Source organism: Primulina huaijiensis, chromosome 14 (assembly GCF_012295235.1).
Source record: "Primulina huaijiensis isolate GDHJ02 chromosome 14, ASM1229523v2, whole genome shotgun sequence".
Lineage (NCBI taxonomy): Eukaryota > Viridiplantae > Streptophyta > Magnoliopsida > Lamiales > Gesneriaceae > Primulina > Primulina huaijiensis.
Window position 1 is genome coordinate 6,420,445 of NC_133319.1, and position 72,089 is coordinate 6,492,533.

At 36.4% G+C, this 72,089-nt stretch overlaps 4 protein-coding genes across 7 annotated transcripts in view; 2 read left to right on the forward strand and 2 right to left on the reverse strand.

Moving 5' to 3' along the window:
* Nucleotides 1–28,890: 28,890 nt before the first annotated feature.
* LOC140957672 (uncharacterized) lies at nt 28,891–33,341 on the forward strand. Of its 2 annotated transcripts, XM_073415009.1 has the most exons (11): nt 28,891–29,671; nt 29,951–30,078; nt 30,159–30,221; nt 30,301–30,390; nt 30,505–30,670; nt 30,762–30,831; nt 30,916–30,951; nt 31,056–31,900; nt 31,984–32,598; nt 32,887–32,952; nt 33,049–33,341. In XM_073415009.1, the coding sequence occupies exons 1-11, from the start codon at nt 29,141–29,143 to the stop codon at nt 33,151–33,153; spliced, it is 2,715 nt and encodes a 904-aa protein (XP_073271110.1). In that variant the 5' UTR covers nt 28,891–29,140; the 3' UTR covers nt 33,154–33,341. The 2 variants fall into 2 exon arrangements, with proteins under 2 accessions (XP_073271110.1, XP_073271109.1); XM_073415008.1 differs by having other exon boundaries at nt 28,897–29,671; nt 30,762–30,951; nt 33,049–33,339.
* A 2,594-nt stretch (nt 33,342–35,935) lies between these two features.
* LOC140957938 (uncharacterized mitochondrial protein AtMg00820-like) lies at nt 35,936–36,265 on the reverse strand. The gene has a single exon (XM_073415360.1). It carries the CDS (start codon nt 36,263–36,265, stop codon nt 35,936–35,938), a length of 330 nt encoding a protein of 109 aa, XP_073271461.1.
* Nucleotides 36,266–42,763: 6,498 nt separating this feature from the next.
* LOC140956625 (uncharacterized) lies at nt 42,764–52,133 on the reverse strand. Of its 3 annotated transcripts, none has more exons than XM_073413450.1 (14): nt 51,835–52,133; nt 51,542–51,639; nt 51,388–51,470; nt 51,151–51,277; nt 50,952–51,015; nt 50,749–50,846; nt 44,437–44,521; nt 44,143–44,266; nt 43,845–43,946; nt 43,690–43,754; nt 43,539–43,620; nt 43,295–43,374; nt 43,093–43,218; nt 42,764–43,030 (listed from the first exon to the last, which is right to left on the reverse strand). In XM_073413450.1, exons 1-13 carry the CDS (start codon nt 52,077–52,079, stop codon nt 43,161–43,163), a joined length of 1,311 nt encoding a protein of 436 aa, XP_073269551.1. In that variant the 5' UTR covers nt 52,080–52,133; the 3' UTR covers nt 42,764–43,030; nt 43,093–43,160. The 3 variants fall into 3 exon arrangements, with proteins under 3 accessions (XP_073269551.1, XP_073269550.1, XP_073269549.1); XM_073413449.1 differs by having other exon boundaries at nt 42,765–43,038; nt 43,109–43,218; XM_073413448.1 differs by having other exon boundaries at nt 42,767–43,045; nt 43,109–43,218; nt 51,835–52,132.
* An 18,643-nt stretch (nt 52,134–70,776) lies between these two features.
* Nucleotides 70,777–72,089, forward strand: part of LOC140957556 (hexokinase-3-like) — a 4,910-nt gene continuing 3,597 nt past the window's right edge. Inside the window, exon 1 of the mRNA XM_073414869.1 lies at nt 70,777–71,405. Coding sequence (XP_073270970.1) covers nt 71,119–71,405 — 287 coding nt within the window. The 5' untranslated portion in view covers nt 70,777–71,118. The remainder of the gene's footprint in view (nt 71,406–72,089) is intronic.

Consider the following 72,089-nt stretch of genomic DNA (forward strand, 5'->3'; position numbering starts at 1 on the left):
AATCTGGGTTTAGATTTACAAAGGTTGTACTGTAGAATCCGAAAATCAGATTACGTATAAGCCATGCATAATTTATATTATTTAAATTAAAAATGAATTTTTAAGAAAATATGAAGTAGTTTGATCTTTTCAGGGTAAATACGCGAGGCCGGACCGGAGTTTGGAGATTAAAAATAAGATTAATAATAAGAAAAATATTCCTAAATTTAATTTAAGCTAAGGAATAATTTATTTTAATGAAAAAGAATGTGTTTAGGATTTATTAAATTAATTGGAGCTAAATTAATAAATAAGTTCTTTAGGTTAATATATAATTAAAGCTTAAATTAAAATATGTAAACATATGGGGATGAATTAATCTAGGTATAAAATATTCAAGAAATTAATCATAGCATTTGAATATTTAAATTGGAGGTCATGAATGCCATGCAATAATCTATCCTAAATTTAATGTGTAAATTCACTAAAATAGATAATGAGGGTGCTAAACTTTAAACAATTAAAATGCAAGGATTAAATAAGAATATACCATGCAAATGAGTAGCAAATTCGGTCAAAACCTTAAACCATTTCTAAAGTGACTAGTAACTCCCCATTCAAGTCAATTTTAATTGTATTCTATGGTGTGTTCATCTCCCCATTTTAATGCACTAACTATATGTAAATTCAAATACAAAATGCACCTTAATTCTTCTTTAATCCATCATGCTAGCAAATAAACGAATATATGCAGAAAAAATAAGAACAAGACAACGGCAACAAGAGGAATGAGAAACAATTCAAAACCAATCAAATTCTCACTTGTAACTCTCAACTAAATGCATGTTATGACTCATTTAACACCTCCTATAATACTCCTTTTCATTGCCTAGCAAACCTATGCTCTTATCTTCGAAAAACACCAGAAAAAACAGCAGCATAGAATCGAGAGAATAGCAGCAGGAATAAGAAAAGAGATCCAACTCCGTGACACCGCTCGTCTTCGTCGCATTGATTTGTTTTTGTGTCAAAACAAATTTCAGGCATGAATATGTTGTTTCTTTTCTCCTCAATCAAGTCCTATAGATATTTTTAAAGCATTATATGTTCATGATTCAAGTAACAACTCGAAATTTTGGCAGCAAGTTTTGAAAAATTCTGCACAGCCTTCTCGGCTCTTGTGTTCATCTTTATGGTTGAGTTGTTTTGCTGAATCCAGGTGGTTGCTTCGGTCCCAGGCTATCAAAACTTCATATAGGCATGCTTCAGAGGGTGTTAGGGTGTTGATAGTCCATTTGTTTCAGTCCATACACTCAGTATAAAGAATTGGCAGCAACAATTCCATTAAGTTACAGATTATGTCAAAATTCTGTCATTTGGTTGTTTGGGATGTGAGTTCGAATCATGGATGTCTTAGAGACTGTAGCCATGGTTAGAACCTCACTTATCATGTCTAGGACGTGACCAAGGTGTCCTTTCCAAGCTTGGTTCACGGATCCATCAGAATTTCACAACAACAACACAAGTGCATTTCGGTTATTCATTTTCTGTGTGAGTGGGTTTCGGTTTTGGGTGTGTGGATTGGATTATGGTTGGCTCCTAGCCCATAGCCATGGTTCATACAACACTCCATCATGTCTAGATCGAGCCATGGTCAATCAAATGACCACTGGAACGACACAAGACAATAGAACAATTCGATACATCTCATTGCGCAGGATTGAGTTCTCGGTTGGTATGTTTCGGTGTCCTAGGTATTTGCTTGGGTCGTGGTTGGCTTTTAGCCCTTAGCCATGGTCCAAGCCATACCTTAGGATGTTGGTAAGAGTCTTTGGGCGGTGGTTCAAGCCATTGATCATTAAATTTCAGAGTTCACCTCACAAACACCCAAGTTGCTACTGCTGTAATTTGACAGCAACTTGCTGTTTGGTTTTAGTGCTTGTTTGAGTTCTTGGTTGGCTTTTAGCCCATGGCCTTCGACTGGAAAGTACCTCAATGAATTAGGAAAGTCATGCTTTTGGCCGTTTGTGATTTGGTCGAGTTTAGAGGTCGTACGAGAATTTACGGTGAAAGGTGCCAAAATGACTCTCGAAAGAGTGTTTTATGTTTTTGGATTCCTTTCACTCATTTTCGTGTTTTACAGTCATTACGCATTTTTTTCAGTATGTTTGGGGTATTTTTAATCATGGTTAAACATCGGTTTAATGTTGGTTCGGGTTGGTACGAAGCCATGATTAAAAATAAAGTTAATGGTTCTATTCGTCTCGTTTTTAGTTCGATTGTTAAGTTTTTTGTCAAGTTAAGATTTATTGCATGTGTCACATATTAGAGTTAAGTCACAGCAAGCCTGGGAATGATTCAACTCATCCGGTAAAAATAAGGTTATAATTATGTTACGTGTATAAAAATATAAAATGTTTATTTTTGAGATATATGCTATATGTCTTGTGGCCACCTTATGTATATGGGTTTGGAAGTCGGTAGGCGCAACCGAGGACCTCTCCACTCGGTGACTTACGACCGGTTTATGATTATGTATGGGTACGGACATCCAGTCCAAGGGCTGTGATTGATCCCTACCGCCCAGTATACTGTGGTTTAGTCTGATCAGGCGCTCACGTTTTGTTATGGGCTACTTGCTTAGAAACATTATCTCTACCATAAAATTATGATATGTTATGACAGAGCTCTATTGAGCAAAGCTTTTACGTATGATTTTCAGATATGCACGTAGTTATAATTATTTATGATACGATTTTCACTGTATGCTTTACGATACTTTATTTTTACGTTGCATGCGATTTTATGATATATTTACTTGTTATTCACGATATATACATGTTGAGTCTTTAGGCTCACTAGACTTGATTGTTGTAGGTATTGATGAGGTCGAGACCGCGGGCGGAGACCAGTGAGCGATCTTGGGACAACAGTAGTAAACCCGAGGACCTCATGATTTAATTTATGCACCTTTTATCATTCAAACTTGATTTTAACATGTTGGATTATTTTTAAATTGTTGTTTAAAATACAATGTTGACTTCCGCTGTTATTTTAAAATTAAAATTATTTACATGTTTATTTTATAAATTGGGCAAGTTATTTATTTATTTAGAAAAATTTTAATAATTCCGCAAATTTATGAATACGAAATACAGGCCTTTACATGTACATTTGTCTTCTAATGACCTGAATGTAAAGAAAAAATAGAAGTAATGAGCACAAGTCATTTACATATTAATATATGAACTTTAAAATAGCGTATGGACAAATAATACAAAATATTACAAGCTGTTTACTTGTTAAAATTCGTGCAGAAGTATGAATCAATGTTTTTAAATCTTTTCGAAGGCGAAATTAAAACTATATATTTTCATAAAGATATAATTCTAAATTAAATTGTATAGTTGAGAGCTTACAATTTGTTTTAATAAAACTAATAATTTTATCTTAACAAACCTTATAATGGGTATATATAATCTCTAATATCCCTTTATATGTAATGATTTTCATATTAATAAGATAAACAAAATAAGAATTTACCTGTCAATAAGGATGTGCAGCGTCCAAAACCTCACGGTATACTACCAGTCACTGACAAAGAAGACACCCGTGGACTTTGAAGATTTTTTGGTCCGAGCAGAAAAGTATATTAATATGGAAGAGGCCCAGAAGCAGAAGAGGGAGTCAGTGAGGAGGGAGAGAGAAGACCGGGAATCTAAGCTCGAGGAGAGAGGACCAAGGAAGGTTAACCCGGGGCACTTTTCTCATCACGTGCCTCTTAAGGTTATTCGGGATCGGGAGGTTCAAGAGTGTAGCAGGGACTTACCTCCATCTCGGCAATTTGTCAAGCCCGAGAAGAATGGGTTTTGCACCCTTCATAAAATATGTTATCACAACACGGAGGACTGCAAAACGCTCAAAAAAGATTATGTCCTACCTTTTGTCCACGGACATAATACACCAAGTAAGAGGCCGAGGGTGCCATCTTGGGCAGCCCGGCAGCCAAGGCCCAATACCAGGGAAGATTCCAGGAGTGCCCCGAGGGGTAGAAGAGAGCCAGAGCCTGAAAGGAAGAAATCCTCACCCCCTGTTCTGAGGGTGATTAAGATGATATCTGGAGGATCTACTGACAGTGATTCTAATCGGGCTAGGAATTCGAGGGGCAGGAGAGATTGTATGGAGGTTGAAGGGGTGAGGAAGAACGAGGCAGTGATTAGTTTTGGACCTGAAGATTTGAAGGGTGTCAATTTCCCCACAACGATGCCCTGGTAATTCAAGTCAGGGTAGTAAATTATCACATTATGAGGGTTTTTGTGGACTCGGGCAGTTCTGTCAATGTTATTTTCAAGGAAGCCCTCTTACAAATGGATTTGCAGTGATACCATTTGGAAGAAGTGGACACAACATTTTTTGGCTTTTCTGGCCATGTTGTTTATCCCGAGGGGGAAATTGTCCTGCCCTTGACTTTGGGCACCAGGGAACTGAGAAGACGGTGATGACTACTTTCACTGTGGTGGATGCCCCGTCATCATATAATATCATTTTGGGGCGGCCAGCCATGAATGAGCTAAGGGCTGTAGCATCCACTTACCACCTTAAGATCAAGTTTTTAGTGGGAGGCCAGGTAGGTGAAGTCCGGGGAGATCAGCCTTCTTCTCGGAAATGTTATGTCGAAACGGTGTCGACCAGAAGAGGGCGAGGAAGGAGGGGAAGAGAGTCCAGAGTTGTGGGAAGACGAAGAGGGCAGTGGAGAAAGGAGAAGTGCAAGCCGAGGAAGAGCAGGAAATGGTGGAGATTGGGCCAGGCAAAGAAATACGGGTGGCCCGAGACTTTAACTTGTCCACCTGAGTTAGTTTGATAAATTTTTTAAAAAATAATCTTAATATTTTGTCCTGGTCCCAGCAGGAATTAATAAGGATCTCACCCCTGGTAGCGGAGCATCAATTGAACATCCTCCCGGGATCTCAACCTGTGAAGCAGAAGAAGAGACACTTTGGTCCCGAAAAGGACAAAGTGATTGATGAACAGGTTAGAGATTTGCTGAAAGCCGACCACAATCGAGAAATACAATTTCCTACCTGGCTCTCGAATGTGGTGCTAGTACCAAAGTCTACCAAGAAGTGGAGGATGTGTGTTGACTTCAGGGATCTCAACAAAGCTTGCCCCAAGGATCATTATCCTTTGCCCAGAATTGATTAGTTGGTGGATTCCACCTCTGGGAATGAACTGCTGAGTTTCATGGATGCTTATTAGGGGTATCATCAAATTCTCCTGGCCAAGAATGATCAAGACAAGGCCAGTTTCATCACCTCGGGAGGCACCTTCTGTTATATTGTCATGCTTTTCGGGTTGAAGAGCGTTGGGGCCACCTATCAGCGTCTTATGAACAAAGTGTCCGAGAAGCAGTTGAGCAGGAATGTAGAAGTGTATGTGGATGATATCTTGGGGAAGTCCAAGGAGGTTGTTGATTTCATCTCTGACTTGGAAGAAACTTTTGTCACTCTCATACACTTTGGGATCAAGCTCAACCCGGCCAAATGTATCTTTGGCGTGAAGAGTGGTAAATTTTTAGGTTTTGTGGTTACTGACCAGGGAATCGAGGTGAATCAGGAGAAAGTCAAGTCGGTGCTAAACATGCCATCCCCTCGATCTGTCCGAGAAGTACAGAAGTTAACCGGGAGAATTGCTTCTCTTTCCCGGTTTATATCCCGGTCAGCACATCAAAGTTATCCATTTTTTCATGTCCTGCGGAAGGCACATCAGTTTGGATGGGATCATACGTGTGAGCAAGCCTTCCAGGATCTTAAGAACCACTTAGTGGAGCTTCCTGTCCTAGTGAAGCCAGAGCCTAGAGAGAAACTATTTGTTTAACTATCTATTACAGAGCATGTTGTCAGCTCAGTACTGATAAAAGAAAGCTCTGATCAAAAGCCTGTCTATTATGTCAGCAATGCTCTAAGAGGCCCCGAGCTGGGTTACAGTGAGGCGGAAAAAATAGCTTTGGTTTTGGTCATGACTGCCGGGAAACTGCGACCTTATTTTCTGTCGCATCAAATCATTGTGCTTACTAATAGTCCTCTCGAGAGGATTATGACTCATTCAGAAGAATCCGGGCGGATGATCAAGTGGACAGTGGAGTTGGGCGAGTATGATATTGAGTATAGGCCCCGGGTTGCCATCAAAGCACAGGCCTTATCAGATTTCTTATCAGAGATAGTTCAACCCGATGAAGAGGAGGTATGGAGGTATTTGTGGATGTCCACGTCTAGCCTTTCTGGATGTGGGGTAGGGGTAGTGATAATAACTCCCCCGGGAGAGAAGATTAAACTGCCATTAAGAATTGACTCCCGGGTAACTAACAATGAGGCAGAGTACGGGGCTGTTCTTGCCGATATCCGAGCTGCCCGGGAAGTTGGAGCTTCTCGGATCATTTTGTACTCTGATTACTCAACAGATAAAGGGTGTTTATGAGACTAAGGATGATAGGATGCTTAAATATCTCAAGCTCATAAAAGCCCAGGCAAAAGTTTTTGTGGATTGGAGTATTGAACAGATACCCCAGGAAGAGAATGAGGAAGCAGATGATATGGCAAAGATGACCGCCTCTTTAGCAGAAGTTCATACTCACGAAGTATTGCACGTTTCCAAGCTAATCCTCTCCATTGAAGAAGAGACATTGCCGGCACCAGAAGATTCGTGGATGACACCCCTGATGAAATTCATTGCAAACATTGAATTACCTGAAGATAGAATTCAAGCTCAGAAGATCAAGTGACAAACTCCCAGGTTTTTCCTCTTAAATAATATCTTGTACAGGAGATCATTTCAGGGACCTTTGTTAAAATGCTTATCTACGGAAGAGGTGGATTATGTCCTCCGAGAGATTCATGAGGGGTGTTGCAGAGAGCATCTCGGAGGAATAGCATTATCCCGGAAAGAAATGCTTATCGGATTTTGGTGGCCTACTATGAGCCAAGATTCTGCCCGAGTGGTCCGGACTTGTGAAGGTTGTCAACATCCTTCAAATTTTCAACACAGCCCGGCCACTCTCATGAAATCTATCTGGGCGTCTTGCTCCTTTGATCAGTGGGGCATGGATATTGTGGGTCCCTTTCCAATTGTCCGAGCTCAAAAGAAATTTCTGCTAGTAGCAGTTGATTATTTTTCTAAGTGGGTAGAAGCCGAACCCTTGGCAAAGATTACTGAGCAGGAAGTTTTGAAGTTTCTGTGGAAGAATATCGTATGCTGATTTGGAGTACCCAGGAGACTAATCTCAGACAATGGGAGGCAGTTTCAGGGAAAGGAGATCACGGCTTGGTGCCAAGAGATGAAAATCACTCAGTCTTTCACTTATGTTGCTTATCCTCAAGCTAATGGTCAAACAGAGGTTGTGAATAGGATTATTGTGCAAGCCTTAAAAACAAGGCTACAGGACAAAGGAAAAGACTGGGTGGAGGAATTGGCTAGTGTTCTCTTGGCATACAGAACCGGGCACCTACTCAAGAGATTCTTTTTAATCTGGTGTATAGTTCTGAAACAGTTCTTCCGTTTGAAATAGGACAATTTTCTGCCCGGGTAGAATCTTACCCGTATGATAATGATCAAAGCTGGGCAATGGAATTAGATTTGATGGAAGAAAAGAGAGAGCAGGCTCTGAATAGAATGGAAGCTTACCGGGGCCGGTTATGAAATCATAAAACAAATAACGAATCCGAGACTTCCAAGTAGGAGATCTGGTCCTGAAGAAAGTTAATCTAGCTGGAGATGTGGGAAAGTTGGAAGCTCGGTGGGAATGACCTTTCAAAATAACCTGGAAAGTTAGCTCGGGTGCTTTTTATTTAGAAGATGCTCAAGGACGCCTTCTCAAAATACCTTGGAATGTATTTCATTTAAAGAAGTATTATGCTTGAAAGATGTAATTATTGGAAGATATAATGAAAGTTCTGATTTCTTCAGAGAATGTTTGAATATGAATGTTATATCTAAAACTGGGAGGAACAAAGCCCCGGTTAATCTATAAGCCCAGGGCTCTACACCCTGGCTCGGGGCACCACACTTCGACCATTCTCAAGTCCCGGGACATGATCCCCGGCCCAAGGCTCCGTACCTTGGTTAATCTATAAGCCCAGGGCTCTACACCCTGGCTCGGGGCACCACACCTCGACCATTCCCAAGTCCCGGGACATGATCCCCAACCCAAGGCTCCGTATCTTGGTTAATCTATAAGCCCAAGGCTCTATACCCTGGCTCGAGGCACCACACCTAAACCATTCCCAAGTCCCGGGACATGATCTCCTGCCCAAGGCTCCGTACATTGGTTAATCTATAAGCTCAGGGCTCTACACCCTGGCTCAGAGCACCACACCTCGACCATTCTCAAGTCCCGGGACATGATCTCCGGCCCAAGGCTCCGTACCTTGGTTAATCTATAAGCCCAGGGCTCTACACCCTCGCTCGGGACACCACACCTCGATCATTCACAAGTCCCGGGACATGATCCCCGACCCAGGGTTCCACACTTTGGTTATTGAAAAAATCAAGGATTCATTTACTGAATACAGGGGTTTTATTCAAATTCAAGGTTTTACATCCCGGTTACTCATTAATGTTCCCAGTTAATTTACAACACTTAGAAAAATTTTGTGATTCAAGCAAGCAGTTCTTTATTATTTTCAAAGCAGGGAATTTGTGAATTATTAAGGAGTTATGGAAAGCATAAAATATCAAATGAATAACATTTCATTAATAAGAAAGCCCGAAGGCAGTGATTGCAAAAAAGAGAGAGTACAATTCTATTCTATATTTATTGTACTGGACCCCGACTGCTCTTCCTCTTGTTGGTCCTCCTTCCCTTCTTCTGCATCCTTGGGAAGGGATAGTATAGCACGTCTGAAATCAAGGATCTCCCCCCTATCTTCTGGAATTATCCCGGCTTCTTCGAATTGTTTACGGCATTTTTCGAAGCCGGTCTGGAAGAGGATGTAGACCTGATCTTCAACGGCCTTTTTAAACTCTGGAGAAAGGAAGAAGGAAGCTCGTATTTTCTCTTTATTTTGCTCAGCAGCAGCCAGGGCCTTCTCCACAGCTTCTGCCCGGAACATCTGTGTAACGCCCCGAAAATTTAAAGGTCCACGCAAACCACATGCATGCAATTATTAAATTCTCTTGTATTTTAATTAAATGTTTTAATTGCATGAATTAATTATGTTGTGCATATTTACATGTTTAAATTATATTGTTCTAAATGATTGCATAAAAAAATATATTTTTTTAAAGGATATTTGAGTTGCGATCCAGGAACGGAGACCGAGGGCTGGAAAATGGAAAATATTTTTATTAAATAATTTTTTTAAATTATTTAAAATGTGGTTGATGCTTTTTCATATTTTTGAAAATATGGGGTTTTGAGGTGAATTTATACGTCGGGACGTAAATTTTATCGGTGTTGGTTTTTCAACAAAAATACGAACTTTTTGGCAGCCCGACTATTAAATTCACAAACTTATTTAAGCAAAATTATTTTTAATATTTTAAATAATCACTAAATGAGCTTAATTAGGCCTAATTAACTTCCTAATGGGCCTAAGCTTAATTAAAAATTAATTAACCATAAAATATGTTTAAACCCTTCCCATTAAACCTACAACTACACGCCCCCTTCCCCCAACAAATTCAGAATTCTTTTCCTCACAATTTTTACACGGCACAACACCTCACAATTTGATAGTAAAGGTTAGAAAATTTCAAGGGTCTTCAAGCCATCGTCTTCGCGCCATCGTTTGTCAATTCGTCAACGTTATTTTGTGCGTTTAATACGCAAAGGCACGTCATATTCTCCTTTTTTCTCATCATTCACACCATAGTAATTATTTAAAATCGTTTTTCATGAAAAACAAGCCACACATCATAATATTTTCGCAACTATGCATACCGATGTTTTGAACTCATGATTTTTCGTCCAAAAAAACTTGGTTAATATGTGTTAAAGGGCTGCCATGGCTAGGGTATTGATCAAGGACGTTTTTCACAAGTTTTAGGGTCCTAATAACACACACAAAACGCTGAATTCATGATAGGAAACAAGCTGGAACCGTAGGCCAAAGGAAATAGAAGAAACGTGAGTTCATGGTGTGTGCAATATTCAAGTGGCTCGATCACTATGCATGGAGCTTAGGGGTTTGACCAGGTCTCGAGGAGGGCTCGCGCTGGTCCTGGGTCAGGGTCAGGAAGGGTCCTAGCATGGCTAGGACCCCTCGCGCGCAGCATAGGAGGAGCCCCATGGAGCAGGGACTCCTCGCGCGGGCTGGTGGTAGTGACAGCAGCCAAGGGGGCTTGCTGCTGGGGCTGGGTGGCTCAGGGTAGGTCCATAAGGGTCCAAGGGTCATGGTCAGGGGTCGGACTAGGGGCTGGGGCGGCTGGGTCGCTGCTGGCTCGAACCAAGAGTGGAAACAGTGAGGGAGCAAGAAATCGCGCAGGTGGTGCTTCTGGATTCAGGGGCTTCGCTGCTGGGTTCTAGGGAGTGGGTTGGTCTGGGCTTGGTCGGGGTATGGTCCAGGGATGGCTAGGGTTGGTTGGGGCTCGGTGGTTAAGGACTGGTAGAAGTCCTAGACTAGTTAGGAGTTATATGGTTCATGGGAGCCTCACGCAGAAAACATACAGAAATTGGGTCACTTTCCAGGTAAGTTTGAGCGAGCCAGGGCTAGGTTCAGGGGCTTGGGCTTGGTCAATAGGGGCCCTAGGTGGGTTGGATAGGTTTTGGCTCAAGGTGGATCGAGCGTGGCTCGAGTAAATTAGGAGATGGCTCGGTGTGTTCGATAACGTGTCAATTTCAAAAATTTAAGAACAACAACTGAAACCATGGGTCCACGGGTGTGGCTCATGACTTGTAAGGTTAGAATAAATCATAAAAAGGTTATGTTAAAAATTTGGGATCAAAATAACGGGTTTTGGATTTATTCGGGATTTAATCGCCGCACAAAACGTTAATTAACGAGTTAATTGAAACGCCTAGCTTTAAGATTTATAAAATTATGAAATTTATATTTAAGCTTAAATAATTATTAAAAGTCTAAGTTTTATATTTGGGAATTTTATATTAAGTTTTAATTTAATTCGGGATTAAAACGCGTTAATACGTTATGTTTAAATATTAATTTAAAAGTCATCGAATTAAGCTAAATAAAAATATGAGAAAATTCATGTAACCTTAAATAATTATTTGGGACATGTTAGAGTCAATGAAATTAAGAAAAAGTCAAAAACGGGAAATTTTACGTCTAGGGGTAAAACGGTGTTTTTACACCTAAAAATTAGTAGACGTCATGACAGTGCCCTGAATGCTGTTTTATGTGCTAATATGATTATTGCAAATGTTTATGAAATTTTTATGACATTTATTTTAAATGTTTACGATTTATTATGTTAAAATGTTATTTTATAAGGTTATGATTTAATATGTTAAAATGTTTATTTTAAATGTTTGAGATTTAAATGCATATTTTAAATGTTTATGATGTTGAAATGTTTATTTAAAATATTTATGGATTTTTATATGTTGAAAGGTTTCTTTTAAAATATTTATGGATTTTTATGAGAAAACGATAACGTTAAAAGATATGTTGCATGCTTGTTTTGAAAAGAAACGGATATTAAATGCATGATTTTTATAAAGTGATGATAATATGAAACGTTGAAGGAAGTGAAGTAATTGTGACTAATACGATGATATGTTGGAAATGTCGTGAGGGTTATGGTCCCAGTGGGAGCCCGACGATCGTGTTTCCTTGGATACGGATATGTATATGTATACGATAATATGTTAATACATAAGGCCAAGGCCCAGTTGACCGGTGAGAGTGTTGCTGGTGTCCCCGCCGCCCAGTACTGTGGTTACATGTAGATGGATCCATCGCCCAACACGTAGACGTAGACGTAGATGAACACGAAAGTCACAATTAACGATCTGAATTCAACGAAAAGAAAAAAAGAATACGTATATGTTGATGATAATATGGATATGAATATGTTGAAGATGATATGAAAAGTTTATGAAAATGTTTTTATTCAAAGTTTATGCATTATGAAAATGTTATGTTTAAAGTTTATGCATATTCATGAAAACGATATTTTAAGTACAAGTATTTTCCACTGTTGCATGTGATCTGTATTATGTATTACTTGTTATCAAGGATATGACTTGTTGAGTTTTTAGACTCACTAGGTGTTATTGATGTAGGTGCTATTGATTATGAATATGTTAAGGGAGGTCTTGATGATTGACTTTGCTGGACTGAAGGTGCACATAACCCAAGGACCAACGCTAGTTTTCCGCACTAGTTATGATTAATGATTTTAAGTTATGTTAAAGATATTTTTACGACTTTTTATTTATGCTTTTGAGTGATTTTTGAGAGATTATAGTATGGGCTGTATTTTTCAAATATATAGTTGGTGTTTTATTTTAAAATGATGTCCAAAATATTTTATGTAATTTTTATGGTTCGGCCGATGCTAAGTGAGGTTTGAAAAAAAAATTCTAGCACGATTTAAGAAAACGATTTAGCAGACGTTTCAATCTGTCTCTCCATATCCTCAGACAAAGACCTACTCTTGGTCCCAGAACGGAGAAATAGCCTCGTAAAGTCTCCTCCCGAATTAGGCTTTCATTGAGATCATGCCGGGTCTTGTGTAAATCTGCTTGAGATGATTAAAAAGTAGCGCGGAGGACAGCTACTTCTTCCCCATGAGCAGTTTGAGCCCGAGCAAGCTTCTCTTAAAGTTTATCATGAAGCTTTCGAGCAACCCGGGCCTTGTGGTTCTTCATAGTAGCTGCAGCAACCACCTCTTCAAAAGCTGCCACCAGCATTTGAGCACCCTGTTTGGAAAGGAGAATTGAAAAAAAAAAAAAAGGAAGGAGGGGGGGGAAGGGGGAAGAGAAGTGAGCTAAAGAAAGAGACTAACGGATAAAAGCCGGTTTGCACTTTCAAAAAATTTGGCAAAGGGCCCAGAGCTTATCAGAAATGCCTCTTCAACAGGAATGATTAGTTGTTTGAAGAGTTGAACGTCTGTTGAATTGGCTCCCTCCGAGAAGATACTAGCCCGCGTCAAGGGGCTAGGTTAGAGCAGCTCCTGAAGCAGCCGTTCTTGTAGAGGATGAGGGGTTGTAATATTTGAGGAGGTGACCTGGTCTCCTCTGGTGGTGTCCTTAGACAGAAGTCTCTTCGGGATAGTTACAGCTTTTCGTTTCCTCTGCCTATGAGGAATGAGGTCTTCATCTTCCTCCAAGGAGCCGCTCACCACCCGGAAGCCAGTTTCCTCCTGATCTTGTTGATTTACTTACCGGACATGCTCATCCGTCCGAGTCGCCTCCTCTTCAATCGCATTCCGAGTCACCTCCTCCTCGGCCTGTTTTTTCTTCTCAGCAGCCATCTTTCGGGCTGCTAGTTTTTTCTCCCGGGCTGCCTTCTCAGCCTCCCACTTCTTAATAAATGCCTCCTGTATTTGGGGATTATCTGCATAAGGAAAGAACATAGTTATGTAAAATCAAGTATACAAATTAAAAGAATGTAGAAAGGAAGAAAAGTTACCAGGTTGAGCGCCCGAACTAGCAACTTCATCCATTACCCGGTCGGTGGGATCCTCTGTCCGGGCACTCAACCCGTACGATATTAAATTTTCTTCTGAGATGAGAGTGGAGGAGGAGTATTTTTGACCTTCCACTAAATCTCAGCTTCGGGTGTACGGCTCTTCTAATTTGTAAGGGCGGGGAAGAGAGGGTTGTGTGGGGAGAGAAGGGAGGAAACCGGTCAAGTAGAGAAGGGGAGTCGGGAGTTGAATATAAAAATAGCGTCTTTTCCATCCTTTCTGGGAAGAAATTACATCATCAAGGAACCAGGAGTTTAGCCGGGCAGACAGGGAGAATGCATTATCTCCCCACCGACATACGAAGAAATAATGAAGAATGAGGGGGTTGATGAGGAGACTGTTCATTTTAAAAAGGACGTAGGCCGAGGCCATAATCCGGAAAGAGTTAGGGTGAAGTTGGTTCACGGGAACACCAAAAAATTTGGCGGTTTCAATATAAAAAGAAGGGATAGGGAACTGAAGCCCATTCCTAACCTGGTCTCGAAAGAAAGTGGTGAAACCAGAAGGAGGTTGATCGGCCTATCAGAAGGGCCGGGGATCAAAATCGGGAAAGTGGAGGGGATAGAGCCCAAGATTCGGAGCTTCTCGTCAATTCCGAAGCGCTTGAAGCCCGGGCTTTGCCCTTATCTCTGCTCTTTTTCAGAGCTCGGGAAGGGCCAAAAGATGAAGGCTTAAATTTGTGGGTCTTGGATTTTTTAGAAGGTCGGGTGATAGAGCGAAGGGGGGGAGAAGAAGGAGGTGAAGCGGAGCGCATCGTGGTGGACTCGTCACTAGGTGAGCCTCGCGCATTCGCTCCTGAGGTGGAAGAGGTAGAGTTTGACATATTTTAAAGATATAGAAAAGAAACTTACGAGTTTTAGAAGAGGGTGGTGGTTGTACGAGCAGAGAGTTTGCAACGGTTGAGGATTGCTGGAGCAAGGAAAGCACTTCATTGCAGAGGGGGGAGAAGACTTGAGCGAATTCGAATTTCAGAAAGTGACAAATGAAAGAGGTGTGCTACTATATATAGGCGAAGGAGGGTGTGATCTTTACCGTTGATCTAAAGTGGAAACGGACGATTAGGATGCATCTTGAAAGTTGTGCAGGCATTTGAAAGGACGTGCACGGATATCGAAGTGTGTCAGACTTATCGGATTCTCGGAATATGGAACGTTTTTCAGTGATTTTAAATACAAAGGTACACGTCATCATGACATCATCTTAATTGTCCGAGAATACTAAACGATATCATATTTAAAATCCGGGAGACATGAGGCCCCGACATCTTATTCAAAATCCGGGATATATGAGGCCTCTGTATTTTATTTAAAGTCTGGGAGACATGAGGCTCCGGCATCATATTCAAAGTTTGGGAGATATGAGGCCCCGGCATCTTATTCAAAGTCCGAGAGATATGAGGCCCCGGCATCTTATTTGAAGCCCGGGAAATTGAAGCTCTCAGCATCTCATCCCATCTTTGGGATATTTGAAGCCCCCGATGCTTTCATAAATTGGAATTGATAATCTTTCTATTAAAGCCCAAGCATGACTTATCGGAACAGCGAGTAAGACTCTAGCCCGACTATTTAAGAGCTCGGGTCATTGATAACCCGAAAAACTAAAGGAATAGCCTAAATCAGAGTAAATATGCATAGTATTTTCCTCAGCAGCCGGACATGAAAATGCCCGGAGAGAGGCAATCAAGAACCCGGGCTCTCATACAAGCTCTAGGGAATTTTCTACCCGGGCTACCTCGAGAAATGAGCCACACTCGAGTATACCAATATGAGTTATCTCATGCTTGGCAATCATTTCTGTCAGAACAACATGGGTTTGGCGTGTCAGAGAAGTCATCAGCAGGGTATGGGCAGCCGCCTTACCATACTTAGCAAGTGGACACTGAAAACAAGGTAATGATGGAATTTCCTCCTATAAATAGCAGGTACACTTCTTAAAACGTCTGCTTAATCGTTTTCTTAAAAAGTACTAGGAAAAAAAAATTTCCAAACCTCACTTAGCATTGACCGAACCATAAAAATTACATAAAATATTTTGGACAAAATTTTAAAATAAAACAACCAACTATATATTTGAGAAATACAGCCCATACTATAATATCTCAAAAATCACTCAAAAAGCATAAATAAAAAGTCGTAAAAATCTTTAACATAAATCATAATCATAAATGCAGAAAGCTAGAAGCACTGGTCCTCAGGTCGTGTGCACCTTCAGTCCAGTCAGCTCAACCATCAAGACCTCCCATAACATTAATATCATAATCTCCTGCATCAATCACACCTAGTGAGTCTAAAGACTCAACACACCATAATCTTGATTCAAGTAATACGTATAAAATCACATGCAACAGTGAAAAATACTTTTACTTAAAATTACATTTTCATGATAATGCATAAACTTTACACCATAAACGTTTTCATAAACTTTTCATAAACATTTTCGTAACAACATAAACATATTCATATTCATCATAAACATATTCATATTCATATCCATATCCATGTTCATATCAACATATTCATATTCATGTTCAAATTCATTTCGTGTTTGTTGAATTCCGATCGTGATTGTGACTCGTATTCTTAAACGTATTGGGCGATGGATCCATCTACATGTAACCACAGTACTGGGCGGCGGGGACACCAGCAACTTTCTCACCGGTCAACTGGGCCTTGGCCTTACGTATTAACATATTCGTATTCGTATCAACAGAAACACGATCGTCGGGCTCTCACTAAGACCATAACCCTCACGATATCTCCAACATATTTAGTCACAATCCCTTCACGTCCTTCAACATTTCGTATTTCCATCACTTAATAAAAACATGCATAATAATATCGTTTTATTTTGAAACCAAGCATGCAACATATCTTTTAAATGTCAATGCTAAACCATAAAAATCCGTAAGCATTTAAAATAAACATTTAACATATAAAAATCATAAAAAGTAATAAACGTTTTAAAATAAATATTTTATCATCATAAACGTTTAAAATAAACATTTAAATCATAAACGTTTAAAATAAACATTTTAACATAAAAATCCAAAAACATAAAAATTCCATAAACCATTAAAATTGACATATTAACATATAAAAATTCATAAACATACATAATCATGGAAAATAAACATATTAGCATATAAAACAGCATTCAGGACATTGCCACGACGTTTACTAATTTCTAGGTGTAAAATGACAGTTTTACCCTTGGACGTAAAATTTCACGTTTTTGACATTTTCTTAATTTCATTGACTCCAACATGTCCCAAATAATTATTTAAGCTTACATGAATTTTCTCATATTTTTATTTAACTTAAATCGAGTACTTTTAAATTAATCTTTAAATATAACGTAATAATGCGTTTTAATCTCGAATTAAACCAAAACTTAATATAAAATTCCCAAATTAAAAACTTATCCATTAAATAATTATTTGAGCTTAAATATAATTTTTTCTAATTTTATAAAGCTTAAAACTAGACGTTTCAATTAATTCGTTAATTAACGTTTCGTGCGGCGATAAAATCTCGGATAAATCCAAAACTCGTTATTTTGATCCCAAACTTTAAACATAGCATTTTTATTATTTATCTTACCTTTCCAAGTCATGAGCCACATCCGTGGACCCATGGATTCATTTTTAGCTTTATTATTTTTGTTTTTGACACCTTATCGAACGCACCGAGCCATCTCCTAATTTACTCGAGCCACGCCCGAGCCACCTCGAGCCAAACCCTAGCCAACCCATATAGGCATCCTCTTGGACCATTAGAACCCATTATACCTGACCCTAAACTCCAAAACCGAAGCAACACCTAAGCTGCAGAAACACCCCAAAAACCCACCTAGGCACCCTTGAGCAAACGAGACATACATGCTTCTAAACACTTCATGCTTAAACTGACTCGAACCGAACCCAAACCAGGCCCTAGATGTTACCCTTAGACACAAATTAAGACCATGGTAAAGCCCCTTTTTACTCAGAACCAGCGCCTAAGTCCCAAAAATCAGAAACGTGACAGCTTCTCATGTGAGGCCAATTTCTGTGCAGCTTTCGAGTTTTTGGTTCCAGCGCTCTACCCGACCATCCAGCCCACAAACCACAACCACAAGACTCAACCTAGGACCCTAAGGCACTACCATAACCACTGCCCCAGGCCGTGGAACTACCCAAGCCCCTAAAACACCAGAAGCCTTGCACCAGCCTTCACGTGAGTCCCATTCTTGTGCAGCTGTTGTTTTCTGTTTCCTTAGCTTTCCTTAGAGAACCATACCATGGACCACCCCAACAAGCACCATCTTAGGACCGTAACTTGTCCTATCCAAGCCCAAAGCCCCCAGGCCGAGCCATCTCTTCCTGCCCAGTTGCTGAAACCTGCGCAGCATCCTTGCAGCTCACGGGTTGGAGTCCTAGCTTGCTAGGACTTTTTCCCAGCCTCTTGTCTCGAGTCCTAGCGTGTCTAGGACTCTTTCCTTGACCCATACCAGACCGTAGCCAAGCCCTGGTCCCAGCCGAACCAAAGCCCAGCAACTATGCCCAACAACCAAGCCCCTAAGGTACACCATGACAGAATATGTTCCAACTTGTATTATTCATGTTTGTGCAGCGTTTTGTTGCTTTTGTGTGCGATTCTAGACCTTTAAACTTGTGGAAATACATGCTTATTCATATCTTAATTCATGGCAGCCCATTAAACATCATATAAACATGATTTTGAATCAACAACCAAGAGTTAAACACATGCATATGAATAGTTGCGAAAATTATAATTTGAGTTCCTTGTTTCCTTTCAAAACATGTTCAAATAAATATTATGGTGTGATAGATGATTGAAAAGAAAGAATATGGCGTGTCTTTGCGTGTTTTGCGTATGAATAAACGTTGGCGAATGCGAAGAACGATGGCACGAAGACGATGGCTTGAACCCTTGCAACTTTCGAATTTTCTCTCTTAATTTCATGGTGTGTGCCGTGTAAAACTTGGGAAGAAAAGTGTTTGATGAGTTTAGGAAAAGTGGGCGTGTGATATTTTGAATTGGGGTGTGGTTAATTGCATATTATATAGTTAATTACACATTAAACAAGCTTAGGCCCATTACGTAGTTAATTAGGTCCAATTAAGCTCCTTAGTGATTAATTAAAATATTAAAAATAATTTTTCTTAAATAAGTTTGTAAATTTATTAGCCGGGTTGCACACAAGTTCGTATTTTTGTTGAAAATCTAACACCGATAAAAATTACGTCTCGGCGTATAAAATCACCTCAAAATCCCATATTTTCAAAAATTAAGAAAAAACATTACCCTAATTTAAATAATTAAAAATAATTATTTAATAAAAACATTTTCTATTTTTTCAGCCATCGGTCTCCGTTCCTCCATCGCAACTCGAATAACCTTTAAAAATACATTTTAATGCAACCATATAGAAAAATATTTTTTAAACATGTCAATATGCACAACATAATTAATTAATGCAATTAAAACATTTAATTAAAATAAACAAAGAATTAAATAACTTATATGAATGTGGTTCGCGTGGACCTTTAAATTTTCGGGGCGTTACAATCTTCCCCCTTAAATTGAATTTCATCCTCGAAATTCGCTTATCCTCGATAAACAAAAGTTTAGACTTAGTTCTAGTATCCCAAAAATCCACGCTTCCACTGCACTACTCTGATAAAACTTAAGTGCTAGAATATCCTTAAGTCTCCTTGATCCCAATTAATTTTATTTTCTAAATCCTTATTTTCAAATCGCAACTTAAAAAGGCCCAAATGACTTAGTGCTATTATTATTATAATCTCGAATTTCAATTTTCTTACAATTTCCAATATAAAAATATGGATGATCATACTTATCGTATATTATTTTCCTTATTTTATACCCAAAATGTTCGTTAACCTATCAACCTTTACCCTTAAAATCCCGAACATGCCTACTGACGCTTAGATTTTCAAGCCTAATATTGATTCATCCTACAATACCCTTGATTAAAATTTCTTATAACATTATAACCAAAATATCCCAAAGTTCTAAATATCCTTACGAGCCCAACTCATCAAAAATTCCTATCATTTAAACCATTAAATTTTCACTTATAACTAAACTAGTTCTCAAATTCCTTAACAATTGTAAAATTAATTCTTAATTTCCTCAAAAATTATCCAATTGATCCATAATTTCGAAAATCATACAATTAACCCATAATTTTTTTTTTTACTTATTTACCCAAAATCAATTCCTATAACCAATCTTACACTTCCATCAAAACTTAAAATCCCAATTTATACATTTTCTTACTCCCAAATCATTGCAAATCCTCGAATCATTATTTCTTATGAGTAATTCCCAAAAATTAATTCAACTAGTAACCATGAATCATAAATATTTTCTTAGAAAATCTACGTGTCCCAAAAAAATTCATAATATTCATGATTAACTTATGGCCCAAAAGTAGAATGTCAATACTAAAACCCAAAAATCAACATAGTCCAATTCCACGACAAATCCAACATGCATTGAAGTCAAATAATTTCTTATTTCATATCAATATTATCGTACATATATTAAACAGGTGACGTAAACATATTATTCATATAATTATGTAGGTAACATCATAAAATCATATAAGGCATGTAAACTTACAGATTGAGGCTTGACGACTGAGCTTTTTGGCGCTGATGGTGGCACAACCCTTTACAGGACCTTTGCTCTGATACCAACTGAAACGTCTGTTTAATCGTTTTCTTAAAAAAGTACTAGAAAAATTTTTTTTTCCCAAACCTCACTTAGCATCGGCTGAACCATAAAAATTACATAAATAATTTTGGACAATATTTTAAAATAAAACAACCAACTATATATTTGAGAAATACAGCTCATACTATAATATCTCAAAAATCACTCAAAAAGCATAAATAAAAAGTCGTAAAAATATTTAACATAGATCATAATCATAAATGCGGAACGCTAGAAGTTCTGGTCATCGGGTCGTGTGCACCTTCAGTCCAGTCAGGTCAACCATCAAGACCTCCCATAACATTAATATCATAATCACCTGCATCAATCACACCTAGTGAGTCTAAAGACTCAACACACCATAATATTAATAACAAGTAAGACGTATAAAATCACATGCAATAGTGAAAAATATTTTTAATTAAAATAACATTTTCATGATAATGCATAAACTTTACACCATAAACGTTTTCATAAACTTTTCATAAACATTTTCGTAACAACATAAACATATTCATATTCTCGATGGACATATTCATATCTATATCCATGTTCATATCAACATATTCATATTCATGTTTATATTCATATTCGTGTTTTTGAATTTCGATCGTGATTGTGACTCGTATTCTTAAACGTATTGGTCGATGGATCCATCTACATGTAACCACAGTACTGGGCAGCGGGGACACCAGCAACACTCTCACCAGTCAACTGGGCCTTGGCCTTACGTATTAACATATTCGTATTCGTATTCGTGATCGTATTCGTATCAACGAAAACACGATTGTCGGACTCCCACTGGGACCATTGACGTTTTACCAAACCTAAAAACATTATTTGAAAAGTATAGCGCATACTATAACATCTCAAAAATCACTCATAAACATAAATAAAAGTCATAAAATATCCTTAACATAATTTAAAATCAAAAATCATAAACTAGTGTGGAAAACTAGCGTCGGTCCTCGGGTTATGTGGACTTTCAGTCCAGTCCAATCAACCATCAAGACCTCCATTATCATAATCATCATAATCATCTGCATAAATCACACCTAGTGAGTCTAAAGACACGACACACCATAATCTTGATAACAAGTAATACCTATACAAAACACATGCAACAGTGAAATACTTGTACTTAAAATATTATTTTCATGAAGATGCATAAACATAACATTTTCGTAAATATTTTCATGATGCATAAACTTAAAAAAAAACGCTTTCATAATGATGCATCAACTTTAAACATACATATTTTCACATAAAAATTCCATAAACCTTTAAAATTGACATATTAACATATAAAAATTCATAAACATACATAATCATGGAAAATAAACATATTAGCATATAAAATAGCATTCAGGACATTGCCATGACGTTTACTAATTTCTAGGTGTAAAATGTCCGTTTTACCCCTGGACGTAAAATTTCACGTTTTTTACATTTTCTTAATTTATTGACTCTAACATGTCCCAAATAATTATTTAAGCTTACATGAATTTTCTCATATTTTTTTAGCTTCAACGGAGGACTTTTAAATTAATCTTTATATATAACATAATAATGCGTTTTAATCGTGAATTAAACCAAAACTTAATACAAAATTCCCAAATTAAAAACTTATCCTTTTAATAATTATTTGAGCTTAAATATAATTTTTCCTAATTTTATAAAGCTTAAAACTAGACGTTTCAATTAATTCGTTAATTAACGTTCCGTACGGCGATAAAATCTCGGATAAATCCAAAACTCGTTATTTTGATCCCAAACTTTAAACATAGCATTTTTGTTATTTATTCTACCAATCCAAGTCATGAGCCACACCCATGGACTCATGGATTCATTTTGAGATTTATTATTTTCGTTTTTGACACCTTATCGAACGCACCGAGCCATCTCCTAATTTACTCGAGCCACGCTCAAGCCACCTCGAGCCAAACTCTAGCCAACCCATATAGGCATCCTCCTGGACCATTAGAACCGATTGTACCTGACCCTAAGCTCCAAAACCGAAGCAACACCTAAGCTGCAGAAACAGCTCAAAAACCCACCTAGGCACCCTTGAGCAAACGAGACATACATGCTTCTAAACACTTCATGCTTAAACTGACTCGAACCGAACCCAAACCAGGCCCTAGATGTTACCCTTAGACACAAATTAAGACCATGGTTAAGCCCTTTTTTACTCAGAACCAGCGCCTAAGTCCCAAAAATCAGAAACGTGACATCCCCTCATGTGAGGCCAATTTCTGTACAGCTTTCGAGTTTCTGGTTCCAGCGCTCTAACCGACCATCCAGCCCACGAACCACCACCACAAGACTCAACCTAGGACCCTAAGGCACTACCATAACCACTGCCCCAGGCCGTGGAACGATCCAAGCCCCTAAAACACCAGAAGCCTTGCACCAGCCTTCTCTTGAGCCCCATTCTTGTGCAGCTATTGTTTTCTGTTTCCAGAGCTTTCCTTAGACAACCAGACCATGAACCACCCCAACAAGCACCATATTAGGACCCTAATGACTCGTCCTAGCCAAGCCCAAAGCCCCAGGCCGAGCCATTTCTTCCTGCCCAGTTGCTGAAACCTGCGCAGCATCCTTGCAGCTCACGGGTTGAAGTCATAGCTTTCTAGGACTCCTTCCCAGCCTCTTGTCTCGAGTCCTAGCGTGGCTAAGACTCTTCCCTTGACCCATACCAGACCCTAGCCAAGCCCTGGTCCCAGCCGAACCAAAGCCCAGCAACTGAGCCCCTATGGTTACACCATGACAGATATGTTCCAGCTTGTATTATTCATGTTTGTGCAGCGTTTTGTTGCTTTTTTGTGCAATTCTAGACCTTTAAACTTGTGGAAATACATTCTTATTCATATCCTAATTCATGGCAGCCCCTTAAACATCATATAAACATGATTTTGAATCAACAACCAAGAGTTAAACACATGCATATGAATAGTTGCAAAAATTATAATTTGAGTTTCTTTGTTTCCTTTCAAAACATGTTCAAATAAATATTATGGTGTGATAGATTATTGAAAGAAAGAATATCGCGTGCTTTTGCGTGTTTTACACACGAATAAACGTTGACGAATGCGAAGAACGGCGGCACGAAGACGATGGCTTGAACACTTGCAACTTTCGAATTTTCTCTCTTAATTTCATGGTGTGTGCCGTGTAAAACTTGGGAAGAAAAGTGTTTGATGAGTTTAGGAAAAGTGGGCGTGTAATATTGTGAATTGGGGTGGGGTGAATTGCAAATTGTTTTGTTAATTACACTTTAAACCAGCTTAGGCCCATTAGGTAGTTAATTAGGTCCAATTAAGCTGTTTAGTGATTAATTAAAATATTAAAAATAATTTTTGCTTAAATAAGTTTGTGAATTTATTAGCCGGGTTGCCCACAAGTTCGTATTTGTGTTGAAAATCCAACACCGATAAAAATTACGTCTCGGCGTATAAAATCACCTCAAAACCCCATATTTTCAAAAATAAGAAAAAGCATTACCTTTAATTTAAATAATTAAAAAAATTATTTAATAAAAACATTTTCTATTTTTTCAGCTCTCGGTCTCCGTTCCTCCCTCGCAACTCGAATAACCTTTAAAAATACATTTTAATGCAATCATATAGAAAAATATATTTTAAACATGTCAATATGCACAACATAATTAATTAATGTAATTAAAACATTTAATTAAAGTAAACAAAGATTTTAATAACTTATATGCATGTGGTTCGCGTGGACCTTTAAATTTTCGGGACATTACACTTCTTATTTACGGATTCTGGAATTTTGGAGCTTTAAAACACTCACGTATATCACACATATACAGCCATTTTTTACTCTTCCTCATCTGCTGACTTAAGCATCGGAGTGTCCACGTCGGATACCCCTCTGGCGTCCCATTCACGAGTTCCTCGACTTGTTTGCAGGTCACGGTGGAAGCCATCTACTTGCTCATTTTCCATAAACATAATTCTCTCATTTATAACTATCAGTACTATCCGGTGGATTTGCCTAAGTATTCCATAACCAGTTCACCCGAATAACATCAATATGAAACGGTTGGCCAATTGTGTGGCTCATATATTAGCTCGCAAAGCATTGACGCTTTCTTCGACTTTAGAATGGCTAGATGGAATTATTCCAACTCGATCTTGATCGCCATGGGGATCGAATCTAATCACACAGTTTGACATGTATTTGATACCAGTTGTAGTGTTTTTCTATAGAATCTTGTATGATTAGTTTACGGCTTTCTTGGTCAATTCTTGATTAACTCAGGCACTGAATAATATATGTACATCAATGGAATTATAGCTTTTGAAGATCACCTTGCATCAAATGACAGATTCAGGAATATAGCTCTACTGATACTAAGATTTTAAACTATAAAATCTTTTAATGTTTTAAATTGATCCGCACAAATATTAATATCAAATTAATCCAAAATTATACAAAATTTACATATAATTTTTTTTTAAAAAATAAATTGGACCCAATGAATGTTTTGCATCCTTCTTATATATTTCAGAGACCCAGGTCTCGTAACTCTCTTTCCTAAAGTAATGTTTTTTATACTAATTAAAAATTAAATCGAGATATATAGGTCAATGAACGTGTTATTTTTTTTGGGAAAACTATTTAGAAAATCCCTTATTATTTAATTTTTGTAATAATAAGGGTAAAAACATTACACTGGCATGTTAATATTAAAGTAAAATTAAATTAAAAGGTGGAGCAATTTATTTGGCCAATTACATACAATTGTCTAATCTTCGTAGACGTTATTTTCCAACTTACATTAGATGTTGACCAAAAGGTTTTTTTTTTTTTTTTTTTAATGAAAGAAGCAGAATCCTAGAACTTGCCATCAAATGTCGTAGTAATTTACATATATTGTTTTGGTCACACTACAGGACAACAATATCTTGTATTAATCTATATTATTATATCATTAAATAAATTAAATTTATTTTTGTTATTTATATTATCTCCAAACTTTCTTTTCCGATATATTTTTTTAACTACAATATCATTATTTATATTATTTAAAACTAAAAATATAAACATAAACTTGAGATGGAAAATGTTTCATATTAAATTTCAATACACATAGCAATTATTGTATACGAAAGATTTAAAATGATTGTTGTACTTTTAATTAAGATACTACTTGAATCATATATAAATGACAAAAATATTTTGAATATCATCGTCAGAAGGTGATATTACCAAATAATCCTCTGATTTTGTTTAACTACTACTTCGCCTGTCATTTATATCAATTTAATGTTTTGAAAGTTCAATAATAAAGTATATGGTATGATTTTTATTTACCATATAATAGTTGATTTCATCTTACATGTAGGGACACTATCTCATGATAGAATCAAGAGCCTAAATTTAGTCATACATACATGGAGTCCACTAATTTTTTTAAAATCACATATGTGCGTGAATATTGTCCATCCAAATTATGTGGAGGCAGTGCCCCACATATAGCATCGAAGCGATCCTATATAATGAAATTTTGATTAATTGAATTTTTGTGTTGATATTTTTCGTGATGAAATTCTTTAAAATTTTGTTAGAACTTTTATTTCTATATATCGTGATGGACCAAACATATGGTGGAAATGCATGATAACATGGTGACATGTGGTCAAGATATGAGTTATTTTCGATTGAAATGTTGTGAAATTGGTACTTAAGTAATGTCTTTTTCAAATATTAAATTTGCAACACGTAATATCGAAATTCAGAAGCTTGACGAAAATATGATTTATGATATCAAAGTCGCGAAATGATATATAGAAATGTAATTTAAAATATGATACCCTCGGATATATCCAGATCATCAAAAAAGTATCAGGATCATCTTTAGTCCAGGTTTTGGATAGTCAAGAAGCCAGAAAAGTTGAGTAAAACAATTAGTGTTTAGAAGGAGTCAGGTTCGCAGTTGAGCCCGGGTAGTGAGAGCCCATATAGTACAACTAATGAACAGTGCTCCACATCGCGATTATCCACCCAAGCACCCCGGTACATGTTTCATCTCCGAATTCACATGTATGGGACGTCATTAGGAAGTCATTCGGCGCACGTAGGGATGATGTCACTGGGCCGAAGTTAGTATGGATTGTCAAACTTGACAATGTCATTGAACAGGGCATGAGCGACCATCTCGCCACGAGTAATAGTTGAGCACTGAAAAAAAAAGTCATCATTGATTTTTCTCCTATAAAAACCACGTTTGCTTGATATTAACGAAAACTTTTCAAAAACATTCTTGTGTGATAAATACGCATGCTCTTTCTACATTATCAGAATATAAATAACTTAATTGATTTGAGCGTCGACGTGACTACGCCAGACATTATTATGACTTCCCACTAACGATCTCTGTTATCTTAAATGTGCAGAAATATCAAAGTCCTGACACTTATCATCCACAGTCCGACTTATCAAGACAGGAAGCAACCCGACCCGATTTAATTTCCTACCGTGCTCAGTTACTCAGTCTCAATTCACCCTATCGACATCAAAATATACAAAAATTTGAAATAAATTTTAATTGTCTTAAACCCAAAGAACATGTATCATCTATCTAGTCTAGAAAATAAAATAAAAAATTCTAAGTCATCAACGTGTCACCATCAAATTAAACTCCTCCTAAATTAAAAAATAGCAATAATTCCAAGTCGATTCGTCTACCCTCTATGCATCAATAGCAATATACAATAAATAATAGCTAAAAAACATTTATTGGATCTTCAAAAGCCGTGTGTGTATATATATATATATATATTCAAAGATTCCGCCATATATATACAAAGATTCCGCCATCCAAGATAGTCGATCCCGACCAGAAGATTCCATGGATCCACCTGGAATCGTAAGGCCTGGCACCGCTGCACCCAATTGTTAATCATCAGACTACTCCAAAAAACTGTGCTGTCACTATTTTCAATATCAACCATTCATTTTCACACTTTAATTAAAGTTATTAAATATATCGAAATCACGATTATATACTTAGTGACCTTTTTATTATGAATTATTATTATTGAAGTTAATTTACTATAGATTACAAACAATTTTTATTGAAAGTATTTGTAATCATTATGTTACAATTTGTAAATATTGTGTAAAAATGTGCTATTTTTTTCCCAAAAAATGATTATGTAATTTTTGTGGGATGACGTTAGTCTTATTGTTATTTGAAAATTCAATTTTCTTAGTAAGATAGGGTATTACTGTCATTTCAGCAATAGTCATAAAAAAAACTTCCACATATCATTATATTAATATAATTTTAATATGTTGTCCATTAACCGTACGCATATATGTGTCCAACATTGAGGTGACACTCACTTATTAAACGTGATGAATCATATCAAAATTATACGTTCATTTACATGATTGTCAAGTTAATGATAAACATGATTGATGGACAACATATCAAAATTATATATATATATATATATATATATATTCTTATGTTAGTTAATATAGCGTGAAGAAACTATAGTACGAGTTGTTATCTATTATGACAAAAACTTGTGTGAGACGGTCTCACGGGTCGTATTTTGTGAGACGGATCTCTTATTTGGGTCATCCATGAAAAAATATTACTTTTTAGGCTAAGAGTATTACTTTTTATTGTGAATATCGGTAGAGTTGAACCATCTCATAGATAAAGATTCATGAGACCGTCTTACAAGAGACCTACTCATCTATTATTAGTATGACGAGTGGCATGAATCTGATTGATTGATAATTGATTAAACACAACCCCCAACGAGTTATGTCGAGTTTCTATTTTACTTTATTCTTCTTTTTTTTTTTTTTGAAGTGTAATCTTATGTCAGCTGATAACACAATATTATAGCGGACAATAATTCAATAAAATGGCATGCAATTGGTTGAATCACAGCACAAAAAATCCAATCTGTGTAAAGTAAACCACAAACTAAAGCTATCCCCGAAACAAGAAGACTTTCTTGAATACAATTTATATTACGAGTTATAAAAATATTGGCTTTGTTTAATATGTACGTGGCACGCACCCTGTCTTATTCTATTGTGGAATATATATCATCTCGGCTAGTGGGCACAAGAAAAGGTAAACCATATTTTTTTTATTTATTTAATCAAAAGCCAACTTTTTTTCTTTCTGAAAAGTTGAACAACTCCCCTCAATTTACCTTACACATTTGAAAAAAGATCGAGTAAATGTTCAAAAGCACGAGAAAGCAAAGCCCCTTAAAAGTGGAAATCGTACTTAAGAGGAGTGTAATTGAGTCAAGATCAGCAGTTTGATGTCTTAAAGATTCAAGAAGATTAAGAAAATTAGATCCCATTTATAAAAAAGTTGGTTGTTGATGAGATTTGACAAAAAGGTATTGGTTGATTTCGAGTAGTAGTTTAGTCTATGAACCTGTACTGGTTAGTAGCTGCTGCTCTATGTTCCTAACCATGCAAGTGGACCACCTGATCCCACCCACCCTACCTGCCCGCAACCCCTCAGGGAGATACGTGGTTCTTCCCATAAATCTGTATGAATTTCTTTGTTCTTAAAAGGGTCCCTGCCTGATTTTTTTGTATATCAAGCTATGTACTTGAAAGTGTCATTTTTAATGGTTTTGTAGTCTAGTCTTCTGCTCTGGCCCATACAGAATCCCACAAAAGAACGATGCCCTTTCCAACTATTCCTATTGTGCATCATATTCAGGAGGAGTTATGCCAAAACTAGTCGATCAAAAAATCCGATGTCTCTTTTCCACCCACTACGGTTCATCTGTGTTGTAATTTCATCTCTGAGCCTGGGTGTATTTTCTGACTGTGGTTCTTCCTTTGTCTGTCAGTATGTCAAGAGAGCTGATCAAAAATTTGAGCAAAAAACAGATAGATTCTGGGAGTTTAAGGAACAATCCAACTCATGGGTTGAGGTTAAACTGCCTTATGAACTTGTTTCTTGTGTTAATGATAACTGCATAGTCGTGAATTCAATTCAAGAATCAGTGAAGGAGAGCAAAGATAAGGATGATCGTAAAGGAAAAATCTTGGAGAAAGATTCTTATGAACCTCTGAAGGTGAGAAAGAGAATTTCTTTGACAAAAATGTCCGAAACTTCGGTCTGGGTAACGGGGGCAAGCGGGTCAATATATGAGAGGTTCTGGAATGGATTGCAGTGGGTGATTGCACCTCATGACTTGCCAGTTTCTGCAGGATATGCAGTTTCTGTGTTTATGGTGAATCAGACAATTCTTGTTTTGTCTGAATCAGGGATTCTGTATCAGGTAAGATTTTGCAAAAGGGCCTTTTTGTATTCCTGTTTTGAGTTATGTTACGTGTATCAAAGTAATAATATGAAAAATACTATTTATCCATCCCCTTATTTTGAAAAGAGTGGCAAGAAAATTAGAACTGGTTGGCTGTGGGATTAACTTTTGTGGTTGGATTGATGCTGAATGATGATGAGGGTGGACTCAAATTTATCCGAGGGGCTAGTTAATTTGTAAATACAACTTATATTTTTAAAATATTGTAATGAAAATAGCACTTCTTAATGTATTCAGATGATGCTAACAGAGGAATCACAGCCAATCTGGATTGAGTTCATGCCAGTATTTGATCAAACAAGTAAAGTAACAGATCAAAATCCTGCTATTCGACTTTCTTCTGGAGTTATTTCAAATGACAGGGAGTGAGTAATGGCAAAATCACTTCACTACCTTTTCATTCGGTAAATATAATCTGATCTTGATTGTTCTATTTTATCCTCAGGAAAATTTTTTTCTGCACGAAAAATGGGGCCTTACTAGAGCTTCTTGGTGTTGATCCTCCAAGGTAAGAATGATGGCAATTTAAGAGTTCATTTCGACCCTAAAATGTTTAGATAACATCTTGGTTGTCTTTCTGTAATCAGGTGGACGAATCATGGACGGCCCCCGGGAGCAAGTGTTGCTGCAATTACAGATGCTGCTACAATTAGACCTGGAGTTCTCTTCATTGTGAGGTGAGTGAGCACTTTACCTACTTCAGGAATTAGGCCAGTTATAGATTCCTTGAGACTATAACATGATAAATGGTTTCTTTTATCTCTCCACTCGGGGTTCACATCGTGTCACAGTGCTGCAGGAGACCTTTATGAGTATGATCAGACGTCAAAACCTGCATGGAAGAAGCATATACACAGTCAAGGATCAGTAAAAGATGTTTCCTTAGCACCATTCAAGACATGCAGCCTGCATGGAATATCTGGACCTCATTCAGTGTCACTCTTCCTCTTGACTAAGGTACTTTAGTCTGAAAGCTTTCATTCATAGTGTGTAATTTTGATCTTTCGTTCATATTATGTGTAATTTTTGATAAAATCATGTTATAAAGGGAGGCGAGTTGTTTGAGAGACGACTGAACCAGAGGAAGTGGAAATGGGTGCATCATGGGAATCCTAAAGGTCATCCATTGAGCTCCATTACTTGCATTTCCCAGGATGAATCTGTTGAGAATACGAATTTGTTGTTTCTTACAACCGCTGCAGGTTTTGTTTTTGAGTATCAAATCCCAAAGAATCCAGGTAATGTAAAATTTCATCCACTGTATTTTCGAGTTTCCAAGATTCATATAAAGCAAAACTCATGTTACGGTCCTATAAATCATATCTTGATATTGATTAATCAGGCAGTTCTCAGGATCAAGACATTGGTGAAAACTGGTTAAATCATAAGCACCCTTCACAAGCAAAAGCTGCCAGAGGTATTCCAGGGTTGAAATTGCAAGCTGGAAGAATCGTCTTTCCTCTAGATGACGGTAGGCTTGCAGAGCTTCATTTATCAGGTCTTGGAGGTGAAAATTTGGGCCCGAATCCTCCATTTAGTACCCGGAGAAAGATTTTGCCCAAATATGTATGGTCATTGATGGATTCTCCTGAAACCGAAGGGTGGAATGCTGAATATTGCTCTGAAGAACGTGGACCCTCAAATTGCATTGTAGGCACGAAAGATGAAACCAACGAATTAACGAGTCCAAGATCAAGTTCTAGATGGAGAAAGGACAGCAGAATACAGCAGAATTACCTTTTGCCTGGTGCATCAACATCTGATGGTATCTCGTCCAATCCAGGAGAAGAGTATAATTTTCCAGATAAGTGGATAAATACACAATTCCGTCTCCGTTTGATGCAAGGGGGAATGTCGTTTTTCGTCATAACAGAGAATGGTTATACATTTGAATACTTGAATACCGAACAAGTGTGGTTGTGGTTAAGGCACGAACATTCGACTGCAATGGAAGGCGTACTGGGAAACTACAATGGAAGCTTGTTTCTAGTTGATGAGCATGGGAGTTTGCTGATCAGGGAAAGGACCAGCAATGATCTGGCATGGGTTAACTGTACTTCCATGAGGAAGGGCAGACAAGTAATTGGTGGTCCACCGTGGGACAGTACACCAGGACTAACACCAAAAGCTAAAGTAGAAGATGCCATTTTCTTTGTCAGCAGAAGTGGGACACTGTTACAATTCTCAGTACGTAAACTTCAACGATTCTGTTGAATTCTACTAAGCTCAAACAGTAATCATTAGTAACCGAACTTTGTATTTTCATACAGGTTGCGTTAAGAAAGTACAAGTGGAAAGATTGCAAGAATCCTCCGAGCGTGAAAATCGCGAGCATAGTAGACCAGGAGGGATTCAGGGAGAACATCGTGTTTGTCATAGGGGGAAATGGACGGTTATACCAATACAACAAGGTTAGTGAATTGTGGCATGAACATTACCAATCGCAGCACTTGGTTTTATCGAGATTACCAGGAACAGCCATGAGATCGTCACCAACATCACTCAGGGGCTCACTTTTCATGTTATCGGAAGATGGTGGATTAGTTGAGTATCAATGGGGTTCGTTGGAGGGATGGAACTGGATAGAACATGGGACTCCTTATACAAATGTGACATTAGTTGGAGCAACTGGCCCTTGCTTTGGAGGGAGTGAACTGTTTGTAACCGGTTCAGATGGAAGTGTTTACTCGAGATATTTGGATCAAGGGGAGTGGAATTGGAAGGATTGCGGATTCCCTGATGCGGCAGGATACATGGGTGATGAAAAGGAAAAACAAGTTGAAGGAAAATCAGACAAGTATGAGATTTATAATGGTCAAGAATTTGCAGGTATCCTTGAGAAGATCGAAGAAAACAGTGACAGTGACAAAGATTGTAACCCAAAGGTGAGTGCATAAAACCACCAGCTTAACTTGTCCACATTCTCACTAGACATGTCAAATGGGGTGGCCTGGACAAGAGAATCCTCGAACATCACAAATAAGCAGTCAAAAGGTTGAATCTTGACCGTTGCCACTGTCCAACTAGAAAATTTAAGACGAAGCTTGAAATTTTTTAGAAATAAGCCCGGCTAGTCCTGGACTTGTGGACAAGTTGTGGCCAGGCGACACAGTACAGCCCATTTGCGTCACTGGATCTTCTCTAACCCATTCACCATTTGTGTTTCTGCGCAGGTAGCATCTACAAGACCAATCCCATTTTCTGATGATTCGGTCATATTTGAGTTGAGAGATGGCCGAGTAAGTAAAACATCAATCCTTGCACACAAAACAGGTTCTATATATTCAATCAACTTACCTCTAAAAAATTGGTATGCTGAACAATGTTTCATGCAGCTGGCAGAGTTACGACGAATGGAGGATAAGTGGCTATGGTCGCGCACGATTGGTACTCCAACAAGCTTATGCATGGCGCATTTCTGGACATCATTGGCATCATGATACAACAATTTATAAATTTATTTAATGCAAGACAGAAACTGTAACGTAGATTAGGACCAACAGCAAAAATAAATATAACCATTAGAAGTACTGTGGGACAGAATTATAATTTCGTCGTAATTACTATCATTAGCGGAAACGTTTGTACAATTTGTTTGATTACAAACAAACAATTTTAACATGACAAATCATAACTTAGATATAATAAGGTACAAATTTCAAACTAACGCTTATATAACAAATTTTTTTTTAGATGGATTACATATATAATTGGAAATTGTTACACAATATATCGACTGATATAGTACAGAAATGTTTCAGTAAAAAAACCAGCGAACAGTACAGTGAAGAAAACAGTAGATGAAGGTTTAAAATAAACCAAACCGAAACCTGTATGATTCGTCTTTAAAACAGATTTGTCCTCTCCAGTATGTGCTTCGATGATGTACTCGGACGTCTGTTTTCCAGGATACAACGGAACAACTAACAGTAACCTAGCACGAGGCACCACTACGACGAACTGAAAAGTACCTAAGCTTTATCACGAGGGCAGAGGAACATCAGCCGAAGAGAGGAGCCGCAGCCGAGACAAAAATAAGAGTGTTGAAGGAATGAGAGTGCAGTAGAGTGTGTAAGGTTATTCTGAAGGACTTGAGGCTGCCTATATATAGGCACTCGGGTTTCATATGGATAGTCACTGCTGGCCATCCGAAAGGTCAAAGGTCATTCCAGCTGGAACACCAAAGGTTAGTCCAACAGAAACACCAAAGGTCGGTCCATAAAATAATTTCCAAAAATTAAAATAGCAAAAGCCAGGTGAACTTTGGTGGGAAATTTTTGCCTTGATCAGTTCGACATTCGACGCATCTAGGTCGCGCAAAAGTCAAGCCTTTTTCCATTGCAAATCGGGCCCATGATTTGCACCCCCTGCGCTGGCGTGCCGAGAGATAGCCTTTTGACCAATCATTTTTACACATTCACAAGGTGTAACTCAATATAATCTCACCAATGCCATGATTATTTTCCTATGCGAGACATTTCCCACTTACCATCTACTAGGCCTTGCTTGTCCAATTTTTCATTCAAAAAGAACAAGCCCAATAGGCCTCTAAGTCCAACAATCTCTCACATGAATGAAAATTGAAAGATATTCGACGATTATCGTGATAAAGTTCAACAGTTGAATCTTGCATATGATAGGTAGGTATTACCCTTTGAACCTTCCCTTGTGAAAGCATAATAATTCACTGGTTGACAGTAGACGTCGTGTCTTTGAACTATACAGTCGTTTGTGTGAATTAAGATATACTTCACACAGGACTCTTCCTAATACTATTCAATTCTCATGATTGTGTTCGTTTTGGCCATGAACACATTCTTGGTTCTGCAACAGGGTCTAGAATTGAACCTTGCAATTCTTTTGAAGCGGCCCCAATTCTCTCTCACATAAGTGATTCTATATTGCTTCTCATCAGAATCATTTAAATTCGTAAGCTTATCCTTAACATTCAATGTTTCATAATAAGAATAGACTAGAGATAACCCCCACAGCGATTCTCCAAATTAGTGCGATTAGGTTGTCCCATTGAACCTAGTTCTTGGGATCTCCAGTCAGCGTAGGTTGGATTTTCCTTTGCACCAATTTATTCTATAGGTTTGAGCCCCATTCCCCTTGACATTTTCGCAACTGACTATCTGTTTAATCCTTTGGTTAGCGGATCTGCTATATTATTCTTTGACTTTACATAGTCAACAGATATAACTCCAGTTGAGATTAGTTGTCTAATGGTATTATATCTACGACGTATATACCTAGACTTACCGTTATACATATTATTTTGTGCCCTTCCAATCGCAGATTGGCTATCATAATGTATGCATATAGCCGGCACTGGTTTTTCTCATCATGGAACATCTTCTAAGAAGTTACGTAGCCATTCAGCTTCTTTAGCACACTTGTCAAAAACTATAAACTCAGATTCCATTGTGGATATGGCTATTACAGTTTGTTTAGAAGATTTCCATGCAATTGATGCACCTCCTAAAGTGAATACAAATCTATTTGTAGATTTAGAGTCTTTCATATCAGATATCCAATTTGCATCATTGTATCCTTCAACTACAGCAGGATATCTTGTATAATGCAGCCCATGATCACGAATGTACCTTAAGTATCTTAGCAATCTAATAATTGCTTTTCAGTGTTCAACTCCTGGATTACTCGTGAATCTACTCATTATCTTACAGCATAAGCTATGTATGGTCTTGTACAACTCGTTAAGTACATCAAACTTCCAATGGCTCGAGAGTATTCTAATTGAGACATACTCTCACCTCGATTTTTTGATAGATGTTGACTGGTATCTATCGGGGTTCTAGCCAATGCAGAGTCATTCTTATTGAATTTCTCAAGTATTTTGTCAAAATAATGTGACTGACTTAGAACTAGCCCTTCTGATGTTCTATGAATTTTAATTCCAAGGATTACATCGACTAAGTCCAAATCTTTCATGTCAAATCTTGAGTTCAATAACTTCTTGGTGGATTTGATCATCTTATCATTACTACCAATGATAAATATGTCATCTATGTAAAGACATAAAATGACATATCCATTTTCAGTGGTTTTTATGTATACACATTTGTCACATTCACTGAATTTAAATCCACTTTCTATCATGGCTTTATCAAATTTTTCGTGTCATTGCTTTGGTGCTTGTTTTAAGTCATATAGAAACTTCATCAGTTTACAAACCTTGTTTTCTTGCTCAGTCGCAGAAAATCATTCAGATTGTTCCATGTAAATTTCCTTTTCTAAATCTCCATTTAGAAAAATTGTCTTTATATCCATTTGGTGTACTTCAAAATTTCGCAAGGTGGCAATAGCGAGTATCACACGAATAGAGGTTACTATCGATACGGGAGAATATGTGTCGAAGTAATCAAGCCCTTCACGTTGATGGTAACCTTTGATTACCAATCTGACTTTATACTTATCTATGGTTCCATCTGATTTCATTTTCCTTTTGAAAACCCATTTACAGCCTAGTGATTTGCTTCCTGAAGGAAGATTTACTAATTCCCACGTATGGTTTTGTAAAATGGATTCCATTTCGGAATTGATAGCCTCTTTCCATAGAGGTCCCTCAGATGAACTCATTGCTTCCTTGAAGCTTTGAGGTTCAATTTCCATCTTCAAAGTGATGAAATCCGGACCAAAGGATTTCTCAGTCCTAGCACTCTTGCTACGTCTAGGTTCAATGTCTTGATCAAGCTTTTGCTCTTTATCAATTGTCTCATATAAACTTTTGGATGAACTTGGTTCTTCCTTAGATTTGAATGGAAACATGTGTTCAAAGAACGAAGCATTTCTTGATTCCATTATCGTATTCTTGTGAATATCAGGTATTTGAGATTCGTGTACAAGAAAACGATAAACGCTGCTGTTTTGAGCATATCCAATGAAAATGCAATCAACAGTTTTTGGTCATATCTTTACTTTTTTCGGAGTGCATATTGCAATCTTGGCAAGACATCCCCACACTCGCAAGTATTGGTAGGAAGGTCTTCTACCTTTCCATAACTCGTATGGACTTTTATCTTGCTTCTTTTGGGGCACATTATTTAAAAGGTAATTTGCTGTTAGAACAGCTTCTTCCAACATATTCTGTGGTAAACCAGAACTTAATAACAACGCATTCATCATTTCTTTCAAGTTGTGATTCTTTCTCTCTGCAATGTCATTTTGCTGAGAAGAATAAGATGTAGTTCTTTCATGTTTGATACCGTGTTGAGCACAAAACTCAGCAAATTACGATTTATATTCACCTCCACGATCACTTCTTAGCACCTTAATTTTCTTGCTAAGTTGATGTTCAACTTCACTCTTATATTGGACAAATTTATCAATATCTTCATCCTTACTTTTAAGGAGATACACATAACAGCCTATCGTCAACAAAAGTAATGAAGTATTTATTTCCACTACGAGTTTGTACATCTTTTAAATCACATATATAACTGTGAATTAGATCAAGTGGTTCACTATTTCTTTCAATTGTTCGAAAAGATGATCTCTTTGGTTTTGCATCAACACAAGTTTCACATTTGTGTTGTTTATCAATTTGGAATGCACGAATGCTGATAGGATCGGTTAATTGGTGAAATAGTGTTTAGAAAGCGGGTTGAATAAACATTTAACGATTTTAACAACCTTTTTAAATATTGAGTCAGTTTAGTGACAAACTGAAGCTCGGAATCTTGTCAGTCAATATCAATCAGTTAAAAAAAAGTGCGGAATAAACTGACTGATAGATAGAATAAAAACTGAAGTAATAACAAACAGGATTTTATGGATGTTCGGAGATTTCAATCACTCCTACGTCACCCTTTCTATCACAAGGATATGATATTTACTAAAAGACTTTGATTGATACAAACAATTGTACAGACCCACTTCAGTTTGGACTTAACAATGCCAAAACTGAAACTCTTAGTTTACAACGAAATTCACAGTACTCAACTAGACTTGAACAAGGCTTAGCACAACTATCTCTTTAAGATCGAGTTTTACAACAACAATAGTTTGTGCTAGAAAGTTCGAAGTATAGCCTGAATACTATATGTATATACGATAAGTGTGAGCTTTGAATCTTTTGAATCTTAGCAGAATTTCAGCAGAGTGATTGTAAGTAACTCGTGTGTTGTTTTTTGTAACTTTTCACGTATTCAGCTGCTCTTCTCTGCTATTTATAGGCTTCTCTTCCAACGGCAATAATTAATACAATTTGAATTTTTTTATCTGTTGTTTGTCACGTCAACATTCCTCTGACATTTGTACACTGCAGCTTTTCTAAAATGCGGCTCTCCTACTATTAGTTGCAATCTGCTTTGTACTGTTGTCGGTTGAACGTCCTTATTCTTGACATGTACAGTCGAAAGATCAGCTGATAAGCAATAGCTGATAAGCTCACAATTTTTTGTAGCAACTGATCAGTCAGTTGTCTATGTAGTTCAGTTCAGTTCAGCCGGTTCAGTTTCCTTTAATATTTAGCGCATTAGTCATCGGTTAAAGGCAACTGTCAGTTTGCATATTTTAGATCAGGTACTATCAGTCTTCTTGATCAGTTAGTTCAATCGTTTAAGCAATCAGTTTGTCAAACATCGAAATTCAGTTTCCAACAAATGCTTTTCATGTTAATTAGTCTACGAATTGTATCATAATTAACGTGTTCAAGTCTACCATGTCACAAACAAGAAGACTCAAGCAAGTAAGCAAAAGTATTAACTTTATTCATCACGTGCTTAATAGTCATTACATTGAATTTGAATAAATCATTACAGACATAACATTTGCCAACAAACATTCCACTTTTCAACAAAACAACCTTATCTGACTCAAAGACAATGCGAAAACCATGATTGTTAAGAAACAACCCGGACACCAAGTTCTTGCGGATGTCAGGTACATACAACACATTGGTCAGAGTCAGTTCTTTTCTAGATGTCATCTTTAGAACAACTTTTCCTTGACCCTTGATCTCAAAAGTAGCGGAATTTCCCATGAATAGGTTTTCCCCATTCACAGATTCCTCAAGAGTAGCAAACATCTCCTTGTCCGAGCAAACATGGCGAGTAGCACCAGTGTCGATCCACCACTCCCTTGGGTTCGAACCCACCAAATTAACTTCTGATATTACAGCACAAAGATTCATGTTCGAAACCTCCTGAGAAATATTCTTTACCACATTCGCCTCTCGGTTTCTCTTTGGCTTCTTACATTCAGAGGCCTTGTGACCCATACCATCACAGTTGTAGCATTTTCCAGATAAATTTTTCTTCAAAATGCCTCCCTTGGGTCCCATGTTCAACCTTTTGTTGGAGGTGGAAAAGGTTCTCTTTTTTGACCTTTGACCATGCTCGATAACATTTGCTTTAGTAGCAAAGGGAGAAAACAATTGTCTTTCCGAACTCTTGTTGTCTTCTTCGATGTGAAGTCGAACAATGAGCTCTTCAACATTCAACTCCTTGCGCTTGTGCTTTAAATAATTTTTGAAATCCTTCCAAGCTGGTGGTAGCTTCTCAACAATAGCAGCCACTTGGAATGATTCGCTCAAAGTCATCCCCTCACCATGTATCTCGTGAAGAATCACTTGGAGTTCTTGAACTTGCCTGATAACCAGCTTTGAATCCACCATTTTAAAGTCCAGAAAGTGGCCAACAAGAAACTTCTTGGCCCTAGCATCCTCGATTTTGTACTTTCTGTCAAGGGATTTACATTGCTCTTTAGCTATTTTCTTTTCGCAAAACACGTTGTAGAGCGAATCGACCAATCCGTTTAGTACATAGTTTCGAAATAAGAAATCAGAATGATTCCATGCCTCCACCGCACTAACAGATTCAACATCTCCCTCACCCTCTTTTAGTTTAGGAGCATCCTCAGACAGGAATCTGGCCAGGTTCAACATCGTCAAGTAGAACAGCATCTTCTGCTGCTATTTTTTGAAGTCCACACGAGTGAACTTTTCAAGTTTTTCACCGTGACTGGATGGGACAGCAACCGCAGCAACACGTGGGGTAACATGAGGGACAACTTGAGGTGGAACATGAGGGACAACATGATCAGTTTCCCTTTGCACGCTGATTTCAGTAGCCATATCTGAAAGAAATTACGTATTTAGTAATCGGTTTTAAGCTTATTATACAATATATCGACTGAGATAGTACAAAAATGTTTCGGTAAAGAAAACAGTAGATGAAGGCTTAAAATAAACCAAATCGAGGCCTGTATGAAATACAGTGTCCTTAAAACAAATTCGTCCCTCCAGCCGAGAACAACTAGCAGTAACCTGGTACGAGGCACCACTACGGCGAACTAAAAAGTACCTGAACTTTATCACAAGGGCAGAAGAACAGCAGCCGGAGGAAGGAGCAGCAGCCGAGACAAAAATAAGAGTGTTGAAGGAATGAGACTACACTAGAGTGTGTGAGATTATTCTGAAGGACTTGAGGCTGCCTATATATAGGCATTCGGGTTCCATATGGACAGACACTGCTGGCCATCCGGAAGGCCAAAGGTCATTCCAGCTGGAGCACCAAAGGTCATTCCAGCTGGACAGACAATGATAATTCAGAAACAATTGAGAAATTTTTACATTATGTGCATTTTGTTAATTCTATAAATTTTGTAAAGAAAATTTCTTGAAATTCCCATCCGATTTTGCCCCATTTTTCAAATTTTAAATATGATTATAATGGGAATTTGATCACTAGAAACCGCTATGTCCAACAAATTTTTGGGCAGTAGCGTGAGATTTTTATAAACTAGAAAACCTAGTGAACAACTCTTCTTTTATACATGAGCCCAAAAACAGTGTGCATGGTCGTGCAAAGTAAGCATCAAATCAACTCTTGAATCATTCTAAAATATATATGATATAACTTTGTTCTTCATAAAAGTTCATAATAAATTGTACACTAGTAAAAAACTTCTGAAATTTGGACTTAAAATCTAAAATTAGTGTAGTAACCTTTGGCGAAAGCCAAATTTAAAAAAACGAATTGGCGTGTGTGAAAGGCGGAACGGGGTGCATTCCGACAACCACGCGTGGACGATATACTTAAGGTAGAATCGTCTTGACACTTTCTACAACTTTTGTGTTGAATGTGTTTCGAAAATTCCAGCTGATCATGCTTAGATTGTATTTTTCCAAAATGGTTTTCAAAGGTACCATGTTGCCGGAAATGGCTATTGCCGGTGACATTTTGAGTGATCGCCCTACACTTATATAAACTAGATAACGTAATAAAAAAACTTTTGTTCTATATAAAGATCAAAAACTGTGTGCGATGCTATGAAATAAAATCATGAACATTCAACATGTGGATGGAAGTTTTTGGGGTATATTTCTTATTATCCTGCTTGTTTTCCGAAATTTTAGTCGATTCTGATAAATGATCTTTCTACACGTCTAACACAAATGGTCTTCTAGGTAAGAGATGATTGATGTATATTTTTTTCAGAATTTTTTGATAAGGATTTGAGTTTTTTTGGATGATTTTCTTCTCTAACTCACTTCATTTCACTTATTGTCACTTCATCACCTTACTTTTCAGGTACTAAATACACGAAATTATCATTGTTTTGTATAGTTTGGAGTGTTTAAATATGTAAATTTAGGGATGTCAATTCGGGTAGATTGGGCGGGTCGTGTCGGGTTGAGCAATAGTACTATTCAAAAATTGCTCAACCCGAGCCTGAACCCGAATCAATTCGATCAACCCTTATAACCCGATCTTGAATTTTTTAAATAAAATTACATAAAATTCAAAATAATAATAATAATAATAATAATTTAATTTAAACNGAAAATTAAAATTTTCCTGGTTGACCCGAACCCAACCCAACCCGATCATTTTTTTCGGGTCAGCTATCGGGTCCAACCCGATCTGACTCGAACCCGAAAACCCCAAACCCAAACCTGATTTTTTTCGGGTTGAACCGTGTCGGGTTGGTGGATCCCCTAAGCAAATTTGCATGTTAAGGAGTTTCTTTTGAGTGTCTGGTGTCTTAAAGCTCCTTTATAAAACTATTATTATTATTATAATTATTATTACTTGTTAGAATTATTATTTTTATTTATTTATTTGATATATTCATAAAAAGGATTGAATTTCCTACACATACCTACATGGGTGTTACAAGAACAGATTGTTCGAAGATAACCACTTTTTTCCTCGTTATAATTCTTACTTTCATGCATGATAATTTGATGATGCGGAGAAATATATAAATTACAAAGAAATTTGCAGATTTACGAGGACTAAGAAGAATATCAAGGGGTTGAAAATGCTTCTCTCTTTTTTATATTTTTGCAACTCATTTGAAGTATGCATGAGAGCTGGATGAGAAGAACCGGTTTCTGCTTCCTCTGGATAACTTGCAGACAGAGAGTGTCGATGGGTAAATAAATTGACGGCTAAAAGAGGCAGGCCCATTATTTTCATTTCATCACGTTTTCTAGAATATATCGTCGTTATGAGGCAACTTGCCTCCTGCGTAAACCTTGATCATCTTGGATGCTTGCAAGGAAAAATTATGTCATCGATCAGTGTTCTAAAAGGTATTAGGCAGACGGCCATCAACCGTCTGATTTTTCTTTTTTGCATAAATATCTAATTGTTCATCTCCCAAATATTTCTCCAATACTTCATCTATATCATATTCAAAATCAAAATTTGTCACATTCCTCTTCTTTATCCGATACAAATAGATTGAAAAATATGACAAATGATCTCTTTTTAAAAAAAAATATTAAACTATATATATTAAGTTATGAGGCCGCTTAAGGAGAGACTAGGTAGCCTATGAGGTCGATTTTTTTAACAGTACCAAGAGACATCGTCTTTCCAAAAATCAGGACGATGGGTGACCGCTCAACGCCTTTTAGAACACTGCTATTGATGCTAAAAAGTCCACCAAGGATAAAGTTTCAACTGTTTTTCCTTTGTGAGATTTCTTGGTGCTAGATTGAAACATGCAGATTTTGTATTCTACTGATGATCAAGCTCATTTTCACACAAAAAAAAAACTGAAAAGATTGCGGGTGTAACATCTTCTAACATATTAATTCAATATTCAATATTGGTCGGTAAACTCAACAATTGACAGATATCCAATCAGGATAACAACTAAATTCTTGTCAAGTATTGTACAATATTTGAAAAGTGTTTTAATATTTGAAGTGTTACGATAATAAAATAGAGATGTTAGTAATACAAAACTGGAGATGTTATACTGATGAGTTGATTCGAATCAGCAGGCGTCGTTTGATACGGGTAAAGCATGACTGCAGTTGCCACTGCATGATAATTGACTCTGAGTGCCTGATAGCTAAAAATGTGTTCGGATTAGAATTCTGAGGACTCACTCAAAAGGACCAAACATTAAGTTTACCTCTATATCTGTGCAGTGAAACCAGACACGGTTACATAAGTTTCATAGGACATCAGTCGTAAATTCCAAAACCAAGCTCTTTGGGATCTGTTTCAACCATCCATGGAGCCCTGTGAAATGACCAGATAATTAAGCAAAGCTAGAAATGTGCAACAGAAGTTCAAGACTGCTAGAAAAAGTTCCTACTTATTCATCACAAAATTGACGGTCCCTTGTGCAGCTCGATTAAGAAGAGTTTTCCTTGCCTCAACTGCGATCCCTTCGGGCTAGAATCAGGCGAAGAAGCTTTGATCAAGTAAAGTCCATGCCAAGGTCACAACACCCTTGGGCCAGAAAAATGGGACTTTTGCATACAATTTTCTGAAAATGAAAGTTTTTCCCCATCCCCTTCCTTCTAAATTCTAGTTCTACCCCAGTTACCAGAATGTACCTCTTCGGGAAACCAAACTCCAGGCCGGGTGCTGCCCTCAAGAATGGCTAGGACAAAAGCAGCTGTTGAAAATCCCACTGACCTGAAATCACAAAGACACAATCAAAAAACAACCATTTGCATGGTTGAAAAAATAATGAAAAATAATTACAAAGATAGTTTCTTGTGGCTGAATATCCCGATTCTGTGATATCCCTTTGAGCACTCCAAATCAACCTGTTAATATTGAAAGGGGGAAAATATGTAAAAATAATAATATGGAACAGACTTGAAACAACATGAGATATAATAGAAAAGTAAGCATACTCGCATCGACACCTTCTCTCCAGCAAATCCATCTACTGCTCTCACTAAAGGGTCAAATAGTTGAACTAATTGCTGGACTTTACTTTTGTCTCTCAGGAATTCCTGCAGATTTTACGAATCTTGAATAAATGCATTCAATTTACATTAACTTACCTAGATAACATTACTCACAAAAACTATTGAAAGTTTAAGTCAAATATCATATGCCATTGGGAAGCAAACTAATCACGATGAACAAAGGTATAATTTTACATCAATCCGTAGTAACAGCTCAATTTTCAGGATTCAATAAACATACGGGTGGAAGCAAATTTGTCATGGCTACCATTCCCCAATTCCAGAAGAAAGGCGAAGTTCCAAACCGTGCGCTAACAGTTGGAACTCCGAGGACCTCGTGAATACTCCTCACCTCAGGTAAATGCCTGAGAGAAAAAAGATTTTTTAAGTGACTAATGAAGTCGTTTCATGCCATATTTTTGTAGAAAATCAATAAAATAGCATGCATTCTAAAACGATAAGAGTATATTATTTTCCTAAATATGCTTCATCGGTGGTGGTTGTAGTTAAAAATTTTGATTTTCAAGAAACTTACAAGAGAAAAACATCCTTCTTTCCGATTCCAAGCCCAAAATTGATGTTGAGCATCCCACTGTAAGGTTTTAGTTTGACCTTCTCTCCTGTCAATTGTTGGAAAATTTTGATGCTTAATGAATGAAAATTAAGCAAATTAATCAATGTGTTTGATTGGAAAAATTCGAAAAGAAAAACGAAGCTTAATTAACGAATATTAAGTTCGGTGGTTCTGAATTAAAATCGAAACGAGTTCATCAAATGTTGAAAGAAAATCAAACAAGTAGTCGGAACATGTAAGGGACGAAAATCGAAAAAAAAAAATAAAAAAAAATCGGTCGTGAACAGTGGCATGCGCGCAGGTCCGCGCGCATGTGCGCGCGCCTGCCGAGAGCGCTCAGCAGCGCGCAGGCGGGCGCGCGCCTTCGGCTGTTTTTCGTGTCCCTTCGATTTTTCTGATATTTTTTCATTTCCTTGGCATTGTTTGATGATTGTGATCAGTTACCATGGCCAAGAGACATCCCCATGAATGAAAGATCATGTCTCTTCAGTTGGAAAACATTAAATATTTGATATTTTGAAAATCAAACACACATACATCATTTTGCATATCTTCTTCTTCCTTTCTTCAAAAAGAGAGAGTTCCTTCATTTCCTTGTGAAAGAACTTGAATATTTGAGTTCTCATTATTCAAGAGTTGTAGTTGTCTCTTGGGAGAAGATTGCCACAAAACTCAAGCACATTGTGAGGGCAAATTCTTCTTAAGGAGAAAGTGTTCAACACTTGCCTCTACAAAGCCACATCCTCATTGTTTTCTTCTTGTTCTCCTCTCAATTTTGTATACCCCAAACAACAATCTTAAGAGGAATTTTGGTTTTTGATCAATTGCAAGAAGACTATCAATGGCTTCATCATCTACAACACATCATCCAACCATTGCACAAGGAGAGAAACCAGAAAAATTTTCTGGTGCGGATTTCAAAAGATGGCAACAAAAGATGCTCTTCTATCTCACAACCTTGAGTTTGTCAAGGTTCTTGAAGGAGGATCCTCCCACCGTTGCTGAAAACGAGACAGACACCAACATGAGGGCCGCTTTGGATGCTTGGAACCAAAGTGATTTCTTGTGCAAGAACTACATCCTCAATGGACTTGACAATGCATTGTACAATGTGTATTGTCAAGTCAAGACCGCCAAGGAACTTTGGGATATGCTTGATAAGAAATACAGGGCGGAGGATGCGGGCTTGAAGAAGTTCATTGTTGGGAGATTTTTGGACTTCAAGATGGTGGACTCAAAGTCCGTGATGAGTCAAGTGCAAGAATTACAACTTATCTTGCACGAGATTCATGCGGAAGGAATGAGTCTAAGCGAGTCCTTCCAAGTTGCTGCATTGATCGAGAAACTCCCTCCATTGTGGAAGGACTTCAAGAATTATTTGAAACACAAAAGAAAGGAGATGGGATTGGAGGATCTCATTGTGAGATTGAGGATAGAAGAGGACAACAAGAGCACCGAGGCCAAGGCAAGTAAGATGGCAGCAAGGGTGAACATTGTTGAATCAAGTTTTAAAGGAAAGAAGAGGAAGTTTGAGAAGCAACCACAACAAGGCCAACAACCACCAAACAAGAAGAAGTTCAAAGGCACTTGTTATAACTGCGGAAAACCAAATCACATGGCTAAGGATTGTAGGAAGCCAAAGAAAGGAAATCCTCAAGCCAACGTTGTTCAAGAAAGGTCGGTACCATTTGATTTTTCTCAACTTGATTTGTCTGCAGTTATTTTAGAAGCAAACTTGGTTGAAAACTCAAATGAGTGGTGGGTTGATACCGGAGCAACTCGACACATTTGCTCCAACAAAGGGATGTTCTCCACATACACTCCATCGACCGGGAGAAAACTATACATGGGGAACTCCGCTACATCTGAGGTGGTGGGCACCGGAAATGTGGTACTGAAGATGACATCGGGTTTGGAAGTAACTCTTGTTGATGCACTTCATGTACCAGACATAAGAAAGAACCTCGTGTCGGGGTCTCTGTTGGTCAAACATGGGTTTATACTAGTATTTGAGTCTAACAAAGTTGTATTGACCAAGAATGGTCATTTTATTGGAAAAGGATATCTCGATGAGAACCTTTTCAAGTTGAATGTAATGGCTATACGCCAAAATGTTGTTGAAAGTAATAAAGACAAAAGTTCTATTTACTTGCTTGAGTGTTCTCATATATGGCATGTTCGTTTAGGACACGTAAATTTTAATACCTTATAACGTTTAATGAAACTGGAATTATTACCTAAACACAACGTCGATCCAACACACAAATGCGAAATATGTGTTGAAGCAAAAATGACCAAAGCGCCTTACCACTCGATTGAAAGATGTACAACTCCTCTAGAACTAATACACACCGATCTTGGTGATTTAAAGTCTGTACAAACTAGAGGAGGGAAAAGATACTACGTAACATTCATTGATGATCATACGAGGTACTGTTACGTATATCTTTTGAGGTCTAAAGATGAAGCTCTTGAAGCATTCAAAGGTTATAAGACCGAAGTTGAGAATCAACTAGGCAAACAAATAAAGAGGGTTCGAAGCGATAGAGGGGGCGAATACGGAGCACCGTTTGATGAATTCTGCACATCTGTGGGTATAATTCATGAAACGACTGCTCCTTATTCACCACAATCGAATGGCATTGCCGAAAGAAAGAATCGAACTCTAAAAGATATGATGAATGCTATGTTAATAAGTTCAGGACTACCCCAAAACTTGTGGGGGGAAGCAATACTATCGGCTAATTACATCCTGAACAAGATACCCCACAAGAAAAATGACAAGTCACCTTACGAATTGTGGAAAGGTCACAAACCTTCCTACAAGTACCTTAAAGTGTGGGGGTGTCTAGCTAAGGTTGAAATACCAAAGCCTAAACAAGAGCGAATTGGACCAAAGACGGTCGACTGCATATTCATCGGGTATGCACATAATAGTAGTGCCTATAGGTTTATAGTGCACAAATCTGAAAATGCAGAAATGAATACGGGCATGACAATTGAGTCAAGAAATGCAGTATTTTTTGAAAATATATTTCCTTGTAAAGAAAGGAAAGAAAATGGTTCTAGCAAGCGAAAACTTGAGATGGAGCATGCAGGTCAAGTACCTACACATGAACCAACTCTAAATGNATTTTTGAAAATATATTTCCTTGTAAAGAGAGGAAAGAAAATGGTTCTAGCCAGCGAAAACTTGATATGGAACATGAAGGTCAAGTACCTACACATGATCCAACTATAAATAAAATTGCTATACCATTGGAAAGCTCTTCAAAGGAGCAAGAACCAAGAAAAAGCAAAAGGGCTAGAATCTCAAAGTCCTTTGGTCCAGAATTACATACTTTTATGTTGGAGAATGAACCAAAAAACATACAAGATGCTCTGGCTAGCCTTGAAGCTCCCTATTGGAAAGAAGCCATCAACTCTGTAATGGATTCCATATTGCAAAACCATACTTGGGAACTAGTGGATCTTCCACCAGGTACTAAGCCATTGGGATGCAAATGGATATTGAAAAAGAAAATGAGAGTTGATGGAAGTATTGAAAAATACAAAGCCAGGCTTGTGGCCAAAGGCTATAGACAAAGAGAAGGACGTGATTTCTTCGACACGTATTCACCAGTTTCAAGAATAACATCCATTCGTGTGCTCATTGCTATTGCAGCATTGCATAACTTTGAGATACATCAAATGAATGTCAAATCGGCATTCTTAAATGGTGAACTTGAAGAAGAAATATATATGGAGCAAAATGAAGGATTCATTGTTAAAGGACAAGAAAGAAAGGTCTGTCGTTTAATTAAGTCACTATACGGACTTAAACAAGCGCCCAAGCAGTGGCACGAAAAATTTGACAAGGTAGTATTGTCAAATGGATTTAAGATTAATGAGTGTGACAAATGTGTTTACATTAAAGGCACTCGAGAATCTTATGTGATAGTATGTCTATATGTGGATGACATGCTAATAATGGGGAACAACCAAGAGTTGATTAAGGGTACAAAGAAAATGGTGACAAAACATTTTGATATGAAAGATATGGGTATTGCTGATGTAATTCTAGGGATTAAAATCTTTAGAACTCCAGAAGCAATAGTCATATCTCAGTCTCATTATGTAGAAACAGTGTTGAAAAAGTTTAACGCTTATGACTCTACCCCAGTAAAAACGCCTTTAGACGTAAATGTCCATTTGGCGAAGAATCGTGGAGAACCAGTTTCCCAACTGGAATACTCCAGAATTATTGGAAGTCTTATGTACATCACTAACTGTACTAGACCTGACATCGCTTATGCGGTTAACAAGTTAAGTCGGTTTACAAGTAATCCTAGTGATGCACACTGGAAGGCATTGACAAGGGTGCTTAGATATTTAAAGTACACCTCAGAATATGGACTAAATTACACAAGGTATCCTGCAGTACTTGAAGAATACTGTGATGCAAATTGGATTTCCGACACCAAGGATTCCAAATCCACCGGCGGCTATGTATTTACCATTGGTGGAGGAGCAATCTCTTGGAGGTCATCGAAACAAACTTGCATTGCTAGATCTACTATGGAATCGGAGTTCATAGCGCTAGATAAAGCTGCAGAAGAAGCTGAATGGCTTCGTAACTTTCTAGAGGACATTCCGTGTTGGACAAGTCCAGTGCCAGCAATCATGATACATTGCGACAGTCAGTCGGCAATTGCAAGGGCACAAAACAGTATGTACAATGGCAAGTCTCGACATATTCGTCGAAGACATAATACTGTGCGACAGTTGATCTCTAATGGAGTTATATTTGTTGATTATATTAAATCAAAGGATAACTTAGCGGATCCGCTTACAAAAGCATTAAATAGAGATCAAATGTACTGTCTGTCAAGAGGAATGGGTTTAAAACCTACCAAATAAAGTTTTCATAATGGCAACCCAACCTTGTTGATTGGAGATCCCAAGATCTTGGTTCAATGGGACAACTAAATTATGAGAACTTGAGGAATCACTCCTCATTCCTATGACGATGAGTGAAGTTGCCTACAAAGGTAGTGAGGTTAAGTATTGTACTTTTAATGATTCCGTAGCTTGCAAAAGCGGGGTAAGTAGGATACCCTTTTACAAGGAGATCACCTATGTACGTGTGAGGACGGGCCGCCTCGATGAAACACGTATGAAGCCAAGATGTGTTCCATGGCCAAAACGGACACAACCGATAAAACAAAATGGAAATGGAAGAAAGGTTATCATGTGGGTACAGTTGTCTGGGTTTACATGAACCGCCAAGAAGTTCAAGACATCACGTTCACTTCGTGGCCTAGTAAATCCGATTGTATTCCACTAAGGAAGGTTCAAAGCCAAAAACCACCTCTCCTGATGTGATAATTTTTCGTATATACTCTCTCTTATGCATCACGAGCATTCATGCATTAATTTCATTCATGTGGGGGATTGTTGGAAAATTTTGATGCTTAATGAATGAAAATTAAGCAAATTAATCAATGTGTTTGATTGGAAAAATTCGAAAAGAAAAACGAAGCTTAATGAACGAATATTAAGTTCGGTGGTTCTGAATTAAACTCGAAACGAGTTCATCAAATGTTGAAAGAAACTCAAACGAGTAGTCGGAACATATAAGGGACGAAAATCGAAAAAAAAAAAAATTTCGGTCTTGAACAGTGGCAGGCGCGCACGCTCGCGCGTCTGCGCGCAGGTGCGCGCGCTCGGCAGGCGCTACCGAGCGCTGCCGAGAGCGCTCGGCAGCGCGCAGGCGGGCGCGTGCCTTCGGCTGTTTTTTGTGTCCCTTCGATTTTTCTGATATTTTTTCATTTCCTTTGCATTGTTTGATGATTGTGATCAGTTACCATGGCCAAGGGACATCCCCATGAATGAAAGATCATGTCTCTTCCTTTGGAAAACATTAAATATTTGATATTTTGAAAATCACACACACATACATGATTTTGCATATATTCTTCTTCCTTTCTTCAAAAAGAGAGAGTTCCTTCATTTCTTTGTGAAAGAACTTGAATATTTGAGTGCTCATTATTCAAGAGTTGTAGTTGTATCTTGAGAGAAGATTGCCACAAAACTCAAGCACATTGTGAGGGCAAATTCTTTTTAAGGAGAAAGTGTTCAACACTTGTCTCTACAAAGCCACATCTTCATTGTTTTCTTCTTGTTCTCCTCTCAATTTTGTATACCCCAAACAACATCAATTAAATTCCTCCAATCAGTCAAAAATCTAAATGTATAAATGACGAAGACAAGTACTCATATTCGCTCATCAACCTTTGTTATATGCAATAACCTCCTCTCCCAGAAGTAAAAAGCTAGTAGACAATATAGTCGGACCAGCACCCCCGGAGCCAGCTGTGTAGTAGTAGAACCTAAGAACAAGAATTCCCATTGCATGAAATTACCAAAAATAACGAAAATGAAATGATTTTATGAAAATTTGAAGGATATAATTGTAGGCCCATGAAAATAGTTACCTTAGCTTCTCTGGCTCAACTTCGGTTTCGAATTTTGATGCACGGACTAGCTCCGCAGCCATAACTAAGGTAAACGAAAAGCAGAAAGCATTAGCAGAATAAAATGGGATGGAAGCCGAGATCATACAGGAAAACTAGCAATATATGAAAATTTCTATGTTTCAAATAAGGTATCTATACAAGGAAAACATGACAGAACTGTTGCTCACTCCCGGGTAGATTCCTCCGGTTACTATAGCTGGTATATTTGCATCCACTGCTTTCTTCATGTATGATTTTGCACGCCATGCATAGCTTGTGTCATCACACACATCAAGATAAGCTGTCTATTTTCACCCAAGATAATGATAAGTTAATAACTGAAGTATGAATAAAATTCCCCAATCGAAGAACGCTGAATTCCGAAACTACAGACATTTTCATTACCTTTCCTCACCTTGTTCCGAACTGCAGCTTCAAGAACAACGCAATTTTGTGCCTGCTGAAAGGGCCCAGCAGTGTGCAGAACAAGACCAACGTCTGTAACCACGGAGAAACGATTACGAAAAGGTACTCAAATGCAATTATCCAATATATGAGTATCAACACACCCTTTAAAGCTGCATCCAACGATTTGCTGTCATTGATGTCGACTTCACAAAACTCCGAGCCGTTGCCTAGTTTCGACACCATCGCTGCACCTTTGTCCCTGACAAGGAACCCAATTTTCAAGAACGGACTATAGCTGCGGGACATCTCAACAACATAAACTTTATACCCAAGAAAAAAAAAACAGTTTCTCCATTTGTCTTATAAAGCACATACAAAAAAGTTAATTGAATCCCAAACAGTTGGGCACAGTTAGGAAGTGACCCAAAACTTCTTCTTGAGCTCAGAAATCTACCTGTTCCGACCACCTATGACAATGCGAAGATCCGGACAGAATTTCGACAAAGAAAGGGCAGTTGAACCTCCCACTCTTCCAGTTCCTCCAAGTATCAAAATTCTTGAATTCTTGACTTTTTCCGGAAGTTCGACTCTCTCGATTACGCCAACGCCACTTTTTCGTTGCCCGCTTTCTTTTGCGAAGACCATTGCAAGATTTCTGCTGACGCCGCCGGTGTTCAATTGCGTGAAGCATCTTGCCATGTTTCTCTCACAAACTCTTCTCTGCTTTCTTCCATAAGTTTATCGTTGGCTCCAGCGAGAGACGTGCCACGTGTGCGGATATTACTGGTATTTTGTTTTTACGGATTGTATAATATATCAAGTAAAACATAAATTTTATAATCACCCAAACCCGATAATTTAAACTTTTATCATACGAAATTTGTAATATTATTATCAAATATCATATTGTGAAATAGTTTAATGTTTGTTTACATTTTGATATTTGTCTATTCATATTATCTAGTTTAGAAATTTTTTAAATTATGTTAACAAATAATTAATATATATTATTTGAAAAACATTATAATTGAAAATCGATCATCCAAACCAAATCAAACCGAAATATAGATTTGGTCTGGTTTCCAATTTTACAGAATATGTGGAATTGACTTGGTTCGAGTTTTGCTGCATGACCCTATACTTTATATTTAAAAATACACAAAAAAATTTATGAGACGAATCTCCTATTTAGTTAATCTATAAAAAAAAAATATATATATATACTAAAAATATTACTTCTAATGAAAATTGACTTCTTCACGGATAACCGTCTCACGACCTAAACTTGCTATATTGAATTTCCTCAAAATTACATGGGCCTAGAGCCACTCTCTCTCTTTCTCTCCAAGCGGCCCACGGGCTTTCTTTAATACACGTGATTTAATAATAATATACTACACAATGTCAACAAAACATTTTCATCCTAGAAATAGCTCTATAAACGAAAGTTAAATCCACCATACTATAATTAATCAGCAAGCATTATAGATAAAAAAAAAAAAATAGCGTTCTATATATATATAGACACACACATACAAAAACTCGGATCAATTTTGTGGGACGATCCGATTCATGAAAAAATTATTATTTTTTATGTTAAAAGTATTGTTTTTTACTTTAAATATGTATCAGATTGACTCGTCCAAAAAAAACAGTTGTGAAATATGTTTTTTTTAAAAAAAAAACATATTATATATGACTTTAGATAAATCAATATTCATAGACCCTGGTAACAAGTTGTTTCAAAAGTCGTGTAAAGTAATAAATAAATAAAAAAAAAAAAGTCTCCCACCACACCTTTACTTTAATTAATAGTGTTTGTATATTTGGATTTAACCTTTTACAAGAAAATGACAATGGGGGGGCACCAATACTTAATTGGGTGGCAAAGATTTGAGGTACGCTCAGCCGTCCAAAACCAATTATTGGAGCACCCACCTCCACAAAACCATATGTATGCAGATATTTGGTTTAACTCACTTTTCTGAGTTTAAAAGTCTGTTTATGATTATTATTATTATTATTATTATTATTATAATTTGACTCTTATGGTTTTTTTTTTTATTTTTATTTTTTTATAATCATAAAGTCATATTTAATGGCATCAATCATAATAACAAGTTGATTACCACCATACAATTGGCTCAACTGGCATAAGCCTCTGGAGAGCCGTGGCCGTGGGTGTCGTTAAACGGAGACGGAGGCAAGAAGATCGCTTCCTTTCAATTTTTTAATTTCATTTATCAAGAGTATAAAATTAATTATATTTTTTTCTACATGATTTTTTAATATTTTTTTTTTTTTTTATTTTTTTTATTATATAATCATAAAGTCATATTTAATGGCATCAATCATAATAACAAGTTGATTACCACCATCCAATTGGCTCAACTGGCATAAGCCTCTGGGGAGCCGTGGCCGTGGGTGTCGTTAAACGGAGACGGAGGCAAGAAGATCGCTTCCTTTCAATTTTTTAATTTCATTTATCAAGAGTATAAAATTAATTATATTTTTTTCTACATGATTTCTTAATATTTGTTCTTGTCTCCCTTCAAAAAAAAAAAAAAAAATTTGTCCTCCAACTTTCATTTTCTGACTTCGTATCTGCCCAGACTATAGTTTTAAAAGATGTACTATAAATAAAATAATAACTTGATCAACATCAAGAATAAAATAAAATAATAATAATAATAATTATATTATTATTACTATTATTATTACAATAAATAGAGGGAAGAAAAAAAAAGCGTGTGTATATATATTTATTACTGGGGGTGACGGAAGTGATGAGGTGTGGCATCTCACGTGACAAATGACGTGTGGTACTGGTGGGGAATACGTACCGACGTACGCGGCGAATGGAGTGGCTCGAGGGGCAATTTTGGGAAATTGTGAATTGGCAATGAGCTGTCATATAATATGGAGATCAGTGGACAGCTAATGCCGACACCTACCCCCCCCCCCCCCCCCCCCNAGACGACGTGGAAATTCATCCTCCTCGGAAACAATTAAATAATTTTGTTGTTGATTTTGAGTTTCATTTGTTTAATTTCATCTAAAAAATATATGATTTTATATATTCTCAAAATCATGTGATGATTCTCGGGAAATACGGGTAGAGTAAGTGTCCAATTCCCCAAATAAGAGTTTGTCTCTTTGGCTATGTTTGGTAGCCATGATAAAGGAATGATTATTAAATAATATCTCTTATCTCATGTTTGGTTCATTTTTAATTTAACATGGAGGCCCTTGATTATGATTGAAAGCCCTCACTATTTATGTTATTTGTGTGATTAAATATCCTTCCTCAAAGGTGTGATAATGTATAATTTTTGAATAGTGATAATGATAAGATTGTATATTAACCATAATACCCTTGAATTGTTTTCTTCAATATAATATGAAAATTAAAATTAGTGAAAATTTAATAATTAATATAATATTTAAATTTTTNACCTTATAATGTATCAATTTAAATCACAATTAAAACATATAATAATAAGTGTGTGTTTCTTTTTGGGAAAAAGATCGATTAAATTTAAAGGGGAAAATTAGAATATTAATTAAATATTACGTAGATGATGATGCTGTCCGAGAAGCAAAGGAGAGAGCGACCTGGAAACGCAGAAGCTGAAGCAGCGGCAATTTTTGCACTTTTGGTCGGGAAATCACCACATAGACACACGCTGACGCAGTCTCAAATATATATATAAATATATATATATATACACACACACACACAACTGAATGAACCTAGACGACGTGGAAATTCATCCTCCTCGGAAACAATTAAATAATTTTGTTGTTGGTTTTGAGTTTCATTTGTTTAATTTCATCTAAAAAAAATATGATTTTATATATTCTCAAAATCATGTGATGATTCTCGGGAAATACGGGTAGAGTGAGTGTCCAATTCCCCAAATAAGAGTTTTGTCTCTTTGTGGATAATGACCGAAGTGGAATGTTCGAGGTTCCGATTGACATTTTGGAGACCGAACTCTAAGGGTCGCGCTCCTGCAATTGGATTTCTGGCACACTCTTACACACACTCAAATAACAAACTCTTGAATGGTACGTCCGAAGAGTCTTTCGATGTGTTTACTCGGATGCTTAACTCAATGTTGGGCTTATGAAATAGAAAATTTTCAAAACAAGTGCACAAAGAATGCAATATGAACTGAATGAATGGAATGAATGCATTAACATGAGTATTTATAGGAGAATAATAATGATTACCTCAATTTCAAAACTCGGAAGCTCATAACAACCAGATATCATACCATGCTCTCATTAAATGTTTCCTTAAATGTCCAATTAAATAATACATCAAAGGCAACATTCTGCAATAAGATCTAGGATATCTATTCTATCACTAGCTTCGTCATGTCAACTTTAATTTATTCGTGTGTCGCCTTATATGTTCTTCATTGCAAACTAGGTCAAACCTTATAATGTTTTCCAATCTTCCCCCTCATTATTTGGATAAAGCTCGAATCCTCGAAATAAGGACCCCTTCCTGGGTCTAGTTCTCGCATTTTGTTAAAATTGGGACTTCGTCCTAACTCCACCTGTAACGCCTGAAAATTTGAGGGTCCACGCGAACCACATGTACTTGAGTTATTTAAATTCCTTGCGCATTTCAATTAAATGATTTAATTGCATTAATTAATTATGTTGTGCATATTGACATGTTTAAAATATATTTTTCTACATGGTTGCATTAAAATGTATTTTTAAAGGATATTCGAGTTGCGATCGAAGAACGGAGACCAACGGCTGAAAAATAGAAAATGTTTTTATTAAATAATTGTTTTTAATTATTTAAAATATGGGTGATGCTTTTTATTATTTTTGAAAATAAGGAGTTTTGAGGTGATTTTATACGCCGGGACGTAAATTTTATCGGTGTTGGTTTTTCAAAAAAAATACGAATGTTTTGGCAACCGGCTAATAAATTCACAAACTTATTTTTACCAAAACCATTTTAATATTTTAATTAAATCATAATCAAACACTAGTGGGCCTAATTTGGAACTTAATGGGCTTAAGTTTAATTAGTATTTAATATGTAAACTCACCACAAATTTCACACAATTGTCACGTCCCACTTTTCTGAAAAACACTCCGTATACACGACAAATCACACACATCAAAACCAAGGGGAAGTCGAGAAGTTTTCTAGGAAAAATTCAAGACGTCGTCTCCTCGTCGCCGTTCTTCAAATCGTCAACAATAATTCGTGCGTTTTACACGCAAAAGCACGCATAATCCTTCCCTTCAAACATCATCACACCATATTATGATTTATTGCATGTTTTCAATGAAAAATCAAGGGTCATGATAATTATTTTCGAAATTGCATGCACATGGGTTCTAAACTTGACTTTTGTGTACCAAAAGCATGTATGTGTATTGTGTAAGGGGCTGCCATGATATAGGCATTGATCAAGCATTATTTTACATGAATTTAGAGTCCTAGAACATCACCTAAACACCACACACGATCATGAAAATAATCTGAACGCAAGTTGTTGTCATGTGAGAACAAAGGCTTCGGGTTTGGTCAAGAGGGCATGGCTCGGTCTTGGCTTGAGTCAGGGCTTAACCAGGGTCTGTAAAAGGTCCAGGGTGAGTTAGTGGGCTGGGAGGAGTCCTTGTCAACAAGGACTCCTACCCGAGAGACATGGGAGTTGCGCGCAGGAGTTGCGCAGCTTGTGTACGGGATGGGGCTCGGCCTGGGGTTCAAGGGCTGGGCTAGGGTGCGTCCTAAGGGTTCTAGGCGAGTGCTGGAGAGGTTGGTTTGAGAGCCGAGTCGATGGTTAGAGTCCTAGGCACCTAAACATGAGTCCTTGTCCACATGGGATTTATCGGCCACTTCATGTGAAAGCTGATGTGGTTCGGTTACGGGGCTAGGGACGGTTTCCATGGGTTCCTAAGGTCCAGTAGGGTGTCTAAGGGTGTTGGTCAGGGTTTGGTTCATTATGGCTCAAGGGTGGCTCGGGGGATTCGAGACATGGCTCGGTGCTAACTAATAAGGGTCACGTTAGGGTTTTTTAATTGTTAATTTGATTGAAACACGGCTCACGAGGGTTGAGTCATGGCACGAGGGCTAAAATAATATAAAAAGACTAAATTTTGAATTTAAGAATTTTATATTAAAGTTTGGGATTTTTCGGGATTAAAACGCCTTCAAAACGATTAATTACGAATTAATTAAAAAGCATAGTTTTTAGGCTAAATAAAATTATGGGAATTATAATTTAGGCTTAAATAATTATTTGGGACATGGTAGAGTCAAAGAAATTAAGAAAACGTCAAAAACGTAAAATTATACATCCATGGGTAAAACGGTCTTTTTACACCTGAAATTTAGTAAACGTCATGGTAGTGTCCTAAATGTTATTTTATATGCTAATATGATTATTTTCAATGATTATGGATGTTTAAGAATTTTTATATGTTGAATCAAGATTTTTAAATGTTCATGGATTTTATGGATTAATTATTGGACATTTAAAAGAAATGTTGTATGCTTGGTTTCAAAAATAAAAAACGATACGTATATGCATGATTTTTATTAAGTGATGATAACATGTTGAAGGACGTGAAGGGATTGTGACTAAATACGATGATATGTTGGAAATATCGTGAGGGTTATGGTCCCAGTGGGAGCCCGACTATCGTGTTTCCTTGGATACAGATACGAATACGTTAATATGTTGGCCTTGTTGACCGATGAGAGTGTTGTTGGTGTCCTCGCCGCCCAGTACTATGGTTTTCTCTATATGGATCCATCGCCCAATACGATTAAGAATACGAGTCACAATCAACGATCTGAATTCAACAAAACACGCATATGAATATGAATATGTTGATATGTTAATATTAATATGAATATGTTGATATGAAAATGTTTAAGAAAATGTTTATGTTTAAAGTTATGCATTATCATGAAAAAGTTATTTTAAGTACAAATATTTTCCACTGTTGCATGTGATCTGTATTACGTATTACTTGTTATTAAGGATATGGCGTGTTGAGTCTTTAAACTCACTAGGTGTGATTGATGCAGGTAAATATGATAATAACGTTGAGGGAGGCTTGGATGCCTAATCTGACTGGACTGGACGTGCACATAACCCGAGGACCAGCGCTTCTATGTTCCGCATTTAAGTTTATGATTTTATGTTAAAGATTTTACGACTATTTATTTATGTTTTGAGAGATTTTTGAGAGGTTTAGTATGGGCTACACTTTTCAAATATTATGTTTAGGTTTAGTAAAATGTTGGATTATTTTATGCTAAACTATTTCCTTTGGTTTTCAAATTATAGTTGTTGATTTATTTTAAAATGATGTCAAAAATATTTTATGGTTCGGCCGAATGCTTTGTGAGGTTTGAAAAAAAAATATTTCTAGTACTTTTTAAGCAAAACGATTAAGCAAAAGTTTCGCCACCCTTCTAATGTCTTGGAATAAACAATTGGATTGTACAGTTCACAAGATATTAGCGGGTAGCTCATAGGGTAGTTCAACACATAACGGTGGGGTCTTGGTTCCGCCATGTTAATATAAGGATTTGGACCTAACTCTACTTCAAAATCTAGCTAAAAGAGTATGAGTTAGGCTCAAATCTCAATCTTAGCACCTTTTGGCTTTAATCTAGCACCTCTTAACCACCAAATTTCTTAGCTCACGCTCGGGCTTTCCAACCCTCCGAACTCGGGTATCGTCTCCAAAGCTTCTCCGACTCAAGTATCTTCCCTCTTTCCTGTAACTTATCTCGAAAATTTGCAAGTAAGTCTACCTTTCAACTATGTCTAATTCCACTTCATCTACCTCAAGTGACGAGTCAGTGGCTCTTCTCGAGATGAATCCGTAGAGCAGAACTCTGATCTCCTCGGACGCGCCCAGTTGCTCTTCCTCAAAACTCATCTCAGACCAATGTTCCCAGTCCCTTGTCCCATAATCATAAGATTAATACCAACAATCTATCCCAATCTTTCACAAATATCATACTTTGGTATCGAACTCAGGTCTCCACATTTAAAGCTAATGACGAGGCCAAGCTCTATGAACTCGGTGCAATCAATTTTGTCTTTTCCCTTATAATTCCTGGTCCCCAAGGCCAAGTCCACCTTCCTCTGATCGGGTCAGCTTTAGGGTGGGCTTTGATTCCTCATTCAACACTTCTATGAGTCAATAACCCGTCCTTTTTGAAGTTACTTTTGCCCAATTCCATCCTAGCTCCTTCTACCTTATGGCTTCTACTTTTATTATTCCACCTAATGTACCTTGTCAGTAACTCCGAGGTCTTCAACTATTTTTATATTTTCCAATGCAGAGCTATTATTTCAAATTTTGGTCCAGAATTCTTGATTCAAGAAGAGATGGAAAGAGAAGTTCTTCTTCATAAGCCTTTCATTCACCTTAACTTACATGCACTATCAATGATATATAGTGGGTCATTAGATGTTGTTAATAGGTGCTCTTATCATCATCTTATGGGTGCGATCAAACTTAAGTTCTGATATTTTGTGATCAAATGGTTGTTGCACATAATGAAGCTAATTAGAATAAACTTGTATAATAAATAAATGTTGTCTCGAATCACATGAGTTGTGAACTCACGGCTAACTGTATCCTAAAATATTGAGAGCCACACAAATATTGGATTTTGTATTCTCGTTGAGAAAATCAAATTCATTTAGTTGAATTTGATGACTAAGTTTGATGAAAATCAAATGTATCGCTTATAAATGAGTTTATAAGTAAATTTCATATTTGAAAATTAGCATGACTGTTAATTTTTTATGAGAGTGTAACTGTCAATTTTAGTGAAAATATTAGAAAATAGGCAACTGCGAAAAATGAATAAGTGGAAAAAAGTTTGAAATTTTTATTTTTCATTATATGAACGAGATTTGTGCCTTAATAGCATTGGTGTTGTCTGATCGTCAATCGGAATTATGATGTGTTCACAATTTTTTAACTAGTAAATTTAGAATATGTTGATTAAATAATAATTGAGTAGTTTGAACCGCCATGTAAGATTTCCAAGGAATATTCTAGAATTATCTATAATTAAATGATTAATTAATTAAATATTTAATCAAGTTATCAAAAATTGATAATTATTTAGTTGTATTTTTCAAAATTTGAAAATATATATGAGAATTTTAACATAGGAAAAATACATGATGAAGAGTCCTAATAATCATGATGGTCTTATTATTAAGAATAACAAATATGTAATGTAACTAAAAATCAGCCAACACCTTTAAGAGAAAAGCCACCCACTACTGTTCCTATCCCACCAGCATCTGTGCACCGCCACCGCAGCTGCACCTGTTAGAGTAGATGCCTTGCAAGCCAACTGTTGGCTAGGGATTTTATTGACTCAGTTGTAATAAACAATCTTTATTTTAATATAATTTAACTTTTAATGGTTTCGTTTCACTTTATCTGTACACTCATGCGATCAGCATAGATAAAGTCTTTGATTATGCTTTAATACAAATGAATCGTAATTCGATGTTAAAACTCATTTGTAAACATTGCATATTCTAAATTCGTTCCTATTCGATTCAGCCTCCCAAAACATGGATAAAGGTCGCTTGAGCTCGAGACTAGCATTTGTGATGTCGTGTACTGCGTTTCTTGGTAAGGGCATAGAGATGTCCAAACATACAGATGGGTAGTCATATGATGATTATACTGAACAACCCTCCTTCGGACTTTCAAAGTGGTTATCATTCATCGAGAGGATAAGTCCGTGGTTATGATTGTACACCATTAGTCCTTACGACCCGGGACCACACCTAGGCTCTATATGCTAGGGTTGTGCTTTGACTCGTTTACCGGCTCCTGGAGAGTCATCAGGTGGCGAGGTTGGGTACAGTTGCGACACATATAGGCGACAGTGCATTGTAGTCGGGGATTCACCGCTCACCTGCGGGTGTGGATATCCTATGTGATCTGATGAAATAATAGTGCGTGGAATCTCTGGCCAGAGTATGAGATGTACGTTGGAGAAGGAGTTCTCCAATAGTTCATGCGATGCCACTATTTATATGTGTCACATAGTTATCGAATTATTATGCAACCCTCGATGAACCAATGGTTGCAGATTCGATCGGGATATATGAGATGAAGGGACCATACTATACGTTAATCATAATCGACTGGTTCTTGCAGTCACTATCAGTGATACCTATGGAATCATGGAGCAATGCTACTATACGCTCTTACCATGATTCGATTGGTTTAATCAGAAATATGATTTCTGACGTTCTCATGATCAATTGTTGATACATAGAATGTAGCGTACCGGGCTTTAAACTATTTAAAATTTTGCGAAAAAATTAAAAATTTTCTTAAATATAAAATAAACTTTCACTTGGCAATAAAATATTTGTTCGTCTAAAACATTCTTCATAAAACAATCACCACCAAGTCTCCCAAAAGAAATGATTGTTTAAAACATCATCAACCACTTCACGAAAATCAGAGTATAAAAATATTTGACATGCTTAACATTTTAAATAAAAACGTGGGCGATCCTCGGGTCTAGCCTCCTGGTCAGTCCAAGCCTGCTCTTTGGTCCCCACCTCTAGTTTCCTCAACATCCTCCTCACCTGCATCGATCAAGTCTAGTGAGTCTAAAGACTCAACACGTATAAACTGGAAGTAGAAAATAATACGTAATAAAATCACATGCATCTTCAAAATAGAGTGTACATAACGGAATATGAACTTGAACTTGTTGACATAAACTTACTGGGAACTTAAACATAAAAGCATAACATAGACGTGCCATGAACATAAAAACTTTCGTAAACATACTTGCATCGTACATACATGAGCACACATATCATAATTTTTGCGTAGATGCATGTTTCAAAGCAAGTGACCCATACATAAAATTGCCTGATCAGACTAAACCATAGTACCGAGCTGACAGGGAAAAATCCACTGCCACATACATGAGATCCTTGTTCATGCTTTAACGGGGGGGATTGGTCCCCGTTCATGCTTTAATGTTTTTCAATCCTGATCTAAACCCGTTCATGCTTTAATGGGGTGGAGAGGTCCTCGGCCACGTTCACCGACTTCCAAACACATTCATAATTTGGTCACAAGGCATTTAGCATACCTCAAAAACTTAAAAATATTATCTTTGCACGTCAACATACTTACTTGGCGTTGTGGGATTCGTTGGATCTCGCTTGGGGCCGCTGCTGCAACATACTAACACAGATTCAATACTTAACTTGCATAACTTAGACGTAATAACCAAGCTTATACTCAAGCTTATTCATTTCCTTAGGACGTTCTAAATTTCCCGTGACTCAACCTTGTTAATCATTGCGCTAAACCAAGACATCATCTTAAAGCATTCAATAAATTTCCCAAAATGTGAAGTACACAGACCCCGTGCCTAGGTCCAGCCCCGGGTCCGTGTAGATACTGGAAAAAGTGACTCCGAAGGAAGCAAAGACATGGACCCCGTGTCCGGGTCCGTGTACCTACTGGAAAAGTGACACTCCGAGTGTAACAAAGGCACGGACCCCGTGTCAGGGTCCGTGTACTGGTCCGTGTAGCCTCAAAAAAAACGAAACATGCAGGAAACTTATCATGACATTTCTTTCTTCCAACCAAACCAAATGGATTAAGAACCGACACCTCGAGACACATCCTAGGACACTATAGCACTGACTCAAACCTTAACAAATACTCCAAGACGACTACGCATCCCAAGCAACGCAACAAATTCGTGAACATGACAATTGACAAACGAAACACATCATATAATTTTTAATGCGTACAAGTGCTTACCGACACGAAACGACACCCCAAAAATCACCCCAACAGCATACTCAACCTACTAATACACAACACTGATCACCCGTCGATTCCCAACGAAGTCTGCAACCATAAAACTTCAAGACTGCATCAATAACATATTTTCTGAAAACTTAGTTGGAGCAGTCCCACGAAAATGATCATATCTCACTCGATTTTTATCCAAAAATTTCGAATTTTATATCAAATCGAAGGTATAAAAATTTTTTACGTTTTTTATGTTGAAAGTTTCTCGAAATCACGAACGAAAATTGCAGTTTTTGAAAAGACAGTAAAAACGTGATTTGTGATCCAAAAACCGTTTCAAAATTGATCCNTTACGTTTTTATGTTGAAAGTTTCTCGAAATCATGAACAAAAATTGCAGTTTTTGAAAAGACAGTAAAAACGTGATTTGTGATCCAAAAACCGTTTCAAAATTGATCCAAACATCATTGCTCAAACTTCTACACATCACACATGTATTTTTACGTATAAATAACAACACAACGCATATATGACGAGATCGATGCATAAACGAAAGAATATATGTGCCTTTGATGTGAAAATTTTACCGAGCCGACGATACCGAAGGGGAGACAGAGCGAAGGTTGATCCAGGACGATCGTGGCTCGATTTTCTTTGAAGAAAATTCAACAAAACTTTGCTGGAAACNGATGTGAAAATTTTACCGAGCCGACGATACCGAAGCGGAGACGGAGCGAAGGTTGATCCGGGACGATCGTGGCTCGATTTTCTTTGAAGAAAATTCAACAAAACTTTGCTGGAAACTGAAGGGGAGGGGCGGCTGCTCTCTTGTTATGAACCCTAGGTTTTGGTCTCTCAAAATAAAATAAAATTGAAAGTGATTGTGTGTGGGTGTTTACGTGAATATGTGTGCGTGTGTTTGGGTGATAATTAAGGGCTATAAATTTTCTTAATTATAAATTAATCACTAATTAGATGGTAATCAAACACTAGCCTTTCTTTAAATGTAAATAAAATCTCTTAATTTAAAATAAATTGTTCAAGTGTCAAATCTTCAAAAACTTTAAAATCATAAGATCATCTAATAATTAAATTAGGCTTTTAAAATGGTGAAGCTAAATAAATCTTTTAAAATGCCCCAATCCTCACTTAAAAATAAAATACCACGTTTTAAAATTGCCAAAATCGTCGCCGGTCTCTTATCCTCGATCCCGCATCGAATAATCGCCTGAAACATGAAACTCGAGAATATGTTTTAACGTGCTCACATAAACATGAATAATTTAAAATAATGCAATTTGAATAAATAATGCGTCATTAAAATAAATTTTAAATTTAAATAATGATTTAACCATTAAATAAATGCATAGAATTTATGTGTACTGATTTTTGGGCACTACATAGAATGTGGCAAATAAGGGTAAACCCGCATAAAGGATTATGTCCTGAATCACAAGGAGTTGTGAACCCACGGCTAGCTGTATCCCTGAACCATTGAGGGTCACACAAGCACTGGATCATTTGTTCCCGTTGAGAGAATAAATTCAAAGAGTTGAATTTATATTATGATATAGTAAATTCAAGGAGTTGAATTAATTATGATAATTAAATTTTGAAAAAATAAATTCAAGTAGTTGAATTTATGAGATAGTAAATTCAAGAAATTGAATTTAAGAAGTTTGGAGAGAATAAATTCAAGGAGTTTAATTTATAAAATTTGAGAATTTAATTTATTAAACTCAAATGTTGAGTTTATTAAATATTAAATTTTGGATGTGATAAATTCAAGGAGTTGAATTTATAATTTAAATATTAAATTCAAATGTTGAATTTACGATATATTTAATTTATTAAGCTCAAAAGTTGAATTTATTAAATATTAAATTTTGGAGGTAATAAATTCAAGGAGTTGAATTTATAATTTAAATATTAAATTCAAATTTTGAATTTATAAGGGATTTAAATTTAATGTAACAGGTATATGTATAATGGGCTTGTATGAGTACAATACCAACATACATATTATTAAGGTTCTTAATTGGACTTAAAAAAATTAATTAATTAACTAAATTAGTTGGACTATAATAATTAATTGATTAAGCTATTTAAGTATTTAATTTTATTAATGGACCCTAAGCTTATATATGTGTATTAGGCTTAAGGTTAAAAATAATTCAATCACAATTTTGGAAAAACCCTAGCCTCCACTCTCTTTTGTTTTTCGAAAATACCTCCCATTCCTCTCTCAAAATTTCGGCCCTCTCTTTTTGATAAGGAGTTTGAGCCGTCTCTCAAACTTTGATCTCCTACGTAAAATATCTTCTATTTTTTTAGTGCAAATTAGAAGAGGAACAAATCTTCTAGTCGTGGACCTGATTAGAAGAATAAAGAAAAGAGTTCTTGAAGAAAGTTCGTGGGGAATTCATCAAGAGCTATATCCGCCTATACCGGATTAGTTAGAGCCAAGTAAATTAATTCACTAAAGGTATATTATTAAACTCCCTATGAATGTTTAATCATAAAACCATACGAGTGCTCAAACAAATATATTTTGATTGTCAAAATAAAATAAAAATTTTAAAACTTCCGTTGCGTTTTGGGCATGAGAAAACCGAGATCCAACAATACCGCTGTCGGAAATGTACAATTCCAGGGAATTGACATCAATGCATAACTTTGTGATTACTATTGCAATCTAAACAAAGAGCATCGATTCCAACCTTGGACTTGATTATGCGAATCAAAAGAGAATTCAAGTAAATCGTATGAAAGAATTTATAAAAAGCGAAATTACTGCCTAAATATCGGGTTAGTTGGTGTCATCAAGTGTTAATCCCATCTAAACATCCTATGAATGTTTAATTGAATCATACGACGTCCAAGAACGTTTTGAAAGTTAAATTTTTTTTAACTTCCAATATATCGTGGAGGCAAGAAAACGATAATCAAACAATACTTTATTAAAGAAATAACAAAATATTCGTATTGGTAATCATATACAGATCAGTGAAAGCAGATCGACATTATGATAATAACAAAAATGTCAAAAGATCATAATAAATCTTACGAGTATCAAATTGGACCCCAACTCAAACAAAATAAGCCTCACACAATTTTTGTATTAAAGTCATTGTTGTTGTAGACATGTGTGGCTTTCAATTTACCAAGTTTATAGAATAAATTTTGTATTTTTAAGAGATTTATTTCAATTAAAATGATTTAAAAATTGGATAGCCGATTATCTTCAATATATATATTATTGTTTAAAATGTTCGAATAAAAGTCTTGAAATTTTCCAAAGAGGATACATAAAGGTAGGCTCATTCATAGAGGAATTGACTTTTGGCCGGGTAGACAAGCCGACACTAAGTACCCTAGCATTTGTAACTTGGATTGATCGAATTAAGTCCATGATTAAAAAGTCGTAAATTTCAAACAATTAATTAATTGATCCAATTTGGTGATAATGACCTTCTTTTTTTTTTTTATCACCACAAATAATTATTTTAGTTGTTTAATTTAATGGAGTACTTAAATTAGTTAAAGGAAAAAAATAAATGGTAAAATGTAAAAAAAATACAAAAAATCTTAACTAATTAGAAATAAAAGATAGAGAACATTTTTGAAAAATAAACGATCGTAAAATACGTTAAATGTACATCAATTTTATAAATATGACATTTTCGTAAATAAATAATCATCAAAAACTAAAAAAGAAAGATTGGTCATACAAACAAATATACCAAAACCCCTTCAATTTTAACATATAGATATAGATACTGTAGTTATTTAAGTGTATAGTTTTATGTGTGTTCTCAACCTTTTTATTTAAAATAATCTATATATCATTGACCATTTTCCTACTTAGAATACTTAAATTTAAATTCTCCCTAATCAACTCTCATAATATGATATCTATTTATTATTGTTTACATTTTTTTTTCAACACATATATTTGAAACGATATGTCTCTTGTCAGATGATATCAATATCTTTATCCATGAGACGGATCAATTATAATTATATTTTCATTAATAAGTAATATTTTTTGGTAAAAAAACAATATTTTCATGAATGATATAAATAGAATATATGTCTCATAAAATTTTGGTGTATTTGAAAATATGGTCGGAATTACTGGATTTGGACTGAGTAGCTTGTTGTTGAACTTAGTCAATATATNTTCTATTACCTATTATATTGCATAATACATCACTATTGGTGTTATAAAAAAGTATAGTACAAAATTAAGATAATTTTATAGGATATTACTATAATTGAAAATCCAAGAAATTTCATAGCACAAGATTTATTCCAAAAAATATATAATGGGGAGTTACAATAATTTAATTTTTTATTTCACAATGGTCTTCAATGACTTATTATGGGCATTAATTAGTTTACACAACACAAATCAATTTCATAAATGCAATCAATAAATATTTTACCCAACCATGCAACAATTCAATAATAAGATTTTTGCATTTATTGTATTTAATATAATTGGTACTTCTTTTTATCAAATGCAAATATTATACTAACATGTAAAAGATGTAAGTGTCGAATATACAAATATAATGGAAGTAAATGCAAAAAAAAAAAAAAATCGTTAAATGATAAAATAAATTGAAAATATAAACTAGCTGGTTAACCATGATATGTTTGTACGTCAAAGATAAAACCCGTAAGTATACATGTATTATTTACAAAATTAAAAGGCTAAACCGGAGAAATTTAAATTAATCACGTTCGTATGTTTTAGAGTTCCCAAGAGCCAATGAATAATTAAAAAAGCAGCGCATTAAGTACGAGTTCATTAATTGTGCATCGACATACATGTTACGTGTTTATATAATATTTTTTAAATAAAAATAATATAATAATTGTAAAAATTAATAATTGTCAAACTGTAATTTGAAATTATTATATGTTGTAATTCGAATGGATTATAGTTAAATAATGTCATGTCGTAATCACGAACAAATAGCGAAAGATTAAACTGCAATTTCGAAATGATAGATTTAAATGAGATTATACCATAATCACAAAAAATAACGAGAGCCTAAAATGTAATTTAAAAATGATGAGGCTACACATGTAATTTAAGAGTGAGACTGATCCTATTTAAGAACATTAATTCCACGTGATTAAAGGCAATTAATCAACACCAGATTGACTCTACTTTTATTCCACATGGCTGAGTCAACCTGATCATCGGACGGTGGAGATCAGTCTGACCGAAAGTGCACCGACTAGATCTCATCTCACCACCCCGATGCGTCACAGTCAAACCAAATAATTTTGACAGACAAAGATTGCGTGTCCACGTCCTCAAACCAAATAATTATGAAAAAAATATTAAATTTTATTATAAATATGAGAGGATTTGAATCGTCTCGTAAATAAATATATATATGTAAAAGAGTGACATGAGATCTCTAAAGGTTAAAAAGAAGATTAATAAAGTTTTCCCTCCTTAATATGGTTCTTAAATATCTAATTTGTTATGTACTTTTTCATTAAAAAATAGGAGTAGGATATTATGAAGAGTAAATTTTAAGCTACTCTTAAGATATTACATTATTTATGCATCTAAAGTTGAATATTTAATAATATATATTTGGTCGACTGAAAAATTAATAAACATCATATATATTGATAAATGTCCACCAATTATGCTCCTTTGTTTTGTTTTTATTCGATCGAGTTCTTTTCTTCCATCTTTTCATTTACTTAATTTCTATTCATTAAGATCAAACATTTCGAACACATCACACATGAACTTTTCTCGTGAATAGTCGAAGCACGTGTATCGATCATCCCGCTCTCCCCTATCAACAAAACTCAGATATTCACATTCTCTAGCACGATTTATGCTATATGGAAAGCTCATAACTAACGTGGAAGAAGATTTATATCCTATGTAAGTTGCGTTTGCATGTTCTTTTTGGACAATCTCGACTAGAAGAAGCTCGCAACTAACGTGGAAGAAGATATATANCAGCCTTTTTTAATAAATTAATAATGTTAAAAATAAAACAAATATATTATCGAGAGTTTTTTTTTTATTGTTTCATGAGATTCTATATTAAATTTAATATGAGATTTTGATAAATGAAATTTTTGAATTAAAATTTTTATATTATAAAATTTTTTTTTTGTACAAATCTCGTTGTATATGTAACCAGAATCGAAATAAACATATACCATGGGATTGAGAGAATATGAGCAAAACAAAAAGTACACACACCACAATCTACCTCTAATGTCCATTTTGCCCACGTCCGAGAGGTTGCTGAAATTCTCAATTTCACTCACTAATAATTTCTAGTGCGTGTATTATTTATTTATCGTTGTGGTCTTAAGGAGTTGTCAGTATTTTTGTTTTCTTTCTTGTTATATCAAGTTGGAAGTAAAAATTATCCATGTTGAACGAATAATCGAAATGCGTCTCTCAAATATTTGATTTAAAAGTTTTGAATATTTTTTTGACAAGGCTGTAAACGCACGATCATATGTATTACAAACACCGACATATATCATTCATGGTGTAACAACATTTTTAAAATCCATGGACAAAGACAAAAGTTTGTTTTTTTTTTTGGGTAGAAAAAAGAGTTTTTATTAATTTAATTTTTATTAAAAAACTAAAATTTATATTAATAGAACTATTTCATTTTATTTTTTTTTACCAAGCAAATACTCAACCTTACCGCTATACAAGATAATTGTCCGTTTACCATTGTGGTATTTGTCGTATCATAATCTATATTTTGTTGAACATATTTTTTTTTCTACATTGATTGTTTTGCTAATGTTTCAATAAATTTTTTTTTTATCAGAAAGTGAGAAACCACAAGATAATGACCACTAAAACTATAATCCAAAATTAAATTTAAAACTATTACATCTAAGAAAATGATAACCATATTGATATGATAAAATTATAATAAAATCATTATTTTAAGAATTTAGGTACTTAAATTTGGATGTCATGAGTTCATGTGTTGGAGGAGGTGAAAGAAATCATTTTTCAGGAGTAAAATATTCTATGAGTGACAATACATGAACTCTCATGCTCTACCATCATATATCTCATGACTACTATTGGTAAATGAGTATGAATAAAAGCTCATATTAATTAACTTACGGCTCATAGTCGTTAAAGTTACTTATTTTGTTGACTAATAAAATTATTTGTACTAATCTAAATAAATCATATTGCAACATGATAACATAATAATGATGCACTAGGAATCCAAATTGGAAACTCAACTTGGACATACTACATTCTAGTACAAGGAATAGTCCCCATCCTTGTAGCCTATGTAGGTCAATTAATCAAAATTCTCCATTTTTTTTTCAAAGGTTGTTACCAATTCCATTCCAACTTCAAATTTGAATTAAAAGGCAGTGGCAAAGTCGTAATTTCGACCGAGGGTCCATTTGGCATAAATTTTCTCAATCTTCTACGTAGTCAAACCAGAACAAATCAGGCATTTTGTTGATTCCTCAGGGGTAAATATGTCACTTCGGTGTTCATTTAAGTACCCAGCAGGGGGCTCGCTTTCCAAACCACTCTCACCGTTGCTCTCTCTCTCTCTCTTCAACTTTTTGTTCCAGCCCAAGTCTACTTCGTTTCTCCGCAGTCGAAGGTTTGGGGCCGCCGACGGCCGGATACGCCGTGTTTTGTGGTCCCTTGCTCGGGATTTCTCTGTCAGCCGCCGTATTTTTCATCGGAGGGGAAGTTACAGGGAAAAATCGGGTTCTTGAAACGTCGTTGTGTCTTGATCGCTTGGTTCTGAAAGGAGAAGCTTTTTTATTTGCTTTTTGGCGAAGATGATTGATTGATACGTCGTCTTTTTAATCGAAAGGGGGGGGGGAACGGATAAAGTCAGTGATAGGGAATGACGGCGTCGTGTGTGGGGAAGGTGGTGGTGGCGTTAGCCGCTGGGTGTGCGGCGGTGGCGTGCGTGGCCTCGGCGATGATTGTGGGGAGGAGGGCAAGGCGGTGGATTGGGTGGAGTAGGGTGGTGAGGGTGTTGGAGGAGTTCGAAGAGAGCTGCGCCACCCCCGTGGGGCGGCTGCGGCAGGTGGTCGATGCTATGGTAGTTGAGATGCACGCGGGGCTTGCTTCTGAGGGTGGTTCTAAGCTCAAGATGTTGCTTACCTACGTGGACACCCTCCCCACTGGGTAAAGCATGGATTTTTTTATATCTGTATTTATTTTATTATTATTAGTTTTTTGAATTTGTACGTGTTTGTATACGTGTTTTTGTATGTGTTTCTTTTGAAACTTGCATGTGTCCATTAATCGAATTGTGGCTGGTTTTTGACTGCTTTGATGTTCAAAGTTAGCGTTTATTTTATTTTTAGTATTAGTATTAGTATGTGTCTTTTCTCTTTCTCCGATGATTTTAGTTTGAAACGTTGGATTAAAAAAATCATTTTTTTTCAAATGTTGTGATTCTTGACATTTTCTGCATTCTCTGGGTGATTTTAAATTTTAAACTTTAGTCACGTCTTCATTTTCCTCACTTGTTTTTACGGAGCATTCGATGCATATACCCGGATTTCTTGTAAAAATGCGATGCTTTTAGTTATTAGTTTGGTTGCGCCTTCAATTATTAGAGTATATATAGAATTAGGAATCCCTCATCTGAAGCTGCGGTAATCGATTTATGATTTCTTGTTTTTGCATTCTACCTTATCCAGTGTAATTCGTATATTAAGTTTTGGATCATATATTTTTGCCGCATTTACCTCTATCTATCTAGGAAAAATAAAAATTATTAAAGTTTGTGCTGGTCAAGTCTCTTGGCTGGATCTTGTTACATGCCAGCTATGGGACTGTGTGATATACCAATTTCCTACTCAT

What these genes read in the sequence shown, in the direction of transcription:
- LOC140957672 (XM_073415008.1), top strand. Translation starts at nt 29,141, where the DNA reads ATGTCTCTTTTCCACCCACTACGGTTCATCTGTGTTGTAATTTCATCT. An exon ending in GTTATTTCAAATGACAGGGA is followed by an intron (nt 30,079 to 30,158) that starts GTGAGTAATGGC and finishes TTTTATCCTCAG; the next exon opens with GAAAATTTTTTTCTGCACGA. An exon ending in CTTGGTGTTGATCCTCCAAG is followed by an intron (nt 30,222 to 30,300) that starts GTAAGAATGATG and finishes TTCTGTAATCAG; the next exon opens with GTGGACGAATCATGGACGGC.
- LOC140957938 (XM_073415360.1), bottom strand. Translation starts at nt 36,265, where the DNA reads ATGGAATCCATTTTACAAAACCATACGTGGGAATTAGTAAATCTTCCT.
- LOC140956625 (XM_073413450.1), bottom strand. Translation starts at nt 52,079, where the DNA reads ATGGCAAGATGCTTCACGCAATTGAACACCGGCGGCGTCAGCAGAAAT. An exon ending in TGACAAATTTGCTTCCACCC is followed by an intron (nt 43,947 to 44,142) that starts GTATGTTTATTG and finishes TAAAATCTGCAG; the next exon opens with GAATTCCTGAGAGACAAAAG. An exon ending in GAGAGAAGGTGTCGATGCGA is followed by an intron (nt 43,755 to 43,844) that starts GTATGCTTACTT and finishes CAATATTAACAG; the next exon opens with GTTGATTTGGAGTGCTCAAA.